The 72,089-nt window shown below is 39.5% G+C and overlaps 2 protein-coding genes across 3 annotated transcripts; both read left to right on the forward strand.

Annotated features, from left to right (window-relative positions):
* Positions 1 to 13,314: 13,314 nt before the first annotated feature.
* LOC117804742 (ninjurin-2-like) lies at positions 13,315 to 58,079 on the forward strand. The gene is made up of 4 exons (XM_034673082.1): positions 13,315 to 13,410; positions 56,723 to 56,859; positions 57,068 to 57,147; positions 57,910 to 58,079. Exons 1-4 carry the CDS (start codon positions 13,315 to 13,317, stop codon positions 58,077 to 58,079), a joined length of 483 nt encoding a protein of 160 aa, XP_034528973.1.
* Positions 58,080 to 63,893: 5,814 nt separating this feature from the next.
* Positions 63,894 to 71,384, forward strand: LOC117804743 (E3 ubiquitin-protein ligase TRIM39-like). 2 transcript variants are annotated; one of them, XM_034673083.1, is made up of 3 exons: positions 63,894 to 63,961; positions 67,529 to 67,632; positions 67,734 to 71,384. In XM_034673083.1, the coding sequence occupies exon 3, from the start codon at positions 67,736 to 67,738 to the stop codon at positions 69,560 to 69,562; it is 1,827 nt and encodes a 608-aa protein (XP_034528974.1). In that variant the 5' UTR covers positions 63,894 to 63,961; positions 67,529 to 67,632; positions 67,734 to 67,735; the 3' UTR covers positions 69,563 to 71,384. The 2 variants fall into 2 exon arrangements, with proteins under 2 accessions (XP_034528974.1, XP_034528975.1); XM_034673084.1 differs by lacking the exon at positions 67,529 to 67,632 and having other exon boundaries at positions 63,921 to 63,961.
* Positions 71,385 to 72,089: the final 705 nt, after the last annotated feature.

A 72,089-nucleotide genomic window follows, 5' to 3' on the forward strand; every position in this document is an offset into this window, starting at 1 on the left:
GAAACATTAGGAAACAGCTAGCTTAGCTTGCTCCATAGGTAACAAAATCCTCTTATCAGCTTCTCTGAAGCTTCTCAAATAAAACCTCATAGCCTGTATAACTATTGCTGACAATCTTGTGTCTGCTTGGTCAATATAATGCAATATAACATGTATATATTCACACCGACAAATGTATCCATCTCACATCTGAGTCGCACTGTGTTTTTCATACTGTGTATGTTTTTCAATAACCTGGTGCAATTTTATCTGTGCAATAACTTACCTCACGATCTATTCATAAGATAGAAGTATACATAGTGTGTATATATCTGTAATATTTGCTATATCTAATTTGATTTGATTTGACTTTATTTTAACTTTATCATTACTATTATTATTGTTATTATATTTTTTAACAATGTAAGTACATTGTTGTTTTCCCCTGTCCTGTGTTGCAAGCTGCTGGAATAAAAGAATTTCCCCCAACGGGGAATCAATAAAGAATATATTATCTTATAAAATATACCAGTTAGCTTAGCTTAGCAAAAAGACACACAACTTTTGGAAACAGCTGACCTTGCGTAGTCCAAAGCAAACAAAATATTCCCATCATGTATTATTAAACTGAGTAATAAGCAGCACCTCATGGCTTGTTAACTAAATGTTTTAGTTTAAACTCATGTGTGTGAAGATTTGTTCTAAGCTAAGTTAGGCTAAACTAAGCCAAGCTCAGATATTTGACTTCTGGCTGTGGCCTTGTTCTTAACATACAGACCCTACAATGGTAGTCCTGCCTAACCCTTGGGGAGAGGGAAAAAGTGATGGACACTTTGCTGGTAAATATGATCATCTTTGGCTGACCAAGACATAAATAACTGTTGGCTAACAATCCAAGTGCTGATGTACAAGAGGATGCCAATGTTATCTTCAATTCCTGATGTTATTTACAGCTTTGAGTTTATGTGAGGCAGTTGTTACGAAACGTTTTGAACAGGGCTCCTTAAAATATTTCCAAACCACTCCCCACTTCCCCTCTCCAAACCCATGCACACATAAACTATCTACTGGCCATATAAAACACACCATCATACCATCTTCTTTCTAAAACATTCCTGTACCTTATGACTATTCTCAAATTTCAGTGTGTGACATCGTAATGAAATACCAACAAGCCGTTTTTTTTTAGAGATGAAGCAATTAAAAGTGGGACTCCAACATGTGACTTCCAGATTTGTAATATGTGTGTGAACAGTTGGTGGAGGTGAAGCCGAGGGCAAGGTACGACTCGTCATTATTTCTTCACTTCTATTAGTCGTGACATTTGGTGTAGATTCATTGTCAGCCAATTGACGTCCAGTCTCCACACTCCGGTCCTTTTACAAAATTGTCCACGCCTTGCTTGCAGTGCAAAACATTGCACCCTGTTTTTAATAAGCCTTGCTGGGACCCCTCTCCCTCTCATAACTCCGGCCCCCCTCCTTAGGGATCTCAACCCCCAGTTTGGGAATTGCTGATAGGGTTAACCTTAAATCCCTGAAACTTCCCACAAATCTAAACTTCCATTAGTTTCTCTTCATCCCATTCCTCCGCTGTCTCCTACAGAAAACCAGTTACTTATTTTGAAGAATTATGTTGACATATTTCAGGATAGAAGTAATACAAATGATGTCATGCCAGCAAGAATGCTTGTCTTCCTCTGCAGTTATGTTTACATTATCAGCTGTATTATTCACTTATACTGACTCAGAAGCCTTATACAATCATCTCCTTAAAATAGCACTCTTGCTGATGTTTTAGCATCAGGACGACAGCACTGTTTTCACCAAAATAGTGAGGAAATTCCAAAATTCTAGTTCTAATTGCTCCCTGCTTTTCTTCCCTTTGGCTATACTGACCCACTGACTACAATGGGTGAAAATGTATTGTCCTTATGCCTCAGTGATAAAGATGTAAGACATTTGGAGAACACTTGCTTTTTGTATTTGTTCAAAGTTGACCTTTTTAGTGAGGCAACATGGTCCCCTTTCAAATACTGTGTATTCAATTGCTTTAACAGGCTGAGGTTATGTAAAGATCTGCAACACAACATCTATTAGCTCTGCTTTTTCTTCCTCTTCTTGCACCGTTCCTCACATGTCAAGCAGTCAAACTTTCATCAATCACTTCAGGGCGACTGACTGTCCATGTTGCATTAGAAACACATCTATAAGTAAATGTCAGATAAGTCAGTCTATTTCAAAATGATGGATTTTCTCATTTTTGCTAAAGGCCATGTTATAATTCCGATTCCTCTGTGTCTGTACATATGTAAAAACACGTCACTACATGTCGCACACTTTATTCCGCAAATCTCTACAAATGTATTTGCTTACATGTCAATGTGTGTGTGTGTGTGAAGGACAAATTGTTTTGACAAATTGTTTTGACCTATGCCTACCCTGGTTACAAAATGTCAGCGGGAATTTGTCCATCTGAACAAGTTACAACAGGTTTTCAAAACTCAGCACAGGTATGCAAATTAGGCCCCTAACTCTCTCAAAAATTTTGCTTTTCTTGAAGGAAAGGCAGCATGCTTTGAGACACTTCCTCTGCACTGTCTTCGGCAGAGCACTAAGACTAGTTATCTTGCTAGAGATCAAATTGCAGAATTTCATGCACACAATTCTTCTTCTGTCACTGTTATTCTTCTTCTTCCTTCCTGCTACTTCAATCATCTCAGCCTGTCAAGTACTTTTTCCACAATCCTCAGTCTTGTGTAAGACCTGCTAACATCAAATTACCTTTGCAAGGTGTTATATGTATTATAGTATAGTAGGAGGTATAGGTGTATGTATACAGCCACATATACAGAGCACCTGTGTGACTTTTACATGAGTAAGAAGTCAGATGCTATCTGTGGGTGTCTGTCGTGGGAGGAAATCAATTATTATACTCATTATTTCACAAACAAAAACAACAAATGGTTAATTAACAATTCAAATCGGCAAGAGGATCGTCTTTACCTCCTTCTGCTGTGGATATTAGCAAAAACTGTCGTGTAACAGACAAACATGCAACTTTTTTCTTAGCATTTCTCCTTTATATGCTAACAAGTCATTTTCTTGTTGCAAACACTAGTTCCTTCTCTCTGCTCCTTGTTCTAAATTATGAGTGGTATGCCAGTAACTCAGGGCATGAGCTGCACATATGCGGGCGTCAGAGTGTGTCAGAGGATGTGCTTTAAAAGGTCTCATGTTGCAAAAGTGAACCTGTCACTTCCCTTCTCTGTGACACTGCAAAAAGCTCTCTCTCTCTCTCTCTCTCTCTCTCTCTCTCTCTCTCTCTCTCTCTCTCTCTCTCTCTCTCTCTCTCTCTCTCTCGCACTTTCTGTGTAGTGTGTTAAGTATAGCAGAAAGGTGAAAAATAACCATAGTAAAGTCTGGATCTACAGTGCTTAAATGATAATGTATGGCACTTTTACCTCCAGCAGTATTAGAGTCAAAGAACAAAGTACTTAAAGTACCTTCATTTTAATAAACACAACTTAATGTATCAAGTAAGACTATGTTTTAACTGTTGTGGCCTTGTACAGCATTGAAATAAGCCTGAAGTCATTGCGCAGTACCTCCTTCCACCAGATAGTATCACTATAGAGTCCAGTCTGTCAGTCTCTGTCTATCCAGAACGACTGATTTCACCTGATCTTGCTGTTAAACTTCATTTTTCACCTTCTCCTCCGCTCTGTGGTTCCATATGTCTCCCCACAGGCCTGTTAGAAACTCATTATGCTACTCAGGCTAAACAAAATGTATCCACACATGTTCTTACTCCCCCTGGTTGCAGTCCAAATTGGGGGTAATTAAGGTAAATGAGGTCTCTCTCTCTCTCTCTCTCTCTCTCTCTCTCTCTCTTCTCTCTCTCTCTCCCTTCCGTCTCCTCTCTCTCACTCCTCCTTCTCTCCTCTCTCTCTCTCCTCACCGTCACCTCTCTCTCTCTCTCTCTCCTCTCTCCACCTTGCTCTCTCTGACTCTCTCTCTCTCTCCTCTCTCTTCTCTCTCTCTCTCTCGTCTCTCTCTCTCTCTTTAGGCATTGGAGAACAGTAAATATAACATGGTGGTTCGGTTCTAAACTGTAATTGTATAGACAGAGAGGAGGAAAGGAGAGGGGACAAATGTGATTAAACATGGAGAGGATGATTATAACATTTGATTTAACTGCAGTTTGATGTAATGGCTTTTAACCACAAATTATTAGTCACTGGTTGTTTTAACCTCTTGGAAATCCCTTGTGGGTGGAGATAAGTGACATGTTTTATGTTAATGGTGATACAAAAGCTTAATCCAAATCATGCTACAGTGTTTGCAAATACTTTATGGTTGAGTTTTAATCCCAGAGTTTACTGGGATTTCTTTCCAAATCCACTCCTGAAAATAACAGCGGGATGCTGGAATTATCCCTGTGTGTGTGCACCAGTTTGTGTGTGCATGTGCTCTGTGCCACATTTTGCTGCAAATACAAAGCCTCATTGTTCAAACCATAATGGTTATAAATACTGTAAGGCCTTGAAATGCACTTATTAGTGTAACAAGATAGGCTAAACTTCTTACCAGCAGCTGATTCCTCCACTTCTTTTTCATGCTAAAATGGCAGCTTAGAATGAATCTGAACAGTTAGATCCTGTTGGAATAAACATGCAGAGTGCAAAATCATGCAACATGCTACTCATGCAACATGAGTTACCATATGATTTCATGAGTGTTTAAGAATGATGGTAAAAAAAATTAGAGTTCACCATTTCCTCATAATCTGCAGTTTGGCTCCCAAATCAAATTTCCTGTTTCCCAAGAAAGTAAGTGATGCATTCGTGGGAAGTAACATCTTAAAACCAAAAGAAAACAACAACATTCAACCTCTGTGTGAGTTTGTGTCCGCGTGTGTGTGTGGGAACTTGCTTTTGGAGACACATTTCAGACAAGAGAGCAGAAAATTGGAGATGCCTTCTCCAACTGGGGACAAAAGCCGTGTCCTCGTTTAAAAAAGCTGTCGTCTTGGTCAGTGGATACATTTAGAGTTCAGTTAAGGTCAAAGTTATTGTCTAGGATATTAGTGTAAGTCTATGTGATGTACCCAAATGTGTGTGTGTCCTTAATGTTGGTAAGAACAGGTCATTTTCTTTTTATGCTAAAGTTGATGTAATTTCAGGAACAACAAAATAAGTTTCAATCAATGAGCGATAGATAAAAAGAGGCACTCTGTTTCTAAAGGGCTGAGTATTATGCATGTGCGTGTATTTTTACATGGTTGATTATTTTTTTCTGCAGTCTGCTTGTGCTCTTTCAATTCAAATCCCTCTTGCTGTGACTGAATCATTAACATTTTTGCATACAGCAAAATCATTAATTGTTTCATTTTTACCAATATCTTACACCGGGGATCTGTTTTAACCTTCTGCACTTTTCTCATCTGCTTTTTCACCTTTTTGTGGTGATTTTCCTGGACTTCATGGCTTTTGTCCCACTCCTCCCAGCCTCATCCTTCTTCTGTCTCTCTCACACTACCTGCCTCAACCTTCTACGTTCCCTACACCCCGAACCATCAGACTGTAAGGCAGCAGTCATATCTACAACACCACAGAGCTGCCTGGCAGTGATTGCCCTTTTCTGTATTTTCATTCCACCAATTTGTTGTAGTGGTTCAAAAGCACAGCTCAACCACATTGTGAGGAAACTGTTTCATATTCATCTCACATTGAAAGCTCTTAGTTGGATTTGAACCCAAAACCATCAGATTAAAAGGTGGCAGGCCTATACTCAACACCATAGGATGAACTTACTCTTGTAGGGCTTTTCATTCCACCACTTGGTGTTCGTCAAAAGCAATGTATAAGTATGAGTGATTTAAGTATCTCTATTTTCAAGTTTGTACTGACTCAATATTTTACTTATTTAAGTTTGTACTACTATAGGCCTGTTTTTTCTGTCAAGCACTTTGTGATTTTATTCTATGAAAGGTGCTATACTAAATAAAATTGACCTACTTACTTACTTAATTACCTTTAAATCTGTATGTACTTCAACAAGTATGTACTAAATCAAGTATATACTTAAAGTATGTACTTAATCAAATTCATTGTATTCAGGTAGACTTCCCACAGAGTATTAAAATTACATGTAAACAGATTACTTTTCCCATGTAAACACTTTCCCCTGAGCATATTGATGACAGTGTAAACAAATTACTTTAATTTCCCTTTTATTAGCTGGATTATCTCTATATGTGTGTTGAGGGGGGATTACTATTTTTAATGAACAACAGAATATGTTCAACTAGACAGACCAGGTGAACTACATGAAAGCACATGTGCACCTGCTCGTCTATCAGAGGTGAAAACCAGCACTTTGATCTGTGCTGTCGGTTAGACCCGTATCCCATGGTGTTCCAGTCCTGCATGTTTGCATGTGAATGTGGGGGTTATCACTCCACGTGGGTGTACACATCGCCTGTGTGTGTGTGTGTGTGTGTGTGTGTGTGTGTGTGTGGTGTGTGTGTGTGTGTGTGTGTGTGTGTGTGTGTGTGTGCACTTTTATCAATGTACTGTAATAAGCTGTTTCTGAAGCTCTGATAAAGTAGCTTGATTTACTTTGAAGTGGGTTACCTGTTGAGTGAGAGAGTGTGTTTCCATGTGTGTGCGTGTGTGTGTGTGTGTGTATCTGTGTGTGTGTGTGTGTGTGTGTGTGTGTGTGTGTGTGTGTGTGTGTGTGTGTGTGTGTGTGTGTGTGTGTGTGTATCTCTATGATGAAAATACATGGGACACAATGGCCCTTTCATCATTGCCAGAATGCGAGACTGGCACTGTCTAGTTAGTGTGTGTTGTATGTGCATGTGTGTATGACGGACAGAGGTAGAAAGCGAGAGGTCAGCACAGCCTGGTACCCAACAGATGAAGCCCTATCATTGTGTGTGTGTGTGTGTGTGTGTGTGTGTGTGTGTGTGTGTGTGTGTGTGTGTGTGTGTGTGTGTGTGTGTGTGTGTGTGTGTGTGTGTGTGTGTGTGTATGAGAGAGAGAATGAGTGTACAAATGAATGAGACAAAGACTGGTAGCACAACAAAGAGGCAGACTGACTACAATAGACAGACATTGGTAATGTGTACGTTGATTGTGTATATCCCAGTCAGTATCATTACGCTGTGTCATGCGTTGTCACGGCTCAAGTACTCTGGAAAGGGCCAGAGTCACGTCTCAAGTCATTCACAACGTGTGTCCAGGAAAAAATCTCAGACCACTATTCCCATTTGACTGCTTGCTAAGCCTCCCCACCCCGTCATGGTTTCTGAATGAAGAAGAATTGCTGTTCAATGCTTCCAGCTGACGTACTCAATTGGGGGCTTTAAAAAAATATCTTTTTAATGTTCACTTGATGGCTACATGATATCACGCTAATAAAAAATAAAAACCATCAGCTCCTGACAAAAAAGTTAGCATCAGAGCAGAAGACTTGAAAAAAAGCAACAGTAAGTTCGTTAGTTAGTTTGATTCTCACTAACTACTACCAGGGAGCAACTACTCTCCCTGGGGTTCAATACTTTAGCTATTAATCTAGTTAGCCCTACATACTAAAGAATGTAACTTTTAAATATACTTTATTGCAGCCCTACATTTTAACTTATATGAACAAGTTTTGCTTCTACTAGAGCCAAATAAATATTAAAAAAGTCTCTGGAGAAATGTTTTAAAAAGCTATGATTGCTAAATAATGATTGGACCATTGTGGTTTGGGAGAGGAGTTCCCCAGACGCCTATCTAAGTCCATATCATGATGCCCCTTTATTGTTATGCAATATTGTCTTTCATGGTAAACCAAGACAATAACCAATCCTCAATTACTGACAAGATAATGTAAAAAGAAACGTTCATATTCTGGCTTCAAATTCTTGTTTTTTCTTCTTTTTTTTAAATTAGTAATTGTATTTAGCTTTTTTGAAACAAGAATCATGAAAAACAAAGACAATCAAATAAAATGGACTATGACAACATCAAATAAAATAAGTAAATAAATACAACAAAAAAATAATACTAATAAAAAAAATAATAATAATAATAAATAAATGAAAGAGGTTGGCAGGAAACAGTGGGCATTTACATTCACGCTTTCATTTACATTTATGTTTGCATTTACATTTTAAGGGCAATTACCAGAAATTCTTCACAGAGTTATGTTGCTTCCCCGAGTCTTAAAGGTGACATATCATGCAAAATCGACTTTTTAACAGTTCTCTACCTGAAATATGTGTCCCTGGCATGTCTACAAACACTCCGAAAATGAAAAAAATCCATTCTGCCCCTGTTCTGATTTCTCCATCTTTCTGTAAATGTGTGTGAAACGAGCCGATTCAGTTTACCGTGTTTTTCATACGTCACAACGCCATCCGGTCTGTAACGGAAGTCAGAGCTTGGAGCTTGTTCAGCCCATAGACTGTATAAAATACAACTCAACTCCTCCTCCATTTTTCATTCCCTGCACACACATTCTGACCTGTGCTGCTGACCTCTTGGCCAGGTCACCCTTGAAAATGAGGTCTTGATCTCAATGGGACTTATCTGGTTAAATAAAAAATAAAAATGTGCTAACAAGGAGCTTAAGAGGGAGGCATGCTAGTTGTAGGCTGTCTTAATAAACACAAAGGTCGGTTTAACTCCCCACGTCTGCAGATTTGAAGATCTAGTGGATGATTTTTATTTATCATGGATAAGTGCTAGCGCTAATTAGCATAGCCACATAGCTACATGTTCGTAGCTGTGTACCAAGACACATGTTGACATACTGACAAATAAAACAACAAGAAACACTAAATCTGTGACCAATGGTTCAGAAAGGTCCATCTGCAGGCGCCTCTCCGTCAGGATCAGATTCTGGATCAAATTGAGAGGGTTGAAGTCACGCGGGTCTGTGAGCAGCCGTGTATATTCAGCCAACATGTAAACATTAGATCAACGTGCTGGAGAGCCGAGGCCACATCCACTTCCTGAGGGGGCGTGGTCATAGAGCTCATTCTCATTTAAAGGCACAGACACAGAAAACAGCCTGTTCTGAGCAGGGCTGAAAAAGATGGATTTACAGGCAGACCAAAATCTGATTTCAACATGTTTTTTTGAGCAATAAACTTTAAAGACATGTTTTGGGGACCTCTTAGACCAATATATTTTGATGAAAAAGAGCATAATATGTCAACTTCAAAGTCACTGAAGTTGTCCCATTGTTCTTTAATCATATCGTTTCTGGAGTTCAATTTCCCTAACATCTTCTCACATGCTGCAATTCCTGTCATTTGCTCCCTCCACATTTTCAGTGTAGTAGTTTGAGTCTCCTTCCAGAATCTTAGAATTAGTCTAGCACAGGCTATGGAGCCAGTTGTTAATATTCGAAATCTAGATTTACTCAGCTGCGGCACCAAACTTCTGTCCCCGAGGAGACACAACTTGGGTGATCTGGGCAGTCCATGGCTTCAAATTCTTAATTAGAAGTCTCCTCCAGTTTAAGAGAAAAGATGCAGTGAATCGTTTTTTATAAAGGAAGTTAATAATGTGTTTTTAAAATGCCATTGCTTTCCCACAAAAGTTCTAAAGACATTCACCTCATTATCACCTCATAAGCAGTGTCATGCTTGAAGTTGTTGAGTAAGTCCATTTAAAAGAGCACATGGGGATTCAAGCAGTGAGGTTTTGATGTCCTGGAAGTATCCACTCATTACATAAACTACAGCATTTCACTTATTTCTCCCCAGCAGCTTTGTGGGAAGTGAAATGCTTCAGCATTATACAAATGACCACAGGCGATTTATGCGGCTTCCACTGAGAGCAGGCTATTAATAAACTAAATACACAAAAGAAAGTTATCCCATTCTTAAGAAAGGAGAAGTGCGCACCAAAAGCCTGTGTAGCAGGTTCTGTTAGTGTTTCGCAATATCCTCTCACAACTTTGTTTACAGTCAAGCAAAACTGTTACATCAATGGATAGAGCGGCACAAATCCCCTGAAGGCTTCATTTAGAGAGAAAAAAATGTCATCAAGGATTACAGAAAATTACAGGTATGGGTTTAAAGCTTCTGTTTGGGCTTCCACGTATCCAAACACAAATAGAAACAAGCCCAAAACAGTCAAGAATGCCCCTGATGAACTCCCATTTAAAAACAAAGCCTTCGCCCTAAAGTACCTGTTCATTTCAGCTTTGTTTACAGACAAGTACAAACCAGAGAAAGCTTTTCTGAAGGAGGCTTAGTGAAGACTGTCAAAACAATCTCACTGTAAGACTCTGTAAGTCAGGAGAGGGAGGGAAAATGTACTCAAAACTTTTATCTCCACTATTCCTTCTAAGAAAAACTTGGAAACTCAAATTGCCATCTGCCAAAGACTATCTGTTTCTAGGAACCAAAGAATGAGGCAGCTTTGGCTGAATAATGGTCTCATCATGTTACTTTCAGCTTCTAGGAATGATCACAGAAAAATAAATGTGGGCAGGAAAGTTTGCTTTTAACCTCTCATTTAGGGATTAACTCAGATTTTATTATTCAGACAGTCCAACAATCCACACAGAATTCAAGTACACCATTATGTGCCACTGTGCAGTAACACAGTACAAACCAATATCCCTTAGAGACAGCAGAAGTGTAGCTCTTGAAAACCACAAAAGGAAAATAACTTCTTTGGCCGTGTCAGCTGATGTTAGGAGAGTTCCTGGAATCCTGTTCATGCAAATGTATTCAGAGCAAAAAAGGAAGTGAAAGGGCAGATTGCTCTTTCACACCACAAGGAGAGCAAATATATCCTCTCCATCGTTGGAGGAAAAATTGTCAGTTTAGACCTTTAAGCTGTGGACCAAATAAGTGCGATGTATTAACTGTTTGAGTATTGTGGTGTGGAAAACAACACTTATCCACATAAAATGTTTGCACTTTTGTTTCCCGTAGATGTATTACAGGTACACATGGCAGAACTGATAAATATAAGTAAATATAAGTTGTATTTCGAGTAGAGACCACTCTCTTTTTTTGGCTTCAGCATTATTCTTTACAGAGGGGGTCAAAGACGTGGTGTTCTCTGCTTGTGCGAGTATGTGTGTGATGCTGTGTTCAGGTACTACACTTAGACTAATGAAATTCCTGCCATTGAGGTGATCATTTTTCTAAGGATTATGAGCTTTCAGCAGTGTTTAATCAGTGTTGACAACCACCATTCCCCTGAGGACACTCCGTATGCGTGTATTTGAGCAGAGGGAAGAAGAGACAGGCTTTGTGGCTGTACATTTTTGGTACACGTTGTAGACCGTTGGTGGTTTGCTGTGTGTGTACTTAATTTAGAAAAAGCCTGAGGGAAACAATTCATAATTGAATTAGTCATTTTTATAAGTGTTTGTGGTTTGCTATTTGTGTGTGTGTGCTTTCCACTCAGCAACACGTTAATTCTGGGTCTGAATGGTTTCTGTCTGTCTCTCTTTAAAGTTAACATTGGCACATTCCTGTGTCTCCTCAGTTTTACAAAAGGCCTTTCAAGCTCATAATCTTAGGGGGGACCATAGGTGGAGAACCACTGGCCTAGACCACCTGGCCCAAGATGGGACACAGACACAGACACAGACACAGAAGCTCCTTTTACACGGCACAGTCTGCAACAGTGCTGTCACCCCACCTTTGTACTTTAACATCAAATTTGCAACAGAGTAATATGTCCCCGTGTGAGATTTTACAAAGTACTAGATAGTTTGGAACCATGACAAGCACAAGTACACAGAGGGAGCCTCACATACACACACTCAGACATGCACATACAATGCGCTGTTCTGCCCTGCCAGCTATGCCATGTTTTTCAGGGCCGTCTTGCCCTGGTAACATCTGTGTTACTACTGTCAGTGCCACAGCAGAGGGACAACTTGGTCTCACCACCACGACTCTGTGACATTTACATCAATGGAGATTCATACAGGGGAGTTGATGTTCAGTCTTGAATTGGCAATGTGAAACCATAGACTGTATAATTAATGGACGTAGTATCCGCGACGCCACCCATCTGTTCCTGAGCGCTGTTTTGAAGCAAACCAATGGCGGCAGCCATATTGGAAATGCGGAACTCAACCAGGCAGAGTGTGACGTAAAGAGGCGGAGTTTGAGCCTCCTAGCCAACAGCTATGTGTTCCCGTCCGGGAGTCGAGTCAGTCATGTCCTTATATGGGCAAAAACTTGTAATCTTAATATCTTCTGAACCGTTGCATTAGAAAAAAATTCACCCCCCTTACAGTGTGTGCTGATAGAGAAATTACTTTGGCCATTTAGCAATACAATGCACCCCTACTATATGCTTTGCTGATCCAGTCTCACTTGGTCTGGTATGATCTTTGGTATGATGTTACCTTATTTGGACTAATGTTAACTATTCAACTCTTATGCGGGCTAACATTAGGTAATGATGATAACTTTTGGAGGCTAAGGTATGCCATTGACTACTTTATGTAGACTATTGTTAGCCACTGAGTGTTAGCTTATGTGGGCTAATGTCAGCTCATGATGCCATCCTGTGTACACTACTGTAAGCTAACATTAGCTATTTACTATTAGTTTATGAGGGCTAATGTAACCCAATGACTGTTAGCTTATGTAGGCGTTTGTAAGCTAAGAAACTGCTGTGTTCATGGGTGTTACTGACCTCTATGTGGCCATGCCCATGGTTTAATTTTAATTTTCATGTTTTTAGATATTATTTTCATAAACTTCTGGTTTCATTCGGCCTGTCTCCTATGCTCTGAGAATCTTTGGGTCCTTGTTAGGAAGCCTGGAATCCCCTGGTTCAGAGAGCTGTACACTACAAACAGTGGAGCCTCAGAGCTTTTACGAGAAAATGTCTGACCTCAGTTAACTTGACAGAAATACCACAGAATGTTTTTGTCGAGCAAACAGGCACAAATAGACACAGCATGGTGAGCCCTGGTTTCCAGTGGTTTATCAATCAAATAGAGTCATTGACAGGGGAGAAGACTAACTTTACACTTGAACAACATTTGCCAGGTTTCAGTATGAGGCATCATTTGGTTTTCCAGTATCCTTACAAACTAGATTGGTTATAGGGGGAGGATAGAAAGAGAGAGGCTGAAAGAGTGCAAAAAGAGAGTGTGACGGGGTGAATAAGCTGTTTGTTCGTCCCTGCGCTGTCCTCCCTGGCCTTGCTTGGTGCTTGGTGCCTAGCGTCTAGGGTCATTTCCTTTCATAACCACCACTGCCATCCTTGCATTAGCATTTTCACCACTGTGGGGTGAGACTCGAGTGTGCTAGTGTGTGTGTGCTTGCTTGTTCGCTACGGCTCGTATTATGCAGGGACTCGGGAAGACAGAGCGGGGGGATCAGGGCCGAGACATCGACCTGACATCGCTGAGATCCACCATGCCAGCCAGCGGCCCTTTGCAGGTCAGTGCAACCCGAGAAAAATGAAAAAAATGTATGAAGCAGCGCAGGAAACTGAAAGAGTCATTTAGAGACAAAGATAGAGAGAAAAATCCACAAGGAAAGAAAAATGTGTATCATCCTGTGTGTTTAGCCTCTCCTGCGTTTCCTGTCTCTTCCTTTCCTTCACTATTTCATCACTTTTCCTGGTCAATCTGTGGCCCTGAATTTGCCACAGAGCTGTGGTATGTCTTGCCTACGTGAGGTCTGAGGATCAGAGGGCTTATGTTTGGGTGGTCTTTGAGTCAGTACTCTATTCTCAGACCAAGTTACGATCGCAGCATCCATCAAATATCAATTAGGGCCTGGGCGCAAAGGCTAATAAAGTCCACTAATGCAGCAACAGGTCAACAGAGCAGGTACTCACTAATGCCAAGAAAATAGGTCAAGGTAGGGTGAGGGACCTTTTCTACAAATTTTCAAAAGCCTATTTTTTCTGGTATCAATGCTTTGTCTTATTTGAAAGAATTTCAATGTTTTTGTTCATTTTAAAAGTGTGTTTATTTGGCTTCAATCAAACCAATATTTTGAATCCTTCTGACTCATCGATCACTACACTTATACCTATGTGGACAGCCTCACCAAGACCACAGACCCATCTTCCACATGTACAAAAACCACACAAACAGTCTCCGGTGTCTGATAGAGTTCTTCTTCTGTATCGGTGTCAGGGCCAGCAGTGCTCCTGCCTGTCAACCCAGCAGGGCGATCAGTTACTTGTTTAAATATAGCTGCACAGTCTGCAGTGAACAAAGTGCTATTACTCAAGACACACAACAAGTTGTGAGAGTTATGTGTGTGCTGTGGGAGTGTGGGAGTAAAATACTGACAGTATGTGGAGGAGAATGTCTTTTTAATACGGCCACGATATAAAATATTTGAATCACTTTTTTCAGTCTGTTCATTCTCCAAAATGCGGTTAAAGTGTGACTTTTATTTCACTGTTAACTTTGTTCTTGATTACTTGGAGATGATGTGATAAAATCAGACTAGTGTGGATATTGCTAGCATGACATGACCTGTAGGTTTTCAGATTGTCTTTCTGAAGCTTTGATTTTTGCCGTTTTTGCCATCACCATCTTGTTGTTTATTGTGGAGTCAGAAGTGGAAAAATTAGATGGCTGTGGATACAAATTGTATTAGTTCTATCTTTATTAAGAGGTTGTTGTGTTTGGACATATCAACAGTGTTGAGCAAGTTACTGAGAATAAGCAATTAGTTAGAATTACTAGTTACCATGATCAAAAAGTTACCAAAGTAATAGCTAAGTTACATAAGGGATAAGGTATGGTTAGCAGGTAGTTATGGGAAGTAGAATCCTGACAGCGTGAGACCAAGCGGCAACCCCCGGTCTCAAACTATGAAGCCCATGCGGAAGTGTTATAAACTGCAATTCATCGAGAATCCGGTGCGTCCGAAAATAGTGCCAAAAGAAAGGGGGTTTCTGGCGGCAAAGTCAAGAGCTTCAATTTTTTCTAGTAGAACATGCAGTTGCACTGTGATGAGTGCCTGGACCATATTTTCTTAACTTAAGCAAAAGAGGTGTCCCTGTCTGCAGAAAATTGTAGCCTAGCTTGCCTGCCGGTCATCTGGGAATTTTCTCATTAAAGGGGAAGAGCTCAGCAGCACTCAATTAGGCTAGCAGGAGCAATAGTGTAATGTAACTCATATGACCCCACTTCAACAAAAAATGAAATATCCCTTTAATCTGGTGACTTAGGCCATAAACTCATTGGGACAATGTTTACTGACTTAATCCATACAGATGAGAGGCAGCTCCATTTTCTCATAAAATCCTATCTTTATTCAACCAATTAATGCCCATAGCAGTCTACTTGGAAGAAAGCAGGTTTAAGGCAAATGTGAAGATAATTTGAAAAAGTATGATCATGCTGGATTTAAGAAGACTTGAAACAAGTGATTCAGTCCATAAATATGTCAGGGAACTTTCCCTGAGGTAATAAATAAAGTGAGAAGAAGTTTCTTTCTTAAAGACTCATATGCAATCCTAGCTCATTTTGCAGCCAGGGCATACAGCCCCTGCTGGCCATTAGAAACAATGCAGGTTTAAGACATTTACCTCTGCAGTGGCATTACTTTTGAAATAAAGAGGCTCTAAATCTGCTTTTTATATACAGTCTGTGGTGCATATTGATAAGGTCATGTCGTTTTACCCAACAGCAGTCTTCCATTAGACATCCTGTTTGCAGAACAACGGTTGCAGTAGTGTCTTGTGCATTTTTAAAATGTCAAAAATAACCAGCTTTCTAACCACCTCTATATTTACAACTTATGAATGCTGGTTCTGTTCATTGCAACTAAAGTTGTTTTACACCCAACACTAAACACACACAAATACATGCTTTTATTGGCTGTTGGCAGAGCCAGAGGTCTACAGTAGCACCCTTAATCACAGATAAGCTGAGAATGTATAGCAACACTTGGCCAACATCAGCTGCTGGCTACTGCCGTTACTTATATCATGTGGCTCAGAGTCCAAATGTTTACATTCACAGATGCCAAGTCCTCACCACAACTATTCACTTCAACCCCAGTGGTTTCATCATATGCTGACAGAAGTGAAGAGAGAGATGCGTGATCCCGAGGAAAGCAGAAATGAGTGTACATGTGTGCAATTGTGTGTGTGTGGGTGTTAAAGTACGCGTGTGTGTTTGAAATCCCTCACTCAGCATGATACACATCCTGTATGTCAATATCAGCTCACGTTGGTATGTGTATTATTGATGCTATCATTATTGCATGGTGCATCTCATATAGCTTTACCATGCTGTTTTAACAGACAGGTGGATGGCTAGTTGCTACTGCATGTATAGTTGAAGATGCAGCAGGTGTAGCAGTATGGTGTAGGTTTATGTTTCTTTTGAATGCTATACTTGATATGGTTTTCTTTGCAATCACAATCCTCAACCTGTGATTTATAGTTGCTTGTTACATAGTATACTTGTGCAGAGGACTTACTGGGAAACACTGCAGCTGGTCTTTGAGCTCTGAAATCACATGCTTAAAATGTTTATGGCAGAAGCAACCATGTATTCACACATACATGTAACTCCCCCAAACTTTCAGACATTTTCTGGTTGAACTTCATGTGTGCAGATTTAGTTTTCTAAACGACTGTACCCGATAGTTTTCTTGCCAGCCCCCTGGTTAAATGTCTGCGTGAAGTTGGGGCAAGCTGATGTGAGAACACAGCAGGACAATTCATTATGAGCAGGCAGACGAGGGTGATGACATTCGTACCAGTGTGAACCTGAAGGAGCGACACGTTGTGGGATGGATAAAAACATTCAAGGTCGAAGAAAGTGAAGAAAAACAAAGATCAGTCACTTTGCATGATGTATAAATGCCCATGCAAAAACTGTCATCATAGCATAGATTGCTACTGCTTCACTTCAATGTGGCTTACCGCAGTGTGCTTTTGATGTCATGTACTGCCTACCAACACTGCTCTGCCTGCCCACTATCCCCCTGACCCAAGTACAAATGCTAACTTGCAACCATGCTGCTGCTTTTCATGCCATATGGACTGAATGCTTTTCAAAGTTTAACAAATAAATTGTGTCAACCCTCCTGTTATGTTGCAGGTCAAATTGATCCTTTTTAAAGTTCAAAAATTAATATTATTTTGTTATGTAAATTCTTCTGCTTGCCTTAATAGGTGAAATGAACATATATAAAGAAAATGGTTGATTTCACATATTTGCAACCCCCCTGCATGTTTATAGATATAGATACTGTTTGTGGGTCAATTTGACCCGGCAGTCAAAGTGGAGGCTAAAAGGGGTCAGAAGTGTCAAATACTAATTGTTTCTTTGCAACTGTGTGAAATATTTCACCCAAATCATACACACATACACACACATACACACACATCCCCCGACACACACACACAAACACACACACACACACACACACCCTTTTAACATGAATTTTCATTAAAAACGATTGAGTTATCCTCATTGAACCATGATCTGTGAGAATCAAAGAACACCATTGCACTAAATACTGATTTAAATAGTTAGTAATGGAGTTCATAATGAGATTAAAAAATGTTTATTGGGAATTTTTTGGGTTCTGACACTTTTGGATAATTAAACATTCCCCGGGTTAAATTGACCCAGGAACATTATTGCTGTTCCTGAGAAACGAACATAACAGGAGGGTTAAAAACCAAATGTTGCAGCTTTTACTGAAGAAATGGTGAATGATACTGACTCGTTGCTATCAGTCAACAACCCATCTTCACCTTTGATGCTTTAGTTTGGACAGTTTGTGCCATGTGTCAGTAGTGCTTATCAAATGTGTTTTGGTACTTGCTAGTGCGTGTATTATTAAAGACAGCGTCTAAATATAAAATTGAGATGAGCTAAACTAACTCTAGAATCCAGCTAGAGCTAGAATTTCTTATATTTTTAGGAGACTTCTTTCTCAGACATCATGGCAGTTAAAAAAGGTCCCTGTAACCCACATTTACGCACCCAAAGGTGGGCCACAGACCGATACACAACCTCCAATCTGTTTCTCTCCAGCTTTATGTGACTCTAGTCCTGACCTGAACCCACCAAGTCTTTATCATCCACCAGAGACGCAGCTATTCATTGATACTGAATGCAAAACTGGCCCACTCTGGTTCTGATCCAGTCACCCTGAATAAACAAAATATAAGTCCATGCGTTTGTGGAGATTTTCAGGAAATTACTTTAAAAAGTATGCTTTATCAAAGTGCCAAAATACACTTGAGTTGAATCTTTAAATTCAGATGATACTTATGGATTTACACTTGATGTGGGTCATCTTCAGATGTGTGTCTTAGTTTCTGAATTCATGTCATCCTCTCAACATCTGGACGTACTACAGTCATATAAGCTTCAGATGGAGTCCAGAGGAGAGCGTGTAAATAGCTGAGATAGGATTTATGATGTTTTCACGCAGCGTCTGTGTGGAGCTGCCATGATGAATCTATTTCTATGGTGTGAAGTCTTAACACCTCTAAGTCACTCTCTATGTTTGGAGCACGGCAGCAGGGCGTGGAGCGCTGTCACAGGACTCAGAGGAATCACACTGACTTTCTAAGCATGGACGTCATATTTCAAAGATGGAGAGTGGGGGGGGGGTCCATTAGTTATTTAATGGTGGTTTAACAGACAAACAAAACTTATGTGTAACATTTTAGGGTCAGTTTAATTATCAGTAAAACAAATAGCCTTAACACTTCAAATAAAAAGCAGAATCCTTTTGGACCCCTGAACTTGAATTGCTTTAGAGTATTCTATATTTACAAGAGGGATTCAGTTTGAAATCAATAAATATATTATATAAGAAAAAACTAAACATCTTCATTTGTTGGGGTAAATCTGAAAAAGTGGTATCACCCTATATTCAGAATGTGAACTTTTTATACCAATATTCATTCACAACACTTCACTGACTGATCAGTGAAGCGAGTGTACCCCTCATGACTGTCACTGCTGTCACTGACACTACAGTGTCATGGGGGATGAAAGATGGAGAGACACGGCGAACATCCAGGAAAAAGTGACTCAAAAGTAGACCAAACAAACCAACAACTTAGGAGGAGCTATGACGTTGATTTAAGATATTGGTTAAAAATGCAGCAGATATATTAAACAACTGTTAAGTAGCCAAGAAATGCGGTCACAGAGTGTGATATCGGAAGATGGCAAGCCCAAGAAGAGCGTCCTAAAAATGTTGACAGTCTGAGACAATCAAGTGTGTTAGTGTGTCTCTAAAAAGGCCTTGGAGATCAGCATTGACGCTACATATGATTGATTTGAACTGATGGATGGCCTAATAACTAATAAACAACAGGTTAATTTCATCTCACAAACACACAGCATCAGAAGTTAACAAACTGTAGGCTGTGGCTAGGGGTGGGAATCGAAAACCGGATCCGACTTGAAACTGGTTCCAATTGATCAATTTCATCAGAATTGTACACCTCAAATGTTATTGATCCTTCTTAACGATTCATCTCCCAGCACAATGTCATGTTGCGATACATTGCATTACGTCACACACTCTGCGACACAGAACTGCTTCAACCACGAGACGTTCAGACTCACAAGGCCGAAAATGAGACACCGAGAGCAGGTAACATATCTCTGCAATGACCAAGGGTTTTTCCTCTCCAAATTCAAAGTCTTTTCATCCAGGCTCGAGGGGCCACGTCCGGACTAACACAGCCGAGAATGAGTTCAACCTAGTGTTCAGTATGTTCAAGTTAAATATGTTCACTTTCAGTCTTGTGCAGACATAATTTTGGTAAATAAAATGGTTCCTTTTGGTGCAGAAGACTGTGTGGAACTCCTTTTTTTCCCCTCAAAAAAATACTCAGGAAACGTTAGGAGGATTGACAAGGAATTGGATTGATAAGCAGAATTGACAATGGCATTGACATTGATAAAATCTTATCAATTCCCACCCCTAGTTGTGGCGCTGATAAGCTCAGTGGTAAATGACCTGCCCCACATACAGAGGCCTCAGACCTCAAAGCAGTTGGCCCAAGTTTGATTCTAACCCAAAGCCTTTCTCAATCTTTTTTCATTCTTTATCATTCTCTACTGTCTCTTCCCAGCTTCAAACACTTTCCCCTGTCCTATCATCTCAATAAAGGCATAAAAGACTCGAAAACAAAACCAAACAGGATGGTTGCTCAGGTTACATACAAACAGTAACTCTGCCATAAAATCTTGCCATGCCATGTATGTATTACGTTTAATTAGAGGCCATATAAAGCGTCTTTTGGAACTAGCTTCCTAGCCTTGCTGCCTCCAGATTTATTAGCTTCTGCAAACAGGAAGAGCCCCCCGATGTAATGTGTGCCCAATACAGATACTTTGATTACTCAAATGCACATCTTTCTCTGTACAGGGTTGAGATATGGTTGAATTTGTGACTTAAAACAGTGGACATGAATATGTTGTCTATCTATGAACCTTGAAGCAGAACCAGCTGCTTTCTTTGGATTGTTGGCTCACCCTGATGTGTATCAGTGACACTGAAAGGGCATGGGGTTCACCAAATGAAAATTGAAATCACAGCGACCCTACAAGCATGACAATTATATTTCAGAGACTTGTAAAGTCCTTTACTGCATGTGAACAAGCCTGAACTGGTCATTGGGTGCCTTTGGCAGATGCCAGGGGGGCAGGGTCACTTTAAGGCCAGTCTTACATGTCATACCATAATGATCATATTAACAGATGATGACAATATGTCTACGTGTATTATAACAATACCAACAACTGTCTTAAATTGTTCCGTCAGCTGTGTTTATTCCCAAGTTGATGTCCAGAGGTTTGTTGTGTGTTTGGTCCTTTATGTCCCTTGATGGCTGCCGTTCCTGTCGTCTCCTTCCCACTTCTCTCACCTTCCCGGAATACATTGCTGCCTCTCTGTGACATTATGTGTGTCTGTGTGTGTTTGTAACCCTTTCTTGGCCCCTACATGGCAAATGCCACATTCTGAGTGTGGGTGTTAAGTACGAGAAAGTGTGTGTTTGTGTGTGTGTGTGTGTGTGTGTGTGTGTTTGTGTGTGTGTGTGTGTGTGTGTGTGTGTGTGTGTGTGTGTGTGTGTGTGTGTGTGTGTGTGTGTGTGTGTGTGTGTGTGTGTGTGTGTGTGATTCTGAGAACTTTCATCTGAGACTGAATGAAGTCTCATCTTTACATGCCTGTTATGTTGTGTAATAGGTGTGTAATATTATATTTGCATGTTAACACTGTGGCAGATTCGATCTAGGCTATTAGTGTGTCAGTCACCAAGTTGATGTTGTTTCATAAATTCATATCTTCAGTGTACTTACTGTGGTATTTATAACCAGATGTTCTAGTTCTGCATATGTTCTAATATGTCTTAAAGCTGAACCAACTGACTTTCTTCTGATTGTCTATCAGCTGTCATCACACCTCAATTTTCATTTGTAAGTTTCCTCTGTTGTCATAGTGATGGCTCTGTTGACAGTCAACCTCAGTTGGTGTTCAGAGGTTGTGGCACCTCTGAGACCTTCTTTCCCTGTTGTCTTGTTGCCTGAAGAAGCAACAACAGCTCACGTTACAGCCACTTGCTTCTACTTGACTCAGTGATTGACCTGAAAGTTCCAGAAAAAGTGGATCTAAGGTTTAATAAACTCTTAAGCTTCCAATCAGAACCTACTGACTGAGCCTGAAAATATCAAAATGTTCAGCTCTTTTGGGCCAGTTCAGTGTCTTCTCTTAGTTTATTACTTTTGTTTAGTTTTTCCCCCACACAAAATGTTAGATAAAGATGGCTGAACCTTTTTGCTTTTCTCTCATAGCCAGTGGGGCAAAAAAGTATTTAGTCAGCCACTGATTTTGCAAGTTCTCCCACTTAGAAAGATGAGAGAGGTCTGTAATTTTCATTAGAGGTACACTTCAACTATGAGAGACAAAATGAGAAAAAAAAATCCAGGAAATCACATTGTAGGATTTTTAAAGAATGTATTTGTAAATTATGGTGGAAAATAAGTATTTGGTCAATAACAAAAGTTCAACTCAATACTTTGTAACATAACCTTTGTTGGCAATGACAGAGGTCAAATGTTTCCTGTAAGTCTTCACCAGGTTTGCACACACTGTAGCTGGTATTTTTCTCGTTGTAGTAGTCACAGATAATTTTTACATCCAAATAAATCAGTTTCAGAAAATTCTGTTTGTTTTTCAACATTTTAAATTTAATTTAGCTGACTTCAGCCTTTTTTGGTGAACAATGAAAAGCTACATTTCTGTCACAATCTGAAATAGGTGTGGCTAAACACTCAAATTAACACACCCAATGACACATATGTCCCCGTTAACATCTGTTTTTGTAATCAGCAACTGGACACAGATATTAGCCTTGGAACATAATGAACCTGCCAAACAGTGATTCAGATGTGCTCCTAGGAAACTGGCCTTCATTCATTGCTTTATTCAAATCTAGGGATGCAGGAAACAGATTTATTTGAGAGGATACTGATGAACAATCATAACCTGTTACTTTACATTGGACTAATGTCAGAAGTCTATATGACCCTGGTAAAACGTATGTCACTGACGTTGGTGTCAATCAAACGGTGATTGTGTGTACAGATCACATCAAACAGGGCAGGGAGGGATACATCTGCAAAGTTGCAGCAACTTGTGATATTGTTAAACATAACTATTAGCTGGTCTTTTCACCAGAAAGAGGTTACTCATCTAGTTCTGTAAATACAGTGATTTTGTCATTAGTTGCTTTATCTTTGAGTTGTTTCTCAGAATCTCTCTGCGGTTCTCAAACACCTGTTGAATTGGCACAGCAGCCCTTTTTCTTGGTGCTCATGCTAGCTGCCGCTACTACTGCTTCCTAAATTTATTCGGTACATCTTTGTTGTGACGACGACTATTCCTCTACTCTCAGACTATTTGAAGTATTGCAAACTGCGATTGTTCTATCCTCTGAAACTGTGAAAACATCCACACCGGTGCCGTCATTTTCCCTCTCTTGTCGGCTTGTTGCGTCTGCTCTCGTTCTTCTTCTCTGCACGTAATGCCGCATCACATACCGCCACATACTTTGTCAGCATGTGTAGGCTTGTTGACTAAAGGAAAGCACCTTTTATCGGTTGAGTTTATTGGATTAAGGTGTTATCAGAATGATAAATAATGATGAAATAACAGATATCAGACAGATATAAATCTTGTATCCCTAAAAGCCTGTTTTTTTGTTACAAATGTCTCTCTGATTATTTTTGAAAAGACAATTTACACCGGAAGAAATGTAACTTTTAACCTTATTTTAATATTTATCCTAATATGTGGAAAACTTGTAATCAAGGATTTGTCTCTTCTTAATATTAAATGTGGAAAAAGTGAATGTATTTTTCCTTTTTGTCCTCACTTACAGTTTTTGTCAGTTCCAGTGTATGTTCTGTGTCCGACTTTCTTCTTCATCGTCCCCCTTTTATCTTCTTTACCCTATCCCCTTTTCCATGTATCTCTTTTCTTCTCCTTTCCTTGTCTAAGAAATCTTTGTTTTCTTTTCATTTTGTGCAGGAAATGACCACTGACTCGGTTTGAATCTGAAAACAGCTTTACAGGAAAAGAGTTCAATTCACTATACATATGTGTTTGGCAGAGAAGTGGGAAAAAAAGTTTAGAGAGTGGCTGTGTGTGAGGAAAAAGCCAAGATGAACAATATCAGACGTAACATTAGATCCTAGCAGATAAAAACAATTAGATTATCACACACACGGACCAGTCTGTCTGCCTCCTGCACGGCAGAGAGAAAGCACAAATATCCTCGTTATGGACAAACAAATCTGCCCATTTATTTCCTCTTGAGTGGGATTTAAAATCTTGTGTCCAAGGTCAAGTTGTAATAATGAATACATTATTTATAAGACTTACTAAATTACCATGATAAAAAACCTTGTGCTAGAACACTTGAAATAAATCACTCACTCTAGCTTTAAAATGTTATGTCACACTTTTGTTCCTCGTCCACTTGCTCCAGTCGTATCTGCCAAGAAGGAACAGGAAACCATTCTGTAGTCCTGGGGCCCCCCTGCTGTGACACACCATACTAATACACACACACACACACACACACACACACACACACACACACACACACACACACACACACGGATGTACATAAATCACAAAAACACACCACTTAGATTTCCAAGTCCACTGAACGTCAATCTTTTCCCAGACTTAAACACACCCTTCTCATTGAAAACACATGTAGCTGTTGTGTTGGTTTTCTAAGAATTCAGCAAGATTTATTTCAGAAAATAACTGTGAATTGATATCAACTGCACATGTACTACTGCAGTGGGGGGAGTTGCCTTATGCTACAATTTTACTCCTTACTTTAAGTGTTGGATCACAGCCAAACACACATTGAGACACTGACACACACACGGGGCCCCACATCTGTGGAAAAGCACTCACATTAAAATAGACATAAACATGTACAATGTCGTAAATTTTTACAATGGCTCAAAGACTGTGTGCTGGGTAGCAGATTTACTCTGCTTGTTAAGTAGGGATCAAATTGATATAAAAATAATAGAACTGGTTCACAGAAAGAACAAATTGACTTAAATGTGGAGCTGTACCTTTAAGAGAGGCACCGAACATATGGAAAGAAAAGAGTGTGAATTTAATAAAAAGGTACAAATGGAAACTGGTTTCAAATGGAGACACGCACACTGAATCTGACCTCCTGTATTTGTTGATAAAATGTGTTGCCATGCAGCGGGCTGCTGGCCAGTATAAAGTGTGCATATTTATGTGTATATACGTCAGTTTCAGGGGTGATCTAAAGGTAAACACAGGCCTCGCTATATCAGTGTTTTCCCTCTCTCCAGCACAAGTGTTAGGTCATCGGGTAAGACAATGTGTGTGCGAGCGTGCATGAAAAGGAAAGATCCCGGACGTTTATGTTTCTTGTCAGTCTTGTATGTGGGTGTACGGGCATGTTTGCATTAACTGCCCGGTTGACACATGTACAGTATTGGTGGCTTGCATGGCTGCTAGCATGTGAGTAGCTGTATGCCTGCTCCATTTACAAAGGTCAACACAAGAATCACAATTAGATTTTTAAATGTTTGTTTTTGGCTCATTGTTAGCAGAAAAAAATATTCTTGAAACTACCTGACTGTTACCAAGATTTAGCTCTAAGCTAGCTGTTACAGAGTTAAATATTTCCCAAATAAGTTGGTGGGGACCCAAACTGGAGCTACAAATCAGATAGCACACTTAAATCTATAAACACTTGTGTTAATTTCATATTTGTGGAAAATAGACTTATTTTTGCTAATGTACAGTTCCAATCACATAGCCTACAGCAGAGTTAGCTATTAGCTAGTAAGATTTAAATGTATTGAAACATTTAGCTAGAACATAGAGCCAGATATTTCTTCAAGAAGTTGGCGGAGACCAAAAGTGGAGCTTCAAGATCGGACAGTGGGCTAATACTCCATAAAGCTGTTTCTGGTTTATGTCTGCTGGGTCTACCACTAGGCTTGTATAAGAGCAGTTGCTATCAGTACACAGCAGAGTTACTTTTTAGCTGGCGGAAATGTTTGGGGCATATGGTTTTAGAGAGCTGTATATTTCCTTAAGAGTTTCTTCAGACCAAAATTAGGGTTTAAATATGACATACAAGACTGCAATTCATATTTGCCAAAGCTGCTTTATGTCTCTGCAACAAAGCTTATGTTTTCTAACCAACAGTAAGCATCATTAAACAGCAGAGTTAGCTATAATTTCTTGAGCAAATTGGGGCATTTAGCTGCTAAAGAGCTTAATACCAGCTGTTGGAGTTCGGGGACACCAAAAATAGATATTGGATTTGCACTCATGTTGCTCAATGCTTCAACTTTTGCTTGAGTTTGCTAACCAACAGCTTTCTGACTGAATTCAGAGCTAAAAATAGAATATATTGAACAAAATATTGGACTTACATCCATAAGTGGTTCGGACTCTCTGTTGTATCTTAAATTTGGCAACTGTTTTACAAGTTTTCAACATCAATTTGCCATTAACACATAGCAGAGTTAGCCATTACAATGGGTTCATGTTAGAGCAGTCAGCTGTGAAAAATGCAAAACATTTCCTTCAGAAGTTGGTGGTGACCAAAACTGGAGCTAAAAGATCAAATTTTGGACTTGATTTATTTTTTTCACTGATATTTATAACCTCAATTGTGGCTTCTTATATAGGATGTACAACCAAACAATTGTTCTCCAACAAGTGTAACTCAAAAAGTGATTGTATGTGTCAGAGTTTGGTGTGAATCCTACTTGCACTGCGTCCTGGTGGCCAAAAAGCCAGTCACTGCACTTGTCTCATACAAATAATCACAATAACATTAAGTCAAAGTAATAAAATAATGTAGCAATGTGAGGTCATATGTGATTTGTAATGTGTTTAACGGGAATGAGGGAGCCGAGGAGTGATGGAGGAAAAGGAGCAGAGTGGGAGGTGGGTGAGGTTCTGTCTTACATCATCGAGTCTCTGTCCCTGATGTTCCCCAGTGCCTGCAGTGCTCATGGGACTATTGTTGATTGATTTCAGTGCCATGAGATCACACTGAAAGTGAAACAAAGGCACTCTGTTATTATTTGTCCACCGTGCAAAAAGACATTGACAAAGCCTTGAGGGGAATACACTCTCCTCTCTGCATACATTTATTTATAGCTTGAGAAAATGTGTTCTCTTTATATACCTTAAAGCTAGAAAAAAATGCATGTTATATTTTTGTGTCTGTAAATATAGAATGGAAGATAGTATGTTTTCTTTGGTCAAAATGTGGACACGGTGCTAAGGGAGCTACAGCCTATTCATTTTATACCCACCAAACTATATAACGATTTAGACACATGTTACTACAAGACATATGCAGCATGTTGTATTTTGAAACTTTCCCATGACCAGACACATGACATGTTTGACAGCATTTTTTCTTAGTAGTCTGTCTACATAAGCCTGCTCTGTGCAAACATATACATCATGTTTAAGAGCCTCTCAGGACCTCATACTTGCCCTCACTCAGCTGAGGCCATATGAAGCTATCTTTTGCATTTGTGTTTGTGTTTGTGTTTGTGTCAGTGTGTGTGTGTGTGTGTGTGTGTGTGTGTGTGTTAGGGTGGGGGGTCATTAAGCAATATCCTTTTACCCTTTGACCTCAGCGAAAAAATAAACAGCAGTAACTTCTGCAAGCCATAGTATTGTCAAACTGATAATGCAGCCAACCTTGATGATAATTTTTAAGCTTTGCTGCTAGCTCAGTTATTGGCTGATCGCACCACTTATTTGGTCTGGACTAAAATATCTCAACTGTTATTCGATGTATGACCATAACATTTTGTTTAGCCACTAATGGTCCCCAGAGAAGAAGTCCTATTCACTTTTGTTGACCCCTGACCTTTTCCATGACATTGCCTGCAGATGGATATTAGTAGTTGTATGGTTTTCTGCAAAATGTGGACAGACAGGCATGGTCTCTGGAGGATACATTTTGATGCCTTTATTTTTCCTCTAGGACCACCAACAGGTCAGTCTTTGTTTTGTCAAACTTTATTTTTAGTGCGGTGTAGCAAAGGCTGGCATTGTAACAGACTAACTTATGGAGGTAACAAGGTAAACGTTTAGACTGCTAAATATTGACACGCTAACATCAAAATTGAGTGTTTGTTACACTGGAAAAAAATCCAAAAATCAAGAAAACAGAACGTATTTCAATGTATTTTTACCTTGAAATAAGCAAAAATATCTGCCAATAGATCAAGTGAAAATTTGCTTAAGATTTCTTAAAATAAGACGTAATATTTAGAAAACTGTGATCTTAAAATTAGCAGGAAAAACTTATTTTAAGCAATATTTTAGCAGTATTTTAAAGCCTAGTGTCTCAGAATAAATAAGGAATGATAACAATTAGTATTTTTTCACTCAAAACAAGGTTTCTGCACTAATAAATTTCATGTCAACTTCTTCATTTGAGTTGTATTATAGCGGCACTTCTCTAAGTTTAAGACCATCTTGTACTTGAAATAAGATTACAAAGTTTAATTTGAGCATTTTGAGATATAATGTCTTCTCATAGAGAGCTGGGTATACTAATATTCAGTCGTGCTGTTTTTTAGGATAAGCCAGCTATACTCAAAAGTAGGTGTTTCATTGTGTGCATGTAGTTTGAGGATGTATATGTTTATCTGATTTAGAAGAAACAGTGCCTGAAAACTGTAACCCACCCTTAAAAAAACAACTTTTCTTTCTTTCTTTCTTTTATCAATGGAGCTGTTTTCTGATAGATTCTCCAATAGAATGCATTTACTTAAATCAAGAAAACTGTTTGTCTTAAATCAAGATTATCAGTTTTCTACAAATAAGATCTCAGCTTGAAAAATGTATGAAATGTAAAATAAACCTTGTTTCTTCTAAATTAAAACTCAAAACAAGATCATTTCAAGATTGTTTGACTTAACGAGATATTTAAGATGCATTGTCTTAAAACAAGTCCCTCTATCTTGCTCAAATGTTACTTGTCAAGTAAATGTATCTCAAATCAAGCGGGATAAGACATTTTGACTAAAGATGAGACAATTTTGAGTTTTTGCAGTGTAGCTAAGACTAGGAGTACTTGTCTTCTTTTTAATGTTCAGAAAAATATCTCTATTGAATAGTTTGATTTGTGCTTTGCATCTGTTAATGTCTGCATAGTATATATTTAATGTAAGCTTAATGCATAATGTTAGATAGTATGTATCATTATCATATTTTTTGGTTAGCTTAAGATTAATGCTACCTTAACGTCTCCCTCACATAAATACATATGTACCTCAGTTAGTTCGTTTGAAGTGAAAGCCAGGTTGTGCATCTTCTTTATGATTGTGCAGACGTGGCATTATATCCAGAAGTCTGTGTCCATGGAAAATTACCATCATGAGGATTAAACACTTACATTTCCAGCAGGAGTAGTACATCACAGACTTGTGGTTATCTGTAATTACATGAGTGGTTGTTGCAGTAGCTTTGATCAGAGATGTCTCAGATCTGTGTTGATTATTACCACATTGCCACAGCAATACAAACATGGTATCCAGGGAACTCCACTGTTGTCTCCAGTTTCTTTGGGCAAACATGAGCTAATTCATGTCATAAAATCCGTAGAGGAAGCTCTTTACTGTGGTTACAAAATTCGATGCAGAATATCATTATGACTTTTATTACTGTTGTATATTACCATCCTTATGTGGAACTTTTGGGTTTTTTTGTAAAATGAGGTAATAGATTTGCTCTCATAAAGTCGTAGGAGCTAGCACAATGTGGGCATAGCATGTGTATTGAGTAAAGTGCACAGTTGCTTCATTCAGTCATGATATAAGTATCCAACTGGGCTATGAGCAAATGTTTGTTCCTAAGTGATACATCTTTACCGACATATCCTGTAGTGCAGTTTCACAATACGTTCTGAGTTCACACACACAGCCACATTTCACCTCCTCTAGATATGTTCCCATGTTTACCTTTGACCTACTTCTTGTCATACAAGCCCACCCTACTTAAATACATGACATAAAACACACATTTTCAACTCACCTCAGTGTTCCACATTTTCTGTTACATATTAATTAACTTGTTTTAAGTCAGTGAGACACACAGAACAGCAAAGTCATGCACAAGTTCAAGTGTATGTCCACACAGAGACACAGAGGTTGTGACCTTGCTGCATGGTTGCTCACATCTGACTGGTTGAGCAGGTGTAGGTGACAGTTTGTGTGAAGAGGCGTATGTTGCACTTGTTAGAATGTCCCTCTTCAGTATATTTCCACTGAGTAGCTCAATTGTAGGCAGGGATGGAAATTGAAATTGCCAGCACACAATACCACTATTATTCCGATTTCTTTTGCACCAACATGATATGCATGGGTGTGGAGAAGCAGTTGATCTCAGATTAACTCAGTAGATATTATTTACTTCCATTCATTTCATTCATGTCCATGTGGTGACAGGTATTCACCAAGGGGTAACCTCCGGCCATGAGAAATGAAGTAAGTGTTTCAAACTGCAGTTTATTGAATGTCTGTTTGAGGCTGGTTCCGGGAACAGCATACACACCCACTCAAAAAAAAAAGAATCTAAAACAAAACAAACATGTTTGCAGCCTTGTACAAAAACTGTTTTGGTCTAAATACTTTTTTTGAATATAACTCATTAGTTTGCAAGATATGTAACTTATGAGTTTTGCATAGTTAGAGGAAGAGCTGACTTGACTGACAGATGGACAGCCTTCAGCTATAAGCGAAGAGGCTAAAGGCCCGCCTCAACTCCACAGCTTTGCATCATACTAGTCCATTGGAGGTTAGGTTGAGTCAGAATTTTCTACGTGACTGATAGGCTTCAAAGCTCTGCTTCAGAAACAGGGTGACATCAGGGAGACCATGTGTTTATCTATGGTATTTACTTGTTAACAGTATTGTAACCTCTGTTTCCAAACTCCAAAAGCAGGCAGGACACTGTAGTGCAGTGACATCACGGCTCCTATCTGAAATGTTAATGTGAACAACAGATCAGCTTTGCACTGAGAGCCAATCAGCATTTAGATTCTGGGAAGGTCAATCCGATCTCCATTCCACAATTATTAAGCATTTTAAACTTTTTCCCCCGTTTCCTCTTGAGCACAAACCGGACAAAGCTTTATTTTACTTTTTAAAATTCTGCATCATGATGTTATTTCAGCAAACTTAAGATGTGTTAATTCCAACAAAATCACAAGACATTCTGTTTAATTTTTTGGTTTATGCAGCTGTAGAACGCCAGAGTGAAGCTTCTTTGTAAGTTACTATTCACAATGAAACTGAGACTCCCCAGAAACAGATAGCAGGGTGCCACCACAGGGATTGTGATGAAGGGAGAAATGACTTCACTTTGAAGACATATCTGGAGGCATGTGTTTGATGTAAAAACAAGCTTCTCAACATGTTAAATGCTGTAAACAATGCAGCTTAAGTCTTTGCTTTTCGCAAACCACTGGCTGCACTGGAGTGCCTGAAAAAAAAATACATTGCAGAGGCATATATTGTTGTCAGACGATTGCCAGCGGGTTCTTGAATGGTTATCAACTTCCCATAAAACATCCATATTAAACACAGCCGACATGACACAAACAGTCAGCAGCTGTGTAGTACTCCTAAGATTAAATGTAAAAGTGTGAGGTTTAAACATGCTGCTGTCTGCTTCAATACTATGTCATTCTGAAATAGAATTTATATTCAGAGTTTATGTTTTTACACATTCAGCATCCAGTATTCCGGGTATACAAATGTCATCGGACATGTGTCCCTTTAAATGCCTGAAGTTTTTGGACACAGCTTTTGGCAGAGACAGCAGCCTTCGTGGAACTCGGGAAGCGAGGAATGCCCGCACACTGTCCACACAAACACAGAGGAAGGAAACGTGTGCTGTGGACAAGCGATGAAGGCCGACCCATTAAAGCCAGGAAGCCTTCTGATAGGAACGTCCTGTGATGTCACACATGTGGCCCAGGCCCAGGCCTGAAAGCTTTTCTGCCACATGCGTGTTAGTGTATATACATTATACACCATGTATACACCCACTTCCTGCACCTCCCTCACTTATCTGACTGTTAGTCAGGATCATATTGTGGCAAACTGACTTCTGGGGTCAGTGACTTGTAATGACACCAAGCACACACATCCTATCAACACATTGTGTAATTCCAGTGTTGTTATTCTACTCTCAGGCAAACATGACTCATTCTGTAGGATTAAGCAATTCAAGGTACTAAGTTGTTGCTGTTTTGATGCTTCATTGATGTTGGATCACACACAAACATTGACTGCACACTTGATTGCAAAAACACAGAAGACTTTGGATGAAAGCTGTTACGTAATTTAAACATCAGGGGTTAATATCTGTTGTTGTAGGTGTTAACTGTAGTATAAAACTGTGATTTCTTCACAATGCATGAGTCATGGGCATTTCAATACAAGTTGTTTGTTGCCTTTTCCCGAAAAACTGCCACATTTGTTATTCCAGCTTGAAAAGGAAATAATATGAAAGGAGGGTGAGGACAGAGAATGGAAAGATAATACTTTCCCACCAAATATCAAAATACGGCCACGTCCTTTGTCAGTACTGGATGCAGTGTGGTTGATTCATTGTTCTTTGTTCTGATGAATGTTTTGAACTAAAATGTATCTTTCTTGTGTCAAAAATGTGAGGAAGGGTTGATTATGTTTCTGTTTGGCTGCTGAATGTGTGTCAGGAAAGTCGTGTTTGGTATGATCTGGTTTTAAAAGGAGGAAGATGGCCACCCTGGCTGAGGATTCTTTTTTTCTTTCTGACATTAAACTCAATACCTGGCTGTGTTTAATACTTGACTCTGATTGGTCAAAACCCAAACCAATGTTATTGATACTCAACAGCAAAAGCAACACCACAGACAACCTGATCGCAAATCAATCCACGTAAAGAGTCCAATACACTTCACCTCTGCCTGTTGACACTATGGCAAAAACATTAGTGTTAGTCTCAGGTTGCTCTTGAAAGTCAGGAAAAAATGACAGTTCATTGGCACAGATGTGAAAGCAGCCTGAGGAGCTACCATGTATGATAGAGAAAAGTGGAGCAAGAGCAAGATAAATACCTTTATTTTGCTTGCTATCATCTTCGGGAAGGTCAAAGGTCAACAGTGAGTCATTCAAGAACCCCTCATTAGTGGAGACAATCACTTTTGTGGGTGCATTTAAGAGCACACAAACGATTTCTGATGAAGAGTGATAAGTAGATGTTCATTATTCAAGTGTGTTTGTGATTTTTTCACAACTTCCACCTCACATTTAGCTTTTCACCTGCTCACCAGCCTCATTCTATTCCTACATCCTGCTGTTTTTTTTCTTTCTTTGTCTTTCATTCTCTTCACACTGATGGACTTTTGTTTGGCTGTGCACTGAGTCTGGCCCCACACATGTGTGGGATGAATAAGGTATATATTTAGGCAATAGAATACACTTGTTTACAATTTGCATCTGGACATAAATACTTTGTTTGAGCTGTAAACACATGGTGCAGATTGATTATAATTTGTATTTCTTAGTTTATAATTGGAAATCTGGATTAGTGTTTATATTCTGGAGACATCAAATAACAGTAATAAAATGTATAACTCTCTTGTTATGCTTGGTTTTACTAGACCTGTCAATCTGATTTATACCTGATACCACAGACTGTGTAAAACATGGGCATAGTCTCAGTGATGACTCCCACCAGTTTCTGAAGAGGCGTCTGAGGTCAAAAGAAGGTGGTCACTATATTGGAAGTGCTGACTTTAACTAACTTACCAAACTAGAAACCAGAATCAAGCAGCAACCTCCGGTCTAAAAATATGTCCAATGCGGAAGCTCTACAAACTGCAGTTCAGTCAGACAACTCACGTTTACTTTAATAAGTTTATTGCAGCATACAGTATTGTGTTTGGCGTGTGGGCTCCGAACTTCATTACTCCTTGTAGATTATTTAAATGCAGACATTAGGAGCAATGAGATAGGACTAACCCCCTCGGAGCCCGCAGGTGGAAGCCGGGGAGGAGGTGGGGACAACTTCACACAGCACTGAGCAGAACAGCAGGAGCACTGCAAGCAGAGGCAGAGACAGGGAGACTTGCCGTTTAAATAGACCGCCGAATGAGGATGTTGAGATCAGCTGATGGAGAGGTGGTGACGTGTCAGTATGATGAGCGCGGCTCGAGTTGTCTGCCTGAACTAGCTTGCAGGCGGCGCTCCATTTCATCAAGGATCCGCTTGAGGCTGGCTCCGGAAGAACCGGAAACCACATACACACCAATTCAAAAAAGGCTATCTTTACAGCAGAAATAAATATGTTTACAGCCTGGTACAAAAGACGAGTGTAGTCTGGATAGCTTATTTCTCAATCGGCGCACACTGCACGGGGGTGAAATTTTTCTAAAGCGGCAATTTCAAAGATATTGAGATCACGAGTCTTCCAATGAGAGGCACAGCTGACTTGATTGACAGGCGGGAACACTGTAGCTGTTGGCTAGGAGGCTCAAAGCCCACCTCTTATATATACAGTTTATGGGTGGAATAGAGGCTCCACAACGCAAACAGCTACTATGTGCCCACCAGTAATCAGACACACTTCTAATAATGCTTTACTCTAACTTATATGGGCTCTGATTGGGTTTCTTTGGTTTTGGAAGAGAGCATAAAGTGGACACTCGAGGAACTGCCGTTTTTGTACTTCTCGACTAGTTTCATTTTTCAACACCAAAGGTTGCTGCAAGAGAGAAACCAATTTACATCTCTTGGAAAATGATGGATGAGGCTTTGCATTACTTTACAAAGGGGCCATAAAATAAGCAGTAAAAATGAGTTCAATTTATGTTAGATCATAATACAAAATTGAGACGTGGTGTGTAATGGAAATCTTACTTTTATAACTGTTGTTCTGTACACAGGAAAGTTGTTAAAACATTGAATCCAAATGTTAAGTAAGTGAGGTGTAGAGCGCAGTAGTATCACTCAACTTCTGCTTCACAACGGCTAATGGTTTTTAGGAATATATGTGGCAGTTTTTTTTAGTCCCGAGGGGATCCTCTCAGGGTTAATGTCACTCAGAGTATTTTACTTTAAAATGACCCTTGATCTGCAGCAGTTGGCTTTCAAGGTGTTTGAGACGACATTCCTTCAAAGGGAATGTCTGCAACCAATTCCCACAAGAGCAAACATCTGCAACCCTGAAGGCTCCACTGTGACTCCTGACCTTCTGAGAAATGGTGGCGAGGTCTCATTTATCATTGCAAAATAACTTGTGTGTTTTTTCAGCAATTTCCTCTATTGGTTATAATGTTCACACAGCTTTTACAGCAGGCTAAACACAGCTACAGAACACAAGGAATCCCACCTGTCGCCGCTGTCTTTGTCCTCACAAAGCCTCTTTTACATCACATCGTCTACTTTCCAAACATGCCTCCCCTGTCATAAAACGTCAAGCAAACACTTAACAATGAGTAGTATATTTTTACAACTCCACAAATCATTCCAGAGGGGACAAAGTACATGTGTATTTCCTTTGGTAATTACTATGAAAATGACTTGGTTTGTGTGCATGCGCCGGAGGACCTACCGTGACATTGTTTGTGTTCAGACAAAAGGTACAGAAATCAAATAAAGCTGTGAGAACTCATGTCAAATAAGAAGGAACAAGAAGTATTTTTCTAGTGATGCCGAAATGTAATGATAACCTGCTCCTGATATTACGACTGATATTTTTGGATTTTAAACTGTGTAGTTTAAGCAAGCCTGAGGGTAAGACAGGCTTAGATTTTATGAGCAAAGATGCATGTATATTAGTATTCTACACTTACCAATTCTAACTGAAATCCCTATTTTTAATACACGAAAAAACAAAGAACAGTTCTGACACTTTAGTTTTTTCTTTTACTGCAAATTGGAGCACCCCTGTGTATTTCTCGTGCTAAAGTCTGCATCGAGCCACTGGGCTGTCAAACTGAACATAATCACCGGACTGACATCAGAAGTCCATACGTCTGGGGAAAATCTTAAATCACTGACGTTGTCAATCAGACTGCGAATGTGTGAAGAGATCACATCATACAGGGCAGGTAGGGATACGTCTTTAAAGTATCAGGGACTCAGGATACTGTTCCTATAACGCCATTACCTGGTGAAGTCTACTGTTCATCAAGTGCTGTAAATATAATGAATAGGGATGGGTACCTTTCACAGTTGAACCGATACGCTACCGATACCCGGTATCTGGGAATCGGTACCGGTACTCACGGTACCAATTTTCAGTACTTTTGTGTGTTTATGTGGTAATAAATGTTAATTTGTTTAATAATAAAATCTCAAAATGTTTAATTTAACATATTTATTTCATTTAACATGAAATGAACAGGAACAGGATTATATAGGTGATTAGATATATTAGCTGACACGTGCTCGTGGAGTCTAATTGCTCTTTCGGGAGTTTATCAATGAACACATGTGAACGCCTGCAGACGGGGAAAGTCAGTTCTCTGTCTCTTTATAATAACAGGACACACAACTTACTTGTTGGGCATTCATGCACACAGGAACTGTGATAAACAGGGCAGGTAGGAGAGAGTCTGTCTCATCTTAATCCTCCTGCAGCTCCTGCCTCGCGGTGAGTGCGCATGCCCGTCAGCTGCAGGCTCTGTTTGGCGCGCTCCCGCAGATGCAGAGAGCAGAGACGTCCATCCGATCAGTCTCGAACTTTATTACAGGGTGAAAGTATGGAAAATCACCTCCTCTTCCACTCCCTCACAGTCACAAGGATGCGTTAAGGTACCGAAACATGGTACCGTTTGATTTTACGCGAATCGGTACTCGGTAGTACCGACAGAATTTGCTTGGTACCTATAAGAGTACCGAATTCGGTACCCATCCCTAATAATGATAATCTCATTTATTGCATTATCATTGGATTGTTTCCATTTAACATTTTGCAGCTCTCGGATCAAAGCTACTGCACTTGAAGTTTTACAGGTGCTAACACTAGCTGCAGCTACTGCTGCATTGCACACCTTCAGTACATCATGATGACTTTCCAAGTGACTTATAAGAATGATTGTCATAAAACTTTTAGACTTTGCTCCTCTTGGAATACTTGGGGCCTATAATTTGCAAGTTGCAATTGCGCAATTCTGCTCCCAAACAGTGAAAAAATTCCACACCGGTAACGCTATTTTTACTCACTCATCATCTTGCCACTACTTCACTTGTTCTTCTTCTCTGCTCTTCTTCTTCTTTTCATTATGGAAGCTTGCATACTGCCACTTACTGTGTCAATATGTGTAGGCTCAATAAGTTGGTAAAAAACAAATGTGTTTTTATCAGATCAAATTTTATTATCATAAAATAGATAATAATAAAATGTAACCTAAATTTGGCCAACAACCTATTGGCCCATTAAGTATCATGCAGCCCCATGGACAAGAGAACCAGGGACAATCTGATGCATTCAGGCCCTAAAATCAATCACCATTTTACCACCTTTTTTAAAAATCTTTTGTCTTCTACTTCTTTTTTTATTTGGGGGAGGGGGGGTTGCTAATTTTTAACCTTTAGTTTGGAGGACTAAACTTAACTAAACTACAGGGTAAAGTTAGTTGGATAGTTGGAATCAGCCCTCACTCATTTATTTGTAGAAAAAAATAACTTGAGACTTTGAGACCTACTCCAATCCCATTCTGCCCTCGATTTGTGCTTCTGTCTATGAATTCAACGATGCAAACTTTAATTATTTAAGGTTAGAAAGATTAGTAATGTAGTTCCACAAACATAATACACGTAGGTACATGCATTTAAGGTGTCATGTGACATAACATCGGTGATGCATTTAAAATGCAGTAATTTTTGCTGAACAGAACTAATAGAAACACTTTTTTGTGTGTTAAGTGGATCCTTGTGTTTTGTTGAGATAACATCACATTTGCACACGTGAATTGAACAGCCTGACTGAGCTGCATTCAAGAGCTTTAAACTTGCTCTTAAGCAGCTTGGTAACCCAGTCCATACTCGTCATTCCTGCCTGTCAACAGTGAAGTTAACTGAAGTCACCGCTTCAGAAAAGTTCAACCTCCGATCAGGAAGAACATACCTGTTTATCAGTGTTAGCATGTTGCCATGACAGTGAGGAGAGTGTATAAGAACATGTTGATGCTACAAACACTCTTGTGGCATGTCAATCACTTATTTGCCATCCTGGTGCACACACACACACACACACAAACAAACTATACACATACACACACACACATGTGGCACAAATATCTCAGGGGGTTTTTGACGTTCTTAAAAGTGTGACAACAGTACGCAACTTCTTATGCAACTGACACGTCCAACATGGCTGACGTCAGAGAGAAGCAGGTGTTTAAGGGCTCACACACACACACACACACACACACACACACACACACACACACACACACACACACGCACATGCACATACAAACACACTCTAAACTACTGACCTGCACCTGTGGTCATTGTTGTATTTTGATACATTACAATGCAGGTCTTAAGTTCTTAGTGCTGGCCTTGATTTAAACTGGTTAGCACAACATCAAACAGTAGAAACATGATCAGCTGGAGAGATACAATACTGCTAGCTCCTGTAGCTTGTTCTTACATCCAGTTTATGTGATTAGTACTTCAACTCAAAAACTGTTTAAAAAAGCATCCTAAAAGCTCCCCAAACCCCGCGGCACTCCCTCTTCTGATTGGCTGTAGTATAGATCATAAACTCTACCACCTCCATATGAACAGATGGGACATGGACCAAACTCCAAAATAAAAAAACACTTCAAATAACTTTTTCTAACGTCACAGTGTGTAGAAATGGGGATACTCAGTGATATCCTGTGGTCAGATTCTAAACTGAAATGCTTCCTTGCTCACCTCTCCCGTGAGAGAAGCTTCTGTGATACATGATAAGTATGATCCTCCATTTGTCAAGTTTCAAAACAAATTCCTTTGTGCACAACAACAACCACTCTCTGTTCATCTTGATCTTCCAACTGGTAAATGTCATGCGGCTACTCACTGAATGCAAAAACGCACAAGTTACTAGTTTGTCTGCTCCGTGCTACTGTAGAAACATGGCGGCCTCCATGTAGGGGATGTACGTAGATATAAAAGGGTCATTCTGAATTAACGAAAGCAAGATGATTAAAAAAATGTCAGGTACTTATACATTCATTTAAACACACTTATGAATACTACATCCCATTTGTAACAAGTCTGTTCTGCTCAAACTCTCTAAATTCTACATACTGTACCTTTAAGAATGTTTTTTTTCCCACATTTTGTTGCATTCTCCTTATGCTGATTTACAGTATGTCCAGCTCGTTTTTCTGAGAGGTTTGGTTTTAGTTTGTTATTTGATTATATAAAGTTGGATATGCTTTCTGTAGTCATTTCTGTGCCTACCATGATGACCCCGGTTAACAGGGAATCATGGTTCCAGAGAGAATGCCTTAGAAACGGCTACCACATCCCAGGAAGGCAACAACCATGACTGACAGCTACGTTTATAGAAAAGCCCGGGGGTTTAAGTAAGCGATAAAATAATTGATAAATATCAACAATCCACCCTACTATAGAGACCTTTGCCTTTTGATCCCCCACCCTTTGAGCTGCGGTATTGGCTAACACATTGAGCCACGTCATACACCAGCACAGAGAATAACTATAATTTAGTGTTGACACATACTGAAACAAAGATACTCCTACATTTGATCACATGAGAGTCATTCAAAGTCTGTGTGTGTGTGTGTGTGTGTGTGTGTGTGTGTGTGTGTGTGTGTGTGTGTGTGTGTGTGTGTGTGTGTGTGCCATCTGCCATAAAGTGTGTAGGAGCAACAGAGTGGCAGTGATCTGATATCAGTTGACTCTGCATTCCTGACCATAACCACATGGTGTAACAGAGCCTCTCATATCAGCCACTCAGCCAGCTGGACCCTCTAGAACTGCAGGGACTACCTACACAAAGCTTATGACAGGTTACTTTTCCAACCAACAGATTATACAAATATTAATATAATATATACATGATAGTATAATGTTTTTGTGGCTACCAGAACTTATGGTAAATAGAAGCATTTAGTTCATCATGAATGCAAAATTTGAAAGAAAAACAGGATCTAAGTATGTATGCTTACAAAAATTTATTTTACAGTGCATGAAACACATCAAACTTTTTATATGTTAAGATCGTACCACAGAAACATTGATTTACATAACTGGTATATAAGGGACAATATATAGTGCATTATGCAAAGTAGAGTCCCAACACAGGGGCGTCTTGTCACACCCTGAAAAGGGTTCTAACTACATACACAAACAAGTTGACAGTAAATATTGATCTAAAGATGATTGTGACTTCCATGACAATGCATTCTTATCAGCCTCCTTGTGAACTACGAATTAGTATTAAAACAAACATTTCCACTATAGGTAAAGTTAAAACATTAGCTGCTTATTTGGTGTAATTCACATTAAACTGAACATCCCCAGTAAAAGTGAAGTAAGACCAAGCGGCAACCTCCGGTCTCAAACTATGAAGCCCATGCGGAATTGTTATAAACTGCAATTCATCAAGAATCCTCTTGAGGCTGGCTGCAGAAACACCGGAAACCACATAGACACCCATTCAAAAAAGACGATCTTTGCAGCATTAATAAACATGTTTACAGCCTGGTTCAAAAAACAGCTTGGCTCTATGTAGAAAATCTCTCTAATGGCACACACTGTGCGGGGGGTGAATTTTTTTCTATCACGACAGTTCAGAAGATATTAAGATCACAAGCTTTTGCCCAAATAAGGACATGACTGACTTGACTCCCGGACAGGAACAAATAGCTGTTGGCTAGGAGGCTCAAACTCCACCTCATTACATCACTCTTTGACTGGTTGAGTTCTGCATTTCCAATATGGCTGCCGCCGTCGATTGGCTTCAAAACAGCGCTCAGGAACAGATGGGTGACGTCACGGATACTACGTCCATAGTTTAGACAGTCTATGAGTAAGACAAGGTGAACAGGTCATCTGCAGGAACATTGATGTCGACATTTTTTTCCTCATTCATTGCTCCTTCTTGGTCTTTGCAGTTGACACACCTCTGAACATAAATCAGACAAATGTCACAATTTTTTAACATTGCTGCTATTCTCGTCACCGTCTTGTTAACATAATATCAAATCATACATTCAGAGCTTTTATTATCACTGATGCATTTTGCTCATCGTCTCGTCTTCGTCATGCAAAAAAAGAGTCGAAGTGATCACTGCAAGCAAGGTAGAACTCTGCTGCCATTGCCTGGATTGCAGGACAGGATGTTGCTCCACTTTTAGAGGTGGTTTGGGCCCACTGATCTCACATCTGTGTCTGGTAACTATTATTTTCCGACTGTCAAGACCAGCCTGAGACAGAAAACAATACTTTTTGCCACAGTGTCAACAGGCAGAGGTGCAATGTGCTCTAAGTGTCCTTTACTTAGACTGATTTGCTATGATGTGTATAATCAGGTGATCCCTGGTGTAACTTTTGCTGTTGGAAGTACGCTGCTGTAGGATTTGACCAATCAGACTCAAGTTTTTAACGCAGCCTGGTTAAAGGCTACTCCGTCGATTCGACGCAGAAGTTTCAATCAGGCTTTACTTGTACCATGCATTTCTACTTATACTCAAAAAACTTTCAAAATTCCCCAGTTTCAAGGTCTAAAACTTAAAGTGGCTCTAGGAAACACTTCATCACACAAACACACACACATACCAACAAACTAATGGGAGTTTTTACATCCTGCCAAGTAATTACAAAGGCGTCAGTCCTGCTGTGTTACAGCTCGCCCTCCGTAGGATAACAAGGAGGATGACACTTTGATCACCAAGATGAGGACAAGATCATCAGCAGATAGAGAAATTAGAAAAAAGAAAGAGGAGGGAAATTATAGTTATTATAAAGACAGTGAATGACAGTAATAAGTGTTTTTTAATTCAAGTTGAATTAAAAGTGTGGTTTTGATATGACTGTGGTCATGTTTTTAATGGTTCCGTTCTCTTGGCAGTTTATTTTAAGAAAGAATGCTTTTGTTTGTGTAACATTTTTGGATTAGATGTGAAAACATGGGTATGAATGGTGCCTTTTTTCATTTGATTGACAACAGACCCAGTTTTAAAAGACCTTCTTATTTTATCCCCAGGAAATAACAATCTTTCAGAGCAGGTTCAAACGTATTTTTGTTGGGTTTTGTGTCACTCTTCAGGCTTCTTTATGGGTCCGCCAAAAGCAGAATGTAGTGAGTGGAGTCAGGAAGAAAGAGATGTTTTATGTGACTGTAAATAGGAGAGGAAGAAGGGACACGCAGCAAGAAGGGAGAGATCAAAAAAGAAGAAGTGTTTTAGAAGGACATGTGGGTTCACTCAGTTGTGACATAAAGGACACAGCAGGGGACAGGTTTGTTAGTGATGTTCCAATCATCAAAGATTTGGATTTAACTCATATGCTCACAAACACTAAACCGCAGAAACACATTTATAATCGATGTGTTTGAACTGCATCATTCTTAAATTATGCATAATGAGCTGTCATTTATAGAAAGACACAAAAAAACCAGGACGGTAACTGCCCGCAGGTTAAAGGGAAAAGGTCAGTTGGTGTAAATCTGCAGGACAGAAGTGGTATTTATATGCATGTTTCTGTGTATGTGTGTGTGTGGATAACAACCTCGACCCTGTTTCCTTCCATGTCAAAGTTCACCAACTACATGTCCTGACACAACTCAGTTTGCGTCCGGTTGTGTGCTTGTGTTGAGTTTTGTAAACTGTTTGTTTGCCACTAAATATAATGAATCCATTCAGTGACATGTCCAACACGTCCACCTCCATCACTTTCACACACATAGCACACATAAGGACAAGCAAATATCCCGTTACACAGCATAACGTGTGCTGCTGACCCATGTCAACTCAAACACACAAACACAGATGGGATGTTTTGCTCCTGCTCAGTCACTTGGATCATGGGAGATGTGGTTTGTGAAAATGTATAACATAAATAATGTGTGTAAAACTAATATTAAAGGTGACATATCACGCTTTTTTCATCAATATATATTGGTCTAAGAGGTCCCCAAAACATGTCTTTAAAGTTTATGCTCAAAAAAACACTATGAAATCAGATTTTGACATGCCTGAAGAACCCCTCTTCTTCAGTCCTCCTCAGAACACTCTGTTTTCCCTCTGACCACGCCCCCTCCGGAAGTGGATGTGCCTCGGCTCTCCAGCACTTTGATCTAATGTTTACATGTTGGCTGAATATACACGGCTGCTCAGAGATCACGTTACTTTAACCCTCTGAGTCTGATCCAGAATCTGATCCTGACGGAGAGGCGCCTGTAGCAGGACCTCTCTGAAGGATTGGTCATAGATTTTGTGTTTCTTGTTGTTTTATTTGTCAGTATGTAGACGTGTGTCTTGGTACACAGCTACAGCTACGACATGTAGCTATGTGGCTATGCTAATTAGCGCTAACACTTATCCATGACAAATAAAAATCATCCACTAGATCTTCAAATCTGCAGACGTGGGGAGTAAAACCGACCTTTGTGTTTATTAAGACAGCCTACAACTAGCATGCCTCCCCCCTAAGCTCCTTGTTAGCACACATTTGTGCAGGTAATGAAAAACAGAGGAGGGATTCAGTATTATTTTATACAGTCTATGGGCTGAACAAGCTCCGAGCTCTGACTCCGTGACAGACCGGATATTGTTGTTACGTAACAAAAACACGGAAGTCTGAAACGGCTCGTTTCACACACATTTACAGAAAGGTGTAGAAATCAAAACAGGGGCAGAATGGATTTTTTTCATTCTCGGGGGGTTTGTAGACATGCCAGGGAAACATACTTCAGGTAGAGAACCATTAAAAAGTCCATTTTGCATGATATGTCACCTTTAAGACAGAAAATTATAAAAACAGGCTGTGATTGTTTGCAAATAATTTAAAAATTATATTTCTTAATTGAAAATAGTGCAAGGACAACATTTCAGATGTTTAATCTGAATTTCTTTTGTATTGTTATAAGAAAAACCATGAGAACGACTTGACAGTCAATCATATGAGATGAATCTTGCAACAGGTGCTTATTATTCAGTGAAATCATGTCAAAACATACACATTAAATCAACACCTACAAATAAATGCAGGAAAAATTTCACTTGGAACCAGTTACATTTTTTCTAATGGTGTCTTATATCTCTTTTCAACATTTTTCCAATTAGAAATTCTCACTAGGGTGAATATGTGTCCAATATTTAGACTTAGTTTTACCTCTGTTTTGGTCCTGTTTTTCATGACATCAAAGACATCTAATGTATATGAAGTGGGTGAGAGTCTAGATTGGGAAACTTTAGCCTAAGCAGAATTTTTGTATACTTGTACTCTTTGTGATGGTCAGTAGGAGGAGACTCATGTATTTGCAAAAAAGGTCTGATTATAAGAAATAATGTGTAAAGAAGCAGTGAGAGGACGCAAGAAAATTAAAAACTGAGGGAAAGGGGCCTAAATTAAATCAAACTCAACCTGGATATACAGGAACTGTAGGGATTAAATATTTCAGCAGCATCACTGAGCCTTAGTACTGACCGATATATCATTTTTCCAATCAAAGTCTTTACAAAAATTAGCATTATGACAAACCATGGCTCTTAGTTGCTGAAAGAGAATCTCCTCATGAAAAGTTTCTCTCAGTTCTGCCTGAGGCTAAAACTTGAGGGAATTTTAGAGCTAAAATCTTTTAAGTGGGTAATAACTCAGACACTCTTGTGATGCCAGTAAGTCAGTGAGATAAAACACAACTCCTCTCTTTGTCACTGCCTCTCTTCCTCCCGCCATGCTGACTCTTCTTCTTTGTGTCCCTATCTGATTCTCCTCATCTGCTTTTCTGCTTTCTTCCCACTCCCTCACCCTAAATGGCAGTTATATAAAAGCCAAACAGAAAGATGATGCCTTCAGGCACAGAGAGAGCCATGGAAAAAATGCAGAAAAAGAAGTCAGTCAAGCAGTGAGACAGACGGGCAGAGCAACGGACAGAGAGACAGACAGACAGACTGACACTAAAAAGAAGATATTTAAAGAAAAGCAGTTGCTCCACTCCTAGTTGGGCTTCCCTTCCTATTGGCTGTTATGTCAACCTATCAGAGTCTAGAGGAGGAGCACTTCCTGTGGGCTCCAGGGGGGCCTCCCATGTGCTCTGCTGTATGTTTGTGTATTGAAGTGTGTATGTTAAGTTAGCACTGTAATAATGTGTACTTTCTACCAACATTATTTTGTAAATACTGGAGACACGTGCCTACCTGTATGTGTACATATCTTATGAGTGACTCATGCAGGTATACATCAAGAATGTGTTCTCTGTGTGTTAAACTGGTGAGGGTTTGTGTACATTTTGTACCCTGGATCTTTGCCCATGCATGGTTGTGGATCAGAGAATTTCAGGAATGCAGCTTTTTACAAGGACTCTGACTTTCTAGGAATAGTTTTATATGTAAACACCATCCGAGCAAAAGAGAGCTTCTTTGTGTGGGAAATAATTTTACCACCCTGTTGCACACTGTATTTGGAGTTCTGTAATCATATGGGTTTTTAAATTTGTACATTCGTGCTCTACAATAAATGTGCTTTACAGACTTTGGTAACCTCATGACTTATCTTTTAGATCCACCATTTTTTCATATAATTTTTTTTAATGGGATGTCTCTACAACTTTTCACCCTATTTTTACAGCAGCCATTGTCGTCTGAAGTCACTCTCAGAGCTGAAAGTTTAAATGATGGACTAAACAGATTATGTTGTTCCAACAAGTGTAGAGTCATATGAGTATGCCATTATACCAGTTAAGGTTCTTGACCTTCTTGGGCCTTTGTCTGTATTAGAAAGGACAGTTTGAGTGGGAGAGAGAGAAAGACAGAGAGAGAGAGACAGAGAGAGAGAGACAGAGAGAGAGAGAGAGAGAGAGAGAGAGAGAGAGAGAGAGAGAGAGAGAGAGAGAGAGAGAGAGACACAGAGAGAGAGAGAGAGAGAGAGAGAGAGAGAGAGAGAGAGAGAGACACAGAGAGAGAGAGAGAGAGAGAGAGAGAGAGAAAGACAGAGAGAGAGAGACACAGAGAGAGAGAGAGAGAGAGAGAGTTCCATCACATTACGTTACTTACAGTGACATCACCTAACAATATTTTGTGTTGCGCTGCGTTTACATTGAGCTATGTTGCATAATAAAAGCAAACTTAAGACTTACCTTTTCAATCTAGCTTTTAATTTGGATTCATTCATTTTTAGCCCTGGACTGCATTATTATTTTTCATTATTTTCGTCATTGCTTTAACATTTATTATCTATTTATTTATTGTATTCATCTTATCTTGCTCACGGTACCTTATTTTTAACTTTTCTTTCCACTATTACTTATTTTATTAATTTTACTGTATTGATTTATATTATTTTTAAGTATTTTATTTATAATCATGCCTTTTATCATTTTACCATTGCTGTTGTTTTTTGTCTCTCTGTTATTCTGTGAAGCACTTTGGGCTGAATGTTTTTATGTATGAAAGGTGCTATATAAATAAAGTTGAGTTGAGTTGTGTCGAGTCAAGTCGAGCCGAGTCGAGCCGAGTTGAGTTGAGTTGAGTTGAGATGAGTTGAGTAAGACAGAAAATTATAAAAACAGGCTGTGATTGTTTGCAAATAATTAAAAAATTATATTTGTTAATTGAAAATAGTGCAAGGACAACATTTCAGATGTTTAATCTGAATTTCTTTTGTATTGTTATAAGAAAAACCATGAGAACGACTTGACAGCCAATCATATGAGATGAATCTTGCAACAGGTGCTTATTATTCAGTGAAATCATGTCAAAACATAGACATTAAATCAACACCTTGAGTTGAGTTGAGTTGAGTTGAGCTGAGCTGAGCTGAGCTGAGCTGAGCTGAGCTGAGCTGAGCTGAGCCGAGCCGAGCCGAGCCGAGCCGAGCCGAGATGAGTTGAGATGAGTTGAGTTGAGTTGAGTTGAGTTGAGTTGAGTTGAGTTGAGTTGAGTTGAGTTGAGTTGAGTTGAGTTGAGTTGAGTTGAGTTGAGCTGAGATGAGTTGAGTTGAGTTGAGTTGAGTTGAGTTGAGTTGAGTTGAGTTGAGTTGAGTTGAGTTGAGTTGAGTTGAGTTGAGTTGAGTTGAGTTGAGTTGAGTTGAGTTGAGTTGAGTTGAGTTGAGTTGAGTTGAGTTGAGTTGAGTTGAGTTGAGTTGAGTTGAGTTGAGTTGAGTTGAGTTGAGTTGAGCTGAGCTGAGCTGAGTTGAGTTGAGTTGAGTTGAGTTGAGTTGAGTTGAGTTGAGTTGAGTTGAGTTGAGCTGAGATGAGTTGAGTTGAGTTGAGTTGAGTTGAGTTGAGTTGAGTTGAGTTGAGTTGAGTTGAGTTGAGTTGAGTTGAGTTGAGTTGAGTTGAGTTGAGTTGAGCTGAGATGAGTTGAGTTGAGTTGAGTTGAGTTGAGTTGAGTTGAGTTGAGTTGAGTTGAGCTGAGCTGAGATGAGTTGAGATGAGTTGAGTTGAGTTGAGTTGAGTTGAGTTGAGTTGAGCTGAGATGAGTTGAGTTGAGATGAGTTGAGTTGAGTTGAGTTGAGTTGAGTTGAGTTGAGCTGAGCTGAGATGAGTTGAGATGAGTTGAGTTGAGTTGAGTTGAGTTGAGTTGAGTTGAGTTGAGTTGAGATGTTGTGTTTGTAATGATGCATGTTAGGTTATGATATAATATAATACCATATGATTCTATACAACATGTTACTCTTTCATGCCCCTGCAGAAGTTTGTACTGCACTCATTTAGCTGTCTCCACAACACATGAAATCATGTAGCAAGAAGAGTAATGCTGTTGAAAGTCATGTAGTGTACCTGAAAATTATTACCAAAGATATTAAATAGTAAAATCAGAAGGGACATCCGGCAGAGAAAACAACATATTTGATAACCCATTTGCTACATACAGACAGCAGCTAATATTGGCATTTGACGAATTTCGAGCTAATGTAGGATGAGATTTATTTTGGTCTAATTTATTTCAAGTGTCACCAAATAGTCCTTATTTAATTCTAATTTTATTTTTATCATTGAGTTCTTCTATTTTATATATTGCTCTGCCTCTTTAAGTTTGCTCAGGGTGATATGGTTTTAAATTGAATTAAATGTGTCACGAGTTTGATGTGCTGTTGTCCTGTGTTGATGAAGGGTCATTAAAGGCATCACGACGCACAGCAAATGGTTATATTAGCTAGAAAGCATCTGTTGTGAGTGAATGTTTTGTCTGACTCAGGTGCTCGGCCTGGATTTTCACTGCTCATTGTATTTTTGGTTAGGGGTCAAGTAAACTGTAAAACTTGCTCATGAAATACTAGAAACAAAGGTGAGAGTTATCTGTTGCTAATCTGGAGATGTTAAAAAAAATCAATAATCTAGCTGAAACTATGATGCTTGAAATGTTTGTAATTTTAAAAAGGTGTGTGCCACAATTTTACAAAATAATCCTATACATTGATCCTGAACAAAGAGGGAAATTGATTTTCCTCAATGGTTTTGTTGTTGAATACTTTACTCATTTCAATAATGGATAGTTTTACTACTTCTGGACAAGGATTGTTGGGTTCAGCTGAAAGTATCATGTATTTCTTGTATGATAAACCTCCTTTGCTTAGTATTTCACACAGATTCCAACTTTCTGACCTACTTTATCATGAAGCATATGCGAAACTAGACGTATTTGGCAGGTGTTTAGTAGCAGTTTCCTATTCCTTATGTGTCTGTTATTGTACATAGGGCAGACATGATTGTCCTTGGCTCTGAAATATGCAATGCAAATAAACTTTTATGGTACTTTTATTGACTGCTACTAAATATCAGTTTTCAGAAACAAACCCTTAAATCTGTTGGAGACTATATGCTTGGAAAAGAACCAGCAAGCCAAGAATAGTGAGAGACCAAATGTTGTGGCTTCATGTTTAACCCCATAAAGCAAAGGCAGCAGTTGTATGACAAGAAAGTTGTGACTGATGAGCTGAGAAAACCAGAGAGGGATATTGTCTCATTTCCCAGGAGGGAAAGCTGTCCCAGGCACTCAACTGGATGAACAACCCCAAGTCCATAAGAGTTGACTGGGATATGGTTTCCTCTTCAGATGGTATGGTGAATGCAGTGACACACTGTTTTCACAATGGTTTTCAGAAGTGATTTTGAGCCCATGCAGTGATTTCCCCAACAGAGTCATGTCTTTTTGTAAAGCAGTGCTAACAGAGGGACTGTTCATCATGGCCATCTCGTATCAGTTATTGGCAAGTGGCAACCTCTGGCTGTGAGAATTGTAGCCAAAACGGAATGCTAAAAACTGCAGTTCATCGAGGATCCACTTGAGGCTGGCTCCAGAAGTACCTCAAACCACATACACATCAATTCAAAAAAGCCGATCTTTACAGCAGAAGTAAACATGTTTATATCCTGGGACAAAAAACAAGTGTAGTCTGGATAGATTATTTCTTGATCGACACACACTGTATGGGGGTGATTTTTTTCATAACGCAGCAATTTTGATGATGATAAGATTACAAGTTTTCCACTATGAGAGGCACAGCCTTGGTTAAGAGGCAGGAATTCTGTAGCTGTTGGCTAGAAGGCTCAAAGCCCGCCTCTTTACCTCACATAAGCTCAACAGAAGTTAGGTTGAGTTCAGCATTTACAATATGGCTGTGGATATTATGCTTCCTCATATTTCAAACATAGATATAAAGTAACAATGTTGGAAGTCCATACTAAATTTGTGCAAATTTTCAAATCGCTACGTATGCATATGTTGTGGTAATCCCTGAATTTGTGTGTAAACCAAGCGGCAACCTCCGGTCTAAAAATATGAGTCAATGCGGAAGTGTTAAAGCTGCAGTTCATCGAGGATCCGCTTGAAGCTTGCTCCCGAAGTACCAGAAGTCCCATACACATGAATGGGAAAAGACGATCTTTGCAGCATTAATAAACATGTTTACAGCCTGGTACAAAAGATGAGTGTAGTCTGAATAGCTAATTTCTCGACGTCCTCTCACTGTGAGGGGGCTGAATTTTTTTCTAATTCGGCAATTTCAAAGATATTGAGATTACCAGTCTTCCAATGAGAGGCACAGCTGCCTGTGGGAACACTGTAGCTGTTGGCTAGGAGGCTCAAAGCCCGCCTCTTTACGTCACACTGGCTCGACAGAAGCAATATGGCTGCCGCAGCCGATTGGTCTCAAAACAGCTCTTCAGAAACAGATGGGTGACGTCACGGATACTACGTCCATATTTTTTACAGTCTATGGTGTAAACTGCTAAAAACGGTTTGTTCTTAAATACTGCAAGATCTTCACAAGATCTTCACAAGATCTTCACGAGACTTGAAGAGGTCATCACAAAAGGATCTCCTAACTGACAGAGCCGTAGTTCTACGGCTTTGCTAACTGGTTCTTACCCCACCCCCAGCAACACGGCAGGAAATGGTCAGCCCATAGCTCTGCCCCCAACAGGCCTCCGGCGGCCAACCAATCAGAAGAAAGGGGTTTGTGGAGCAAAGGGCCTTAAAGAGACAGCTGTCAAAATGAAGAGTTTCGGACAGAGGCTGAAATAAGGGTTTTCAAAAACACCAGTGCAAGAAAAATCTGCTTGTGATTTTTTTTGCTGTAAATCATGTAATGTTAAAACAGAGGTATCAAAAGGACTGCATAAAGCCACATCGTGGTGAACTTCTTACCATCTTTACCTCTGAGTGACTCGCGCTCCCTGGAGAGCCCTTTATATGCCCAGTCATGTTACAAACCTGTAGCAAATTAATGCAATTAAACTCCAGATGTTTTTTCAGCATCACACAATTTTCAGTGTTTTGGTGTCTCCATCCCAGCTGTTATGGAACATGTTGCTGGCATCAAATTAAAAATTAGATTATAAAACATAACATATTTCATTTTTGTTTGTTGCACTGTTTCAAATCAAACACAGGCTTTAAATTGATTTGAAATCTGTTTTTAACAATATTTTACACAGCCTCACAACTTTTATGGAATTGAGGTTGTAATTCTGAGGGTAAAATGTATGCAACCTTTATGACTTCCTGCAACATTTTCTGAAAACAAATGATGGAAAAAATGCTCCAACACTGACCTACCTATCCTGGGAAACAAAGTGTCAAATCTTAATTAATGCACATATTTTAATAAATCAAAACAAGTGCAGATTACGCGTCTAAAGAGCCCAGTCAGTACATTTTAAGAGACATTACTTTAAGTGAACACACATGGCTCCTAAAACTGTACGCAGGCCTTTCCAGTGTTTTGATTGTGCTGTGTGTGTATATGTGTATGAGTGTGTGTATATGTGTGTGTTTTGGCTGCCTGCCCAAGGCGAATGTTGATAAAGTCTGACCACGAGTCCCCAGTGAAGAAAAAGATGGAAACGGGCCAGTGTATATACATACGTTTTCTCTCACTCTCTCCCCATCTCTATACGTCTAAGGCAGCTTTTTCTTTATGACTTCCTCACCTCCCTCTCTCACTTTCTCCCTCCTTCCTCTCTTTTTTTCTCCCTAGTTCTCTCTCTCCTTCTCTCACACACACTCAGAAAAACACACAAAGAACCGGGGTACATGTGTTCATAATGTTCTGACAACCTTGGATTTCTAGGAATTGCTTCATACTTTCTCGGAGATCGACTCAGTGTGGATCAAGCTGTTAACACTGCCTGTAGATTTTCAAATATATATCACACGTATCACTTTGATCTGGATTACAGCATCATGGCAGAACAATGTCACCCAAAGAAAGATGTTTAATTCGAATTAAACATTTGGATAAACTGCACGGTGCACTTTATCTTGAAATACCACTGAAAACATACTTGTCCTCTTACGCAGAGTACCAGCCTGTTTTGGTTTTGGTTTGCGGCCGCTTCAAGAGTCCAAAGCCTACATCGAAAAAATGTCATCATCAACATCTTGTTTCACAAATCATGGCACAGATATGATAAGACATTAAATCTCATAAGAACGCTGTCAGTGAGGACAAAGTGCACCTGCTGAATCGCTGACTTAGGAGGAAGAGAGGGAGTTGGATGTAAACACTGTCTGAGCTGAGCTGTAATTTGTGGTACCATTGGTTATCGCTGTTGGTTAGCTGGTTATAAATTTGCAAAAGTTAGCATTGTCTGAAGTATAAGATGGAAACAAAAACACATGACCTCAACCGAGAGTATTTTTCCCCTCATTTCAGTGTTGCTCCTTGTCCACAAGTACTAATCTCCTTTTATAATGTATATTTAGCAGCTTTAAAAAGGTTGACCATTAAGCGTTCTATATTCCTCAAATGAGCAAGTCTGCATAAAGTGATGCTCCAGAACTTTGAGATGCAAAAGTGTTCATATCTGTTATGAATGCCACACTCAGAGGCAAGTATCAGTCGGCAGTGATGCTGTGACATCATTTTGGGAACTTTTTTCTAAACATCTTGACTTTTTGCATTTTGGCAGTGGCCGTCTTTTTTTTCAGGGTAAGGGGTTCCATCACATTTAGGATTTGGTGACTGGAATTAGCTGATATGACACCTGGCGGGCAACTTGCTGCACCAACCTGTGGTTCATATCTGCGTTTACCTAGATCATGAATACATTTAATTGTCAACATGATCACATTGGAATCTGTGAGGAATGACCATAGACTGTATAAAATATGGACGTAGTATCCCTGATGTCACCCATCTGTTCCTGAGCGAAGTTTAGAAGCCAATCGACGGCAGCAGCCATATTGGAAATGCGGAACTCAACCAGGCAGAGTGTGACATAAAGAGGCGGAGTTTGAGCCTCCTAGCCAAAAGCTATGTGTTCCCGTCCGGGAGTCAAGTCAGTCATGTCCTTATATGGGCAAAAACTCAGAATCTTAATATCTTCTGAACCGTCACGTTAGAAAAAAGAGAAATGAGCTATGTAGAGCCAAACCGTTTTTTGAACCAGGCTGTAAACATGTTTATTAATACTGCAAAGATCGTCTTTTTCCCATTTATGTCTATGTGGGTTCTGGTGTTTCTGAAGCCAGCCTCAAGCGGATTCTCGAGAAATTGCAGTTTATAACACTTCTGCATGGGCTTCATAGTTTGAGACCGGAGGTTGCCGCTTGGGAATGACCCACTTTTGAAGCAAGCCTCAAGTGGCCCTTCAAGGAACTGCAGTATCGGGCACTTCACTAGTGGCTCCATATTTCAGCCATTGGTGGTTGCAACTTTTGTCATCCTTATAAAAAGTCTTCAATTCGACATATTCAGTCATATCAATTAAATCATACTTGTAGAGAATGCTTACACTATAATGTTTAAAATTCTATGTGGTATGTTTGTTTTTTTTAATTATGAATATTGAACGTTACCTTGTCAAGTGTTACCTCGCTAAAAATGTTTTGCAAACTTTGCGTTTATTTTGCAATCTTTTTAGCAAAGTGTAAAATTGTTTGTTGATCTAGTGGCATAGTGCATTGACCGTTATCATGTATGATGATTGATATGAAGGCAAACACAATGGAGTCAAACACAAGCTTGATAGAATTTGTACAACAAAATCCCTTTAAGAGCTGTCTGATTCAACATAATCGCTCACTTTTTTGTTGTTTTTTCAGAACAAAAGATGTTCAGAAGCAACTTAATTCCCCGTTATGTAAATGATGTTCTGATAGTAAGAAAATCACATATTAAACACGGCTAAACTCAGGATTACAGAGTCTGTGGGTCAACAATGTCAAATTGGTTCACAGAATTGGACTAACATTAGCAGAGCTAGCACCACCAGCCTTTGTTCCTCCTTACAGATTAACTTACACATGCCCGTGCTGGTTTTTGTGTCGCTCTGGCAGAATAGTTGTGTACCAGTTTAACCTGACACAGCCTACAAACAAAGATCTAAGTACCGCTATACTGCGCAGTGCTAGGGGATGTCACTTGTCATTTGTGCTTGCTCACATTGTGTAAGAGCTTTACAGCATCGTGGCAGTAGCAACTAACCACAGCTAAAGCCTTAGGGCCTACAAGTATACAAGTATTAATATGTTAAATTGACCAGTAATTATGGTGCTGACTAGAGTGGGTGATGGAGCATAACAGTTAGTCACTAAAGTAGACATCTGTACCGAAAACCAAGAAGTGCACGGCTGGATTTGTTTCAGATAATTTACCCTGAACATGTTATGTGAAAAAAGTCTTTGAGGAAAAAGGAAAATAAACTTGTTGTTATATAAAAACAGAGTTGGCGCACAATAACAATGTCGATAAATTACAGTAACACGTACAGTGTCATCGCTCTGTTTGTTTTGGAGCAGCAGAGCACATTGCAGCAGGGTGAGGTCATACAGCACAATGTGTATTCAGTGTGCACTGGATTGACTTCATATACGTGATCTATGTCTTCCTTAAACACATCTCTGTTCCTGTGCAGCCTGAAGAAAAACAGACTGCACTGATCAAACTAACAGCCTCGAGTAAGAGGATCCATTTGTGGAGAGGATACGTTAATCTATATCTCAGTGTGAAGTCATGCAGTGTGTGCATCTGCAGTCTGTGCACTACAGCAGAACAATAATTAGATAGAGGAAAAGTTAGTCCCTGACAGGTGCTATGAGTCATAGATTAAAGCTTTATATAATGATGTTAAAGGTTGCACACACACACACAAACACACGCTGCACCTCTTTGTCCAGTGTAAAAGTTGCAAACAGAAATAGAATTTCTTTCCTTCCTCTTCACCTTTTCTTTTAACCTTTTAATCAAATGATTTTGCAAGAAAATAAGAACAATTCATGCTCAACACACAAGTACACTCTGTTAATTAACTGCATCAAAGTGCAACTCTTTTCCCCCCGACTAACAACTCATTTCAACCACCAGGAAATCAGCTGCAGTTAGAGCCCTTTATGATAAATGAGCCACAAGCAAAAGATTATAAAAAATGTTCTGTTTTCAAGCTGCCAAAAAAAGAGCACCGCCTAATCCCTCATGGAAAACAGCAGAGCAGCTCCTGAGACTCAATTTGGTGTGATGAAACAGACAATTACAGCTCCATGTGTCATGTTCAACTACTTAGCTTTCACAAAAGTTAGATTTATGTTTTGTACTGTCAGATGAAATTAGTTTGTTCTTGACTTGGACAAAAACTCTTCTATTAGTCAGACTTCTGGCATGGATTTGGGATCAGAAATCAAATCAAATCAAATCAAATCAAATCAAAAAAAAAAGAAAAAGAAAGAGGCAAACAATGAAGACATTTGATTCTGCTGTATTCTGTACTGGAAATGTTGATATCTGCTGCCCTCTCCTGGTCATTTTCATCCAACTTCAGCAAAGAAACTTCAACACTTACCTTTTATTTTTTTCCTCCTCAGAGCTTAGAAAAGAACACGACTGCTCAGATCATTTTCAGGTCTTCTCTCTTTAAGGAAGTGTTATTCCTTCTTTGTGCAGCTGCTGTGACATTTAAGAGTCCAGTATTTACAGGGTTTTATAGAGTCAAAAAGGTAGATGATTTCTTTCTGGAAACCAGCGTAAGTATTCTATAGTAGCCAAGAGTTGCAGTGACTGTAATCACTTCGTATTATCCCTTTTTATTTCTTTTAGTATCTCTAATCTCCAGATATAGAAAGTAATGTTGAGAAGATTGGTTTCTGTCCACACGTGGTTAAATATGCTTTTACTAGTGGTCAATGTGTTTGGATTTCATTGTCTGATACAAAGATTAGAACGATTCAACTTTAAATTTGGGAATTGTTACACGTGTATAATAACTGTAACAGGAAGGTTCTTCTATATTAATGTGTTGGGTGTTGATAGGGGCGTCACCAGGAAATCTGGACCCCATTAAAAGATATCACAGTGGGCCCCACCACCAGAACCCAATCCAGCCTGCACAATAATTCTCTTTCAAGAAACTGAACAATTACATTTTGCTTACCCCTCTGGCAATTTCTTTACTCATTACAAGCAACTCAGGTCTTATTGTTCGCTCGTAATACCTTGAAACAAGACATTTATCAACACTTGTCAGCTGAATGTGGCTTACATGAAGTCTAATTAGATTTTTATGACTAGAAATGAGACAAAAACATTTGCTGAGTTTTGTGTATTTGGAATATAAACATTTTACATCAGAGGTTCCCAGGCGCCGTTGGCCTGGCGGTCTTAGCGTGCGCACGATATACATGCGCAGCAGTCACAGATTCGACTCCCGGCCTCTACATTTGCTGCATGTCTTCCCCAACTCCCACATTTCCTGTCTCTCCACAGGTTTGCTGTCCAATAATGCAAAAAAATATATAAGGGGTTCCCAATCTTTTCAGCCCATGACCCCCAAAATAACGTAACTAGTGACTGGCGAACTCCACTGTACCTCGAGGTGATTAGACACTGTTCACACAGTGATAGGCAAATACAAAGACATTACAAAGACATTAGAACAAAACAAAAGAACACAAAGAACCATAACACTAGTTTAGAGAAATTTTAAAAAGGCTAAAAGTAGAATTTAAGTACTCTTCATGTTCCGGCTGTAACTGTGACTTTTCAGTAAATAAAAATACAATGTGAATATTAATTTACAATATAATTTTTTTTGTTTATTTTTACAATAACTGATCAAATATGCAATTTCAAATCATTAAAAATAATTAATAATTTTGTGGAATGGATCTCACGACCCCTCTATCACTGTCTCACAGCCCCCCAGTGGGTCCCAACCTCCACTTTAGGAACCACTGCTTTAAACATATCTTACTTTGTGTAAGACTGAGTTCTGGCGATCAATATCACAACAGATTGAGAGAGTTTAGCCAATTTGTGTATTTGATCAAGGTGCTTGCATTCAGAGTTGAATCACTGTTTTGTGGGTCATAGTTTTCTGTAGCACTCATGCTTCAAGCTTGTATAACTGAGGGTGTAAATAAGGGTGTAAATTTAATAAGGGCGTAAATGTGTACGAAATGGGACTTGAAATATCTCTCTCTCTCTCTCTCTCTCTCTCTCTCTCTCTCTCTCTCTCTCTCTCTCTCTCTCTCTCTCTCTCTCTCTCTCTCTCTCTCTCTCAGGGTGGTTCGCCCTCTAACCTGAACATGAACCTGTATGCCACCAAGAAGACAGCAGCTGAGGGCATGTTGGACCTCGCTTTGTTCCTGGCAAACATCACGCACATGAAGACAGTCATAGAACAGGGAGCTGGATACAGGTACATTTTGTGTGTGTGCGTGTGTGTGTGTGCGTGTGTGTGTGTGTGTGTGTGTGTGTGTGTGTGTGTGTGTGTGCGTGTGTGCGTGTGTGTGAGTGTATTAGTGTGTGTGTGGGTAAAAAGAGGAGTCAAAGAAGCTGTATCAGGGTTTGATCTCCTGAATTATTCCATCCACTGTTGTCTGAACCTTTTTCTCCCTGCTCTTCAGGTACTACGCTGCTGTCCTGACACTCATCTCCTTCTCTCTGGCTCTCCAGATAGTAGCCGGAGTCCTGATCATCATCATTGGTGAGCCAATCACATCCCAGCATTGTTTATTTTGAAGGCCACGTATGTCAGAAATCCATCCTCCATGTTTTAACCAGTCACATTAACACACTAATACACTGATGCGTTTGTTGTAATATAGGCTCTGCAGGTTGAATTTCAGCTGCAATTTTCTCAACTTTGAACTTTGGAGGAAGGAGCAAATATTGACTCTTTGCAACATAAAAAAAAACATAAATCTTGAAATATAATGAAAGTAAAGACATATAAATGAGAAAACTTCCTTTCCCCTTCTGTGGAGTTTGTTACTTGTGTTTTGTTGTCGCCTTTGGTGTGTGTGTGTGTGTACGTGTGTGCTTGTTGCAGCTCGGCGAGACCTCAACGAAGAGGCCAACCAGAAGCGCCTGGACAGCCTGAACAACTTCGTTACTATCATCATCTTCCTCATCTTCGTCAGCAACATCTTCATCTCCGTCTTTGGAATGGAGCGCACCGGCCTCTTTGCCAGGATGCATTTCTGACTTTACGACGTAGGGATCTGATCTAATATGTGGAATCATTTGGAAAATAGGAACAAAAAACACACACAAACACACAGTTTGTGACTTAAAGTTCTACTTAAAGTACTAATCAACTACAGTATTCATGCACTCAATCTAAATGACTTTATTCAGTATGAATGGACCAGGCTAAGGGACCAACTGGCTTTGTGTGTGTGTGTGTCTCTGTCTGTGTGGTCTGTGTGTGTATGCGTTTTGTGTGTGTGTGTGTGTCAATGTGAAGCTCGTTGTGAGCTGACCCTTCTCCCGTCTTATCAGCGCTTGTTGAACTTCCTGAACAATCTGGTCACTGGCCTCTTCTTCCTCACCTTAATCGTCAACATCATCAAAGCCGCCTTCGGCACACAACGCAGCTGCTTCCTACGCTGGCTGCTACAGAGATTTATTCTGTGAAACACCTTTAGCAAGCACATGTCTCTCTAAAGGTACATTAATACTTAAAAAGTTAACATAAACACATGTTTCAGAATGAAATGTGTATAATTTGAGTTGTGACTATTACTCAAAAAGCCGCCAGAACTGCCAAACTGTAATTATTAAAGGGGACATATCACGCTTTTTTCATCAATATATATTGGTCTAAGAGGTCCCCAAAACATGTCTTTAAAGTTTCTGCTCAAAAAAACACTTTGAAATCAGATTTTGGCATGCCTGAAAAGTCCTCTTCTTCAGTCCTCCTCAGAACACTCTGTTTTCTCTCTGACCACGCCCCTGAAGTGGATGTGCCTGGGCTCTCCAGCACGTTGATCTAATGTTTACATGTTGGCTGAATATACACGGCTGCTCAGAGATCACGTTACTTCAACCCTCTGAATCTGATCCTGACGGAGAGGCGCCTGTAGCAGGACCTTTCTGAAGGATTGGTCATAGATTTAGTGTTTCTTGTTGTTTTATTTATCAGTATGTAGACGTGTGTCTTGGTACACAGCTACGAACATGTAGCTATGTGGCTATGCTAACTAGCGCTAGCACTTATCCATGATAAATAAAAATCATCCACTAGATCTTCAAATCTGCAGACGTGGGGAGTAAAACCGACCTCTGCCAGAAAGGCGGCAGGACCTTTTATGAAGGATTGGTCACAGATTTAGTGTTTCTTGTTGTTTTATTTGTCAGTATGTCGACGTGTGTCTTGGTACACAGCTACAGCTACAGCTACAGCTACAGCTATGAACATATAGCTATGTAGCTATGCTAACTAGCGCTAGCACTTATCCATGATAAATAAAAATCATCCACTAGATCTTCAAATCTGCAGACGTGGGGAGTAAAACCGACCTTTGTGTTTATTAAGACAGCCTACAACTAGCATGCCTCCCTCCTAAGCTCCTTGTTAGCACACATTTGTGCAGGTAATGAAAAACGGAGGAGGGATTCAGTATTATTTTATACAGTCTATGGGCTGAACAAGCTCCGAGCTCTGACTCCGTGACAGACCGGATATTGTTGTTACGTAACAAAAACACGGAAGTCTGAAACGGCTCGTTTCACACACATTTACAGAAAGGTGGAGAAATCAAAACAGGGGCAGAATGGATTTTTTTCATTCTCGGGGGGTTTGTAGACATGCCAGGGACACATATTTCAGGTAGAGAACCATTAAAAAGTCAATTTTGCATGATATGTCACCTTTAAGCCCTGAAACCTGCTGCGAACACACCAAACACACAGGTTACCCATTCACCTGACACAGAGTGAAATGTTCATATGTTTGTATGCAGGGGTGTAGTGTTATGGGTTAGTAGTGACAGAGTACACCATGCACATGCATAGTGAGCACACGTACAATATGTGGCCCCTTTTGAAAATTGTGGATCTACCGTTCAAATGTGACAAATGTACATATACGTAAACTTTAGTGTTGATTGGATCATAAAGCACTCTAAAAAGTTTTCAGAATCTCAACCGGATTATGCAAACAGCAAGTAATCTATTTTTTCACTTTGAGAAAAAAAGTCCCAGTTCTGGTTCTGGTGTGCTCCGTCAGTACTATGATTTTATGCAACCCCCAGAGGACTAATTTCAAATATTAGTTACTTTAATTAAAAAATTGCAGTTAATGTCTTCTCTGTAATTTTTTATCTTTGCAAAGTCATTCCGCATGCTGGATTGGCACCTCTGGCAGGCCGGTTTTGGCCCGTGGGCCGTATGTTTGACACCCCTGCTTTAAACACTGCTGAACAATAAGTGTTTTATCACTAACTAATATTCAGTGCTAACGTAAAGGCACCAACCGTTATCCAGCAAGTTAGCTTAGCTTGGCACTAACAACTGAAAACAGACGATAGCAGGTAGCTTAGCCCAAAGAAGATTTGTTTCACACAAAGGCAAAGCTAACCGGCAGCTGGTTCAAGCTTTCTGTTTATTTTTGCTGTTTATACATGATTAGTATTACACAATTTACCCTTCAGAGTGAATGAGAGACAGCACATAGCTGTCTCTCATTCACTCTGAAGGGTGAATTGTGTTTGTACTACTCCCTTAAGATAATGAAGATGTGTTTGCTGTTCTAAATTGTTATAATAACTCATATTATATACAGTAAAGTGAAGTAAAAAAAAAGACTTATCTAAAAATAATTCAGTTTATATTTACCTCTTTGTTTATGTTGCAACAAATCTGGTTGCTATTTTTAAAAGATTCTTTGAACCCATAAACGTAATTAACCAATCATCCAATTGTTCTGAAGCTCCTGTGAAATTAGTACCTCTTTTCTCCTAGCTGATCTTGGCATGTTCATGCAGAGGTAGTGTTTTCTGACAAAAATATAATCTTGATTACTTTCACAGTGAAATGTATCCCTCATTGTGATCAAACATGGGGGAAAATATAATAAAAGGGCAGTTTCTTCAGGGCTCTGCCTTGTCTGACACCTACCCTGTGGCAGCTACTGAATACAGTAATAGTACAATATGAATGTAGTCAATCTTATGGCTGATGCTTTAGTATCCTTATGTAGATCTTTGAGAGGCACTACTTTTAATTTCACTCTATTTCATAACCAGTTATACACTCTTCACAGGAGCTGAAATGTTACAGAGTTTTTTTTTTACCACAATTCTGTCTGACAGGCATCACAGCAGCTCACTCACAACAATCACATTGCTTGCCTCAGCTCTGCAGGCAAAAACTAGGTTTATTCAGCCGTGAAGGCAGTAAGCAGTTAAACCAAAAAAGGTTTAGTATATTATGTAAAACATAGCTTTATTATTATTTAAGAGTTATTATGGGCGTCAAGATTTTATTATTGTATCCAAAGACTAACTGCAACAGATGGTGGCTCCTTGTTGCTCAGGAAATGTAATACATTTTATTTGTTGTGTGAAGTGATTTTATCTCTTATGTTGAACTTATTGAATACAACTTCAGTTGCTATTCTTTCTAAACCTAAGTCCAGAAAATGTCACATAGGCCACACAGAGGCTGGAGGGTGAGTGAATGAACTACTGTTTGTCTGTTTGTTTGGGTTAACAGTGAGTTCATGAGTGTGTGCGTGCATCAATTGTAAATGAGTGTCTGTGTGTGGATGTGTTTGAAATGTTTGAAACTGTGTGTTTGTGTGTCTGTGTGTGGGTGTGCCTGTGTGTTGCAGCCCGCAGGGACCTGAACGTGGTGTCCAATCAGAAACGACTCGACTACCTGAACAACCTGACCACAGGCATCATCTTCGCCACCACAGTGATCAACTTCTTCGTCAGCTTCTTCGGATCCAAGAGGACCGGCTTCTTTCGCTGGCTGCTGGCTCGACTACACTTCTGACACACACAGACTGAAGCACACAAAACCACACATATATTCCCGTATCACACACTTCTACACACACTGCAACATACATGCACGTATATGCCCTTTTCAGAAATATATCATCCACACTTGTTGATTTAATGCTGAAATGAAGCTAAAAATGAGTGCACACATATACACAGATTTGTACTTTTTCTTTAAACATAACATTTCTTTTTATTATTCAGGCTTTGAAAATGTAATCCAACTAAAATATTTTCACTTTAACCCACTGAGACTCCATGTAACTATGCATCATTTTATTTGCTCAGATAATGTGTGTAAACCAAAACTGTGCATGTGTTCGTTTATGTGTATTTCAACCTGTTTCCCTCATGTGTTTGAATGGCTTTTGTATCCTTTCATTATAAAATAAAATGTTGTAAAATTGAAATGAAAGCAGACATAAAACAGGGTCAAATAAAAGACATCCTTCTAATGTGAACATGAAAGCAGAATAAATTGATTGATTTGAGATGAACCCCTCATTTGTTTATCGCATTTTTTTTTACTGCTGCTCAATTTAATGCGAAGGAAAAGGGCCAACATGAAATAGATCTTATATCACAAACCAAAGTGTGAGTGCGTTTGCAAGTGTCTTTTTATGTTCAAAGATGAAGCAAAGTGACCTTTGACCTTGAATTCATCCGTCAACTGGAGGGGAATGTAACTGTAGTAAACTGGTCAAAGATAAAGACTCTCAGTGTACAAAGTGGAGTTTGAACCCTCTCTTTCTCTACCCTGTGTGTGTGTGTGTGTGTGTGTGTGTGTGTGTGTGTGTGTGTGTGTGTGTGTGTGTGTGTGTGTGTGTGTGTGTGTGTGTGTGTGTGTGTGTTTGTTCCACAGGTCGTCGGGATCTGAATAACCCCACTCTGCAGATACGGCTGGATTACCTGAACAATGTGACGACTACCATAGTCTTCATCACCACAGGCCTCAACTTCTTCATCAGTACCTTCGGCATGCAGCGCACTGGACACTTCCCGTGGCTTATGATGCGGATTCACTAACACACACACACACACACTCATACAAATCCTAATCAATATATCCTTAGACTGCATCCTAACAGATGAACATAACAAGCATACATGCAGAGGACTTTTTACTATCATTGTTGAACCTGAAATCTGATTAAACAACTTTAACATTTAATATTTATCTCAGCCGTTTATTGTGAAAAGGGCTGTTGCACTTCTTACATGCTCATAGCTTTTGGTATTATTGAATGACCTAATAGCTTCAAGTTGACAATATAAATAATCTAAAAACATTCGTTTTTTTTCATTTTGTTGCATACATTCTAACATTTTTCCTCTGAAAGCTATGTACTGTAAAAATGTTGGAGCATTTAATATTCACTGTATCTGTAGCCTAGTTTTCTACATGTATGTAACTTAATGGTGACATCCAAGAAGGGCCAGGACAGTGACAGCAACCGTTATATAACATAAGCTCAATCAGCAATCTCTGGTGTTGAAAAAGAAACCAGCAAGGAAGTGCAAAAAGCTGCAGTCCCGCTAGTGTTCACTTGGGGCTGGCTGCAAAAGCCAAATAATCCCCATAAGGCTCAATGTTAAAATGCTCTGAATTTTTTATAGGACATTTGTTAAGATAGTACAAAGAGTTTAACATAAGTTTGCATAATTAGGGGTGTCGCTTAAGTTGATGGTGAGGCAGGGCACATAGTGGCTGTTTGCCATGAAGCATAAAGCCCTTCTCAGGTTCACCTCCTCGTCTGTTTCTTGGTTGATAAAAATGCAGTTGGAGTCAGCATTTCTAATATGGTGCCACCATCACTTTGCCTCAAACACCTACCCAGAAACCAATGGGTGGAGTCACTGAGACTGTGTCTATGTTTTGTACAGTCTATGTTTCAGCCTTAGCTATGGCAACAGCTGCTCTGTTCAGCAAACACATTCCAAATAAAACATTGGATTAAAAAAAACAGATGTGTGGTACTTCATTAGCTCACATGGAGAAGCTGAAGCTGGTATCTAACACATGCACTGTACTGTATGTATGTATACCACACTCATTTGAACACTTTGAATATTTTTTATCCATGCAGCCTTACATTAATGTCACTATTTCACTACATCTGATGTGCAAATAAAGTGCTGTCTGCTGAGTTACATTTGTCTGCAGGTTGTGATAACAAAATCATCCACCTCTTTTTGAATTTGAAAACAACAACATTAATTTACAAAAGAATATTTTTGTCTTTTATTTGACTAAATTTAAAGTAATATCTAAAAACAATTTTTAAAAGGATGCAAAATAGGTACCTTTTTTTCACAAATATATCCCTGCAGATTCAGCTGTTTCACATAGAAGGGGAAAAAAGATGGAGGGTAATGCTTCTGACTCAGTAAGTTTTTCCAGGAAGGGGAGGAGGGAGGGAGGAAGGGAGGGATCAAGAAATGAAACTACATGTCTGAGGACAAACTCTCTTTTTCTTCTTTACAAAGACAACGGAGAACTCTTGGCAGGTAAAGTTAAAGTGCATACTTTTGTTCCTTTTTTACCTTCCACAGACTTACAAAGACATTTCCAGATGGAAAATGTTGTAATGACTTCTACCAATGTGCCTAATGAAGTTCCTCTGGTATATAAACAGATTTACTAACAGAAATGTCTGGATTTAGCAACAAGTTTTAGTTTGAAACACGTATAAAACATTGCTTTGGAGCTCAGATGTTCAACAGGCTCATGGTATTGCACTTCACTTTTCATATAGCCATCGTTTTACTGATAAGACCAGGGTCAAAGTGAGTAGAACTTAGGTCTTTTTATAGTATGTATGACGCATTGGACTTAGAAAAGGACTCCACCCAGAAATTGGCAGTAGAAAGTTTCTGGGAGTAAACAAGGAAACATTGGAAATACTTCCCTACAAGTAAAAGTCCTGTATTCAAAACATTTCTAAAGTTTCATACACAGAAATGCATTATATAATCTATAAAATAATCATGTTTTCAGCATTCCTGTTCTGTGAGAGTCATGTATATTGTAAAAGTCAACTTTTTACTCAATGTAGAAAAAAACTGCCAGTTTGTGACTACACATTCTTCAAAGATTTTAAAGTAGTTTATTTAGATTTTTTAAAAAAAATAGGAAAGTTTTCTCAAGCAGCATGGTTAGTTTTAAAAGGAAACATTAAAAGTAAGCTAAATTGGTGGATCCTTTAATTTTGTTTTTGCTTTGTGTTTCCTCCCTGTCTGTTATCTGTATTATTTGTTACTCTTTGTCTTCCTTGTGTTAAGTGATCCATGTCTTGTGTTGTAGTCCTTGTTTTTTTTCTTGTGTTTTAATCTAGTCTACTGTGTTTCCTGTTTTATTTTGTAGTTTGTGATCCAGTTTTAAGATAAGATAAGATAAGATATTACTTTATTGATCCCCCGGGGGGGAAATTCAGTTGTTACAGCAACCCAGACATAAGTACAATCAAGAAAGAAGTTTCAATAAGTACAAAATAAGTACAAAATAAAAATAAAACAAAAACAAAACAAAATAACATAAAATAAAATAAAAAATAAAAATAAGTAAAATAAAATAGATAAATAAAGCTAGAGTACAATTTAGATATATACAATGTTACAAATGGAATTTAAATTAAATAGAAGTAATTACAGGCAGTATTAAAAAATGTTTCAGTAGTGACAGGTTGACATGGTGTGATTATGGTTGGTAATGACAAATTAAGGTGACAAATTTACTTCCAGCCTTTGTGTTTCCCTCCTTTTATGTTTAACCTGACTGGTTTCAGCTGTGTCCTGTGTTCACACCTGTGTTCACACCTGTGTTCACACCTGTGTTCACACCTGTGTTCACACCTGTGTTCATTACTCTCTTTAGTTTCTCTGTTTCCCCTGTCCTGTGTTGGATCTGTGTAAGTCTTCCCTGTGTTTCTTTATCCTTGTGTTCCCAGTGTTTTCTTTTGAATTGAGTTCTTGGACATTTCAGTAAGTTTTGTTTGTACCTTTTTTTTCTTTTATAATTACAATCTTTATTATTCTGCACGTCGGTTCTACTCCATTTTCCCCCATTGTGGCATCCTTTGTTTTCACTGTACACAGAAGGTATGAAATAAACTGTATCTTACTAAATCTGTCTGTCAGTTAGAGTTAGTGATTACAAGTATCTTAAAGTAGTGCTTTAGTTGACAGATACGTTCCACTTCTGCCCATGCTGAGGATAATAGAGTTCTGCGTCATTATAATAATAATAATAATAATACATTTTATTTAAAGGCGCCTTTCTCTGCACTCAAGGACACCGCACAGATATAAATATATACATACACGAATTTACATTAAAGGAAACAAAATCAGAGTCAGAAATGAAAACTATAAACTAACAAGGGGTAAGAAAAAAATAGAAACAATAACAAAATGACAGTGCAATTGGAGTCAGACGGAGTAAGCGGTTTTGAACAGATATGTTTTGAGTTGTGATTTGAAATGGGGGAAAGAATCTGTGTTTCTGAGTTGAAGTGGTAGTGAGTTCCAGAGACGGGGAGCAGAGCGACTGAATGCTCGGCTCCCCATAGTGGTGAGACGGGCGGAGGGGCCAGACAGGTGTATGGAGGAAGAGGATCTGAGGGAGCGGGAGGGAGTGGGAACATGGAGGAGGTCGGACAGATATGGGGGGGCGAGGTTGTGGATGGTCTTGAATGTCAACAGAAGGACTTTGAACTGAATGTGGTGTGGTGATATGTAATCTAATGAACTGCAGATGATAATGAGGCCTTCACTGCAGTTTTTTCTTGTTGTGCTTTGGTCATAAGGATTCTGAAAAAACTGAAATTAAGAAGCTAAAACAAATTCGATTTTTTTTTCCAAGGATGTCTGTGGGTAGAGTTTATCACAACGTAAGAAGGTGAATTCAGAGACAGCTAAAAAAAAAAGAAAAAGAGGAACAGACAAAAAAACAGCAAAAACAGAAGGTTAAAATATGGTAAAATGAGAGATGTCAGACATCACTTTTTCTTGTTCTCAGGAGACCTAGGCAGGGGTTCTGTGTGGCTAACCCGGGAGGCCTGAAACTATCACTAACTGCACGGCTAGCAGAGCTTAGAAGCCAATATTCCTGTGTTTTCAAAGTCAGCTTATTTTATTGCTAGCTGTGTGGCTAACTGAGGATGGTAGCTACAGGAAGCAGCACTCAGCATCGCAGTGGAATACTTCTATTTTGCAGGTCGTTTTGTCATGTTTGTAGATTGCAACTTTTTGCTTGTCCTTTTCCAGAGAGTCAGTTCAGTGAGAGCACATGGCTTTGTCTCATCCTTTCCTGACACTGTAAGTGCCACAGACGCAATGTCTTTTCACTATGTTGTCTTCGCTGCAGCGTAGGAGCTGCAGCTATCCAACCAGCAAAACTCTTACTTGTACAAAGATGACTCGAGTCATAGTTAGCTTTTCTGTGGCTTTACTGTGTTCGGTTCGGTTGCAGATGACAAGTTCACTGAAGATCCAGTGGTTGTTCGAATAGTAAACACCAACCCAACCCTGTTGTCAGCATAGAAATATAAAGAGTAGACGCCGCATTGGCTGCTGGGTCGCAAGAAATATGGCCGCCATCTTGGTCTGGTCATCCTACCCATGATCCTACCTGTAAACGTAAACTGAAGCAGCAGAGACTTCAAGATGGCAGATCATACATCACATATATCACATATCAGAATATTCTATTACTGTTAAGCCCACTATGAATATTAAAATATGCCGAACCATGTGTCCTGTGTCATACCTACATGTATAACGTTTGCAGAAAAAAAAAACACACATGAAAATCAGTTCGGTATCCAGCAAGTTATGATTGATTAAATGCACTGACACTTAATTGCGCCTGCCAAACAGATTACACTGAGTGGAGCAGGTGACCGGACCAAGATGGTGGCCCCGTGGCTCATCAGCGCCAATAGGTAGTAGCGGTCGATGCGGCGTCTACTCTTTATATGTCTATGGTCGTCAGAGCCTTTATACTGGGTACCTAGCTTTAGTGAGTCCTTGTGTGACCCGTCGTTAATAAAACTGTTTCACTTAGCGCCCCTACAGGCCTGAAGCCCTTCTATTAAAGTCTGGATTTGCAGCTTTTATCTTTGTCAGTTCTTTTCTGTCGTCTGCTCATCTCAGCCACTGTACTTAAGGAAGTACAAAAGGTAAAATAAAAGCAATTTGTTGTTTAATGCATAAACAAGTACTTAGCCAAAATGTAAGTTACCCTTTTGATTAACACATTCAATTTTCTCCTTTCATCTAGACATGGCCTCAGCCAGTGTCTTCACACTTGAGGGACAGCCTCTGTGTTCAATCTGTCTCCATGAGTTCACTGAGCCTGTCTCTACTCCATGTGGACATAACTACTGCAAGGCCTGTATCACAGCATACTGGGACACCACTGACCGGCCACAGTGTCCCCTCTGCAAGAAACAGTTCCACACTCGACCCCAGCTTCAGGTCAATACAGAGTTCAGAGATATGGTCGGGCGTTTCAACAACACGAGGCTTAGGAGTGAAGATAACACTCTTGCCAAACCAGGAGAGGTTCCCTGTGACATCTGTCCTGGGCCAAAATTCAAGGCGCAGAAGACATGCCTGCTGTGTTTGTCCTCGTACTGCCAGATTCATCTTGAGCTTCATCAAGGAGTCGCATCTCGTAAGAATCACCAGCTGATTGACCCGGTGACAAACCTGGAGGACAGAGTGTGTAAGAAGCACGACAGGATGTTTGAGTTCTTTTGTCTGGTGGACCAGATGTGTGTTTGCTTCATGTGCTTGAACGACGAGCATGCAATGCATAGAGCCATCCCGTTACAACAAGAGATCACAGCGAGGAAGGCCCGGCTGGTTGATGTTGTGGCAGAGATGAAAACAATGGAAAAGGCTAAATCCAGGAGCATTGCAGAAATCAAATACTCGGTGGAACAGAGCAGGATACAGGCAGCGAAAGAGCTAGAAGAAATTGCTGAAGTTTTCACTGACCTGATACTCTCCCTGCGAAGGAGCCAGATTGAACTGACTGATTTGATCAAAGGGAAGCAGGAAGCAGCGGAGAAACAGGCCAGAGACCACCTGACAAAGCTGGAGCAGGAAGTCACAGAGTTAGTGACAAGAAGATCTGAAATGAAGGAGCTTTTACGGACAGACGACGATATCAAGCTCCTACTCGGATGTCCCTCTCTTGACTTTGCTGCACATGGTAACCAAATGGACCCTCTGTCCCATTTTAATCCTCCAGTACTACCTGAACTGTCTGACCTTAGTCCACAGACTTATGTAGGGATGGTGAGAAAATGCGTGGCTCAGATGGAGAAGACATTCAGCAACGAGATGGAGATGCTAATCCATGAGGTCAGTTTATCTGATGGTTGCGAGGTGGCAAAACCATCTGACCAGGCTGAAAAACCAATGACAGATGGGTTCATTGAAGAAGTGTGGAATACACCTCAGGACAAGCTCATGATGATCCAGCAGTGCAATGCCATGGATGTGACTCTGGATGCCTACACCGCCCATTTAAATGTCATGGTGTCAGGGGATGGAAAACAACTGAGGGTTCGCGATGGTCAATCATTTTTATCTTCTTTATTTGGGAACAGAGTTTTACATAATACCCTAGTTCTTGGGGCAGACGGCTTCACCTCAGGAAGATTCTATTATCAGGTTCGGGTCAGTGGTTGTGACAGTTGGATCTTGGGAGTTGCCAAAGAGTCCATTAATAGAGACATGATTTCCTTGCCTGAGGATGGGTACTGGACATTTTGTGGATTCCACACCCTGTCCCACCATAGAGAGACTTTTTTTGGAAACATACGCGCAGAACCAGTTCGCCTGAGACAAACACCCAAGACAGTTGGTGTGTTTGTTGATTATGAAAAGGGAGAGGTCTCCTTCTATGATGTGGACACCCGGACTCTGATCTACTCCTACACAGGATGTAACTTCTTTGAGACCCAACCAGCACTAAAAGCGTTTCTCTTTTCTATGGCTGGTGCTCCCTTAAGCAGCAGATCAAAGCTGTTTCCTAGTTTAGGTATCTATGGAAACGATCAGAATAACGTACTCGAAATCACTCCTGTGGCCCATTAAACTGAGGCTTAGAGAAGATCTGAAACCATTTTGTCCTTCCACAAACCTGAACTTGTGAATCAGCCAACTGAGTACCAATCCAATTTCTTGAGCATTGAAAAAAGGACAGATAAAAGATTATAAGGTACACTTTGAAGGGAATTATTTCTAGTATTTCACGGTCAACTACTCAAGAAAAACAGGAGACCATTGCCATGTGATTTTGTTTGTTGTGCAATTCAAGGTTTTAAGAAGCCATGACTCCGGGATCTTATCTGAGGGTTTGAATAAAACCTGAAAAGTCATAAAATTATCATTAGGTTTTAATGCGATGGAAATATTGATCACTTCTCCAGAAAACAGAATTAGCGACTGGAAATTTTTTCTAGTCTGTGATGAAGCTCAAAGATCCTCTAAGCTCACCCAGTAGCCAAACAGCAAGCAGTTTGCTAGCAACAGTACTGCTACGACAGACTGTACACATTGTTGCCTGAATGGTGCAATTATCTTGTTTTAATCATCGCCATGTTCCTCTGTTTTGATCGTTTTGACTAGCATTAGCTCATATTGTTTAGCTTCAAGCTAGTTGTTAACTTTCATGAGATGCACTTTTCAATACTAGCATTTCTTCATCCCTCTCCAATGGCTTGTTCTGTGTACCTTGGAAGTCGGATGTTGGAGTTAGGAATGATGTCACATCCAAGACTAGTTAGAAAGTTGTTAAGCCACTGACTTCTGCTGTTGTTGGCATTGTTTGCTAACACCAGGCGGTAACAACACATGCTACGTGATAGAGTACAAAAGCAACATGAAAACATGTCCACGGATAAAACTTGCACAGTACCATCCATGTGACTCATTATATTACACAAAAAGTGACTATGTTGCTAATAAATTCTATTAAATGTAAAACTTGTACTGTTAATACACAGTGCAGCCATCTTGGATTTCCAGCTTGGTTTCAGAGCCATGAAGAAAAATTTAGAGATCTAAATTTAAATTTCAGCTCTCTTTTTTTTATAATTAAGGCATATATATTCTTGGAATATCTACCACACTTTATATCTTGAGGCAAGACAGGTAGGAATAAAATGCAACTAACATTCATTGATTTACACTTAGCTTGTTGTGTTACACTCGTATTTTACTGGGGGGGCCAGGCTGGAGCCAGGGTGTTGTCAGAGGGACACATTCAACCCTGACAAAAGAGACTGAGAAGGGCGAGGACCGGCTGAAAACAAACTGGCAATATATCAGTGCATCCCTATATACTAGACATATATACTACTGTGTACTGTATCAAAATGCAGACTGACAGCAGCTGTTTGGCTGTTTACACTCAACATGAGTCCCTTAGCGCTCTAAGGGACTGGAACCAAGTGCCACACACGTGTTCCGCCTGTAACATTGGCGTGATACCGAAGCTTTTTTTATTGTACAATATTTGTTTGGTGTGGAGGGGGGGGGGCACAGGGGGGGTCCAGGTTCAGTTTTACAGGGGCACTGGCCCCTGTTGGCCCCTCCCCAGAACCACCACTGCGTATTGCATAAAAGTCAGAGATTAAACTGATAAATGCAGGGAGCATGACTTACCAGACAGATGAACCTGGAGGAGAGGTAGAAGGTTGCTCAGTCATGTATTAATCTATATTTACATATATAGTGCAGTGCCTATATGTAACCAGGGGATGGCAGCATTGTTTAACCAGTGTTCATATTTGTGTCTCAGCGTCACAGCAGTACAGACAATATGTACTTGTTTTTTTATGTTAACAGGGTAAAAAACTCCCTCTTTATCTGTTTTCATTTTATTGCATGTTAATAAAAGCTACTTAAATTTTAATCTCAGTGTTTTTTTATTTTTATTTTCATGACCAAATTATCAAGAGATAAGATTAAACACATTCTTTGAGTATAGAAAATGTTCAATTTGCACTTGATAATGAAAAAAAACCCTTCACTTTCTGTGTTTATGCAAATGCATATAATCTTCTTCATCGGTGGCTTGTGGATTCTAATATTCAAGTTAGATTAAATGATGTGTCCTTTCATGTTTTCATCTTTAATTTCCACTTTTTTTTTTAATGCAAGCATTACTTTAAAGAAGTCCATCTGTTACTGCTTCTCCAGAGGATATCTAAAAGTGTGCTTTAAAACATGCAACTCAAATAAATTTGATTATTAAGCTCAATAAAGGTGCAGCCCCTTTGATTTTATTTTTAATCTGTTTCCTCAGATTACAACGATGAGGTTATGTTGTTCATTGGAAGTACCTCATTTTAACAGAAAGGGTGGGCTCTTTTTGTCTTAATGAAAAAACAGAAGAGTCACATAAAAGTTTTCACTGTTCAGGTTAGCAGAGACGTTTCAGAAGAGAGCGCTGGTCCACTGTGGCTCCTGGAGTGTTTCTCTCGAGGGGAACTTTAGCCAGCACACTATTTATACCTCAGCTGTCTGACTGCATGGCGCCCAGGGAACTGTGACACTGCGTGTGTGTGTGTGTGTGTGTGTGTGTTTGTGTTTGTGTGTGTGAGATTGGTCATTGTCT

This window comes from Notolabrus celidotus, chromosome 21 (assembly GCF_009762535.1).
Source record: "Notolabrus celidotus isolate fNotCel1 chromosome 21, fNotCel1.pri, whole genome shotgun sequence".
Taxonomy (NCBI): domain Eukaryota; kingdom Metazoa; phylum Chordata; class Actinopteri; order Labriformes; family Labridae; genus Notolabrus; species Notolabrus celidotus.

Excerpts from the sequence above, each read along its gene's own strand:
- LOC117804743 (XM_034673083.1), top strand. The coding sequence starts at position 67,736 with ATGGCCTCAGCCAGTGTCTTCACACTTGAGGGACAGCCTCTGTGTTCA.
- LOC117804742 (XM_034673082.1), top strand. The coding sequence starts at position 13,315 with ATGCAGGGACTCGGGAAGACAGAGCGGGGGGATCAGGGCCGAGACATC. Across the intron at positions 13,411-56,722 it reads CAGCCAGCGGCCCTTTGCAG|GGTGGTTCGCCCTCTAACCT; the intron begins GTCAGTGCAACC and ends TCTCTCTCTCAG. Across the intron at positions 57,148-57,909 it reads AGTCCTGATCATCATCATTG|CTCGTTGTGAGCTGACCCTT; the intron begins GTGAGCCAATCA and ends GTCAATGTGAAG.